Below are 72,089 nucleotides of genomic sequence, written 5' to 3' on the forward strand. Positions count from 1 at the left end.
TTTATCAAGTAAATGGATACACCTCATCATCAAACTAAATTCTTTTATCAAACATTTGAAACCCCTCGCTAATAATGAAGATTTATAGGAAAATCCCCTGAATAATATTCTCTATGAGTTGTAAAAGGAAGAAGGGGAAATCATAAAAATATTTAAAATACTCTTAAAATAACTCTTTCTATGTATAGTGGTACATTTATACATCAGTTACTTGTGTTTAATATACTTCAAGTCAAGATTGGTATGCATCCTTTGGGTAGTGTTTACAGTAATTATAGACCCACTGTCTCAACCACCAATCCTAACAAAGCCATTAAAAAATATCTATTTTGTTTGATTTCAAAGAGGATTTGAATACAACTCCTTGGCATGTACCCTTTCCTTTGCATTTTCCTCTAGCCACAACTCCCTTGCCTAAATTTAAAGACTATTTATCAAAATTTTCAGGTAATGGCACTTGTACCATGGAAGAACATTTAAGTGATTTTTCCAATGCTTGTAACAATATATGGGTTAGCGCAAATGATGTATGCATGAATTTTTTTTTAAATACACTAGGAGGGAAGGTTGCATCAGATTCTTTGTTTTACACCCTAAATATTTCTCTACTTGAGCAAAACTTTGTTGTTGGTTAAAATCCACATATGGGCAGCAATAAAGACCAACTGATTGAATTAAAAAATACAATAACGTGATCTTTTAGTCTGGTGATACTATTAAAGCTTTCAATCTCATATTCACCAAACTATATAATCAAATTCCTGAACTAATAAGACCTGGTAGTCAAGTTGTTACGATTAATTACTATAACATTATACCTCCTGCCTACAAAAATAGGCTTCAGGAGAAAGTTTTTAAAAATATGGAATCAACCTTACAAATTTGTCTAGGATTTGAAGATCAAAATTTAAGAAACAAACTTCCTTTAAGTGAATAAAAAAGAGTGTTGGAAATGACTGTTGTCTTGCAATTTATGCAAGACATGAATAAAAAAATGAATTAACTTTGACCTTCCTTCATCCTCTCAATCTATTGATCCCAAGTCATCCCCACTCAGAGTGTTTCATGTGAATCACCCTTGGTTCCATTTCTACGAAGATTGTCATGACAAAAAACTTGTGAAATTATGAAAGTCAGTGAAGAGAGGATTTTCAGAAATTATCCCATGCCTCAAGAAAATAACGCTTTTGTAAATATATTATATTGGCTAGATGATGATATCCACATTTTAAATACTTGAGTGCAAAATAATAATAATAAAAAAATCAAAATAATTATTTTAATCATAAAAAGGTTAATCCTTCTTTTAAGCAATATGATCATGAAAAACTGTTAAAGATGGAAGTAATCCTTGTCCCAAATCAACCTCAAATCCTTCCAAGATTAATGATAAATACAATATACTTGAAGATCTAGCTAAGATTAAATCAAATGCCACATTACTGGATTTAGCTAGAATTCTCGAACACATTGTTAATCTCAAAAAACTTCTTCAAAAATAATCTAGGGTCCCAACTTCTTCTATAACCATCACTGAAATGGAATATGAATCATAACCCTCTACAAATTAAGTAGTTAGAACTGTAACCAATTATAAATAACCTAATAACCCCCATTTCTATGTCTCCATGAAGATCTTTGATAAGATTGCCCATTGTTGTCTAATTGATGGGGGATTTGGCCCAAATTTATGTAAAAAATAATAATGGAAGAGCTTGGACTTTATTGTACAGATGAAGTGTCCAAAAATATGCTAGCGTTTAACAAGCGAAAGAAACCTACTATTGGGGAATTCAAGGATGTTACATTGGTCATGTGTTCCCATCTTGAGATTCATCCTACTTGAAATATACAGGTCATTGATATGGTTGTTAGAAATTATTCAATAGTCCTAGGTAGAGATTGGTAATCTCTAACTGGAGTCTATTATTTAATGGATAGTACTCATATAATTATTCTTAGAGGTTCCAAAAATATTAGTTTTATACCGAAAGGAAAGGGTTGTTCCTTACATTGAAAATCTCCCTCAACCTTCAGTCAAATATGTAAAAGACGATTTAGGAATCTATTCTATTTTTAATGAAGAAGAAGTTGAGAATAATAATACTCCTGATTATCCCTCAAATTTTGATCAAATAAGGCATATGTTCCTTGATGGAACATCTTCCCAAGAAGGAAATGATGTTAGTATTTTTTTTTCAAAATCGTCTTGGAAAAATGCAAACATTTCTTCCCGATTAATTTTTTATGTTCTAACAATACTGCAGAGTTTGAAGCTCTGATACTTGAACTAAACAACGCTCTCAAGCTGGTATATCAAAATTTATTTGTCTTTGGAGATTCATAATTAATTGTGAATCTAATTAAGAAAGTTTACAATCCATCAAACAAGCTTATGAGGCACTATACTAGCCTTGCTTCAGATGTTATTTCAAAATTTGATAGTTTCAATATCGCACACATTAGCCAAAGCATGAATATTGTTTTCAATAGCCTAACCATGTATGTTGAAAGGCTCGACATATTTGATATGTCAAATAAGCTTGATTTCCCTATAGTATCTATGTATAATCTGCACATGCTTAACAATGAAGAGTCCTGGCAAGTCTTTGAGGATGATCAAACTCTTCTTGATTTTCTCATTGATGAAACTAATGAATCTTCTCAAATTATTATTCTGGGACAAAACAAATACCCCAAGGGTCTTGTTTCTTTGGAAGATACATTTTCACCTAGAGATGCAATAAAAACTGAAATATCTAATAAACTTTCAACAAAAGAAATGTTGTAACTATTAAAGTTAATATCGAGACCAAAAAAGAGCCTAAATTGTTATATGTTTTAGTGTCTTATTTTGTTGATGAAATTAAGAAATTTTTAGAACTCTTTCATGATATCTCATATATTTTTGCCTGGTCTTATAATGATCTCAAGGGTTTTGATCTTTCTATAATTAGTCATGCAATACCTATTAAAAAGGATTGTTTACATATAAGACAAAGACAAAGTCAAATTAATCTAACCCTTGAAGCAAAAATAAGAGGTGAGCTAAACAAGTTGCTTTCTACTCATATCATTTATCCAATCAAATGTTCTGAGTGGATCTAGCTTTTGTTAGAAAAATGATTGTTTCAAATTCATTTCTGTGTTGATTTTTGTTCCCTAAATAAAGCTAGTGTAGAGGACAATTTTCAACTCCCTAATATGGATTTAATATTACAATAGGTATTTGTTTAAAGCATGATGCCCCTCTTAGATGTATTTTCCAGCTATAATCAAATTTATTTAAAGAAAAAAACAATAGACATAAAACCACCTGTACCGCAAAATGGGGAACTTTTGCTTTTAATCACATGCCTTTTAGCCTTATCAATAATGGGGCCACATTTCAAAGAGCTATGAACATAGCATTTGATGATATAATTGGAGTTATTATCCAATTTAATTAGATGATTTGATTGTATATTTGAAACAATGAAGTGATCACTTTAATCACTAGTGACACAGAGTCTCTAGTTCTGGGATCAAATATGGAACTTGGAAGGGTAACAACCATTCAGGCTCTTTACCTCCTACATCAAAGAAGGAAATTCAATCTTTTATGGGAAAGTTAAATTTCGTAAGACGGTTCATAACTAATTTTGCAAAGATTTTCAAACCCATTCATCACATGTTAAAAAATGATAAAAAATTAATTGGAATTCATACATCCATAAATATTTTCAACAAATCAAATATTTTATTTCATTAGCTCCTGTCTTAGCCATGACCGATTTTACTAAGGACTTCATTATTTATACCAATGCTACAACAAAAGCAATTTCGGCTATTTTAATGCATAAAAATCATGAAGGGATAAAACAACCCATAGAATTTATGAGTTAGAGTCTTTCTAACGAGTCCATGAAGTATTATTTAACATAAAAACACACTTATTCCTTAGTAAAAGATATTGAAAATTCCAGACATTTAGTCATTGGAAAACACTGAGGTCAAAACTCCATTACTAATTGTCAAATTCATGTTGTCTTAGAATCTAATGTCTGGAAGGTTAGCCCATTGATAGAAAAAAAATCAAGAACATTATTTAGCCATAACTACTATTAATACAATCAAGGGATAGATCTGACTTTGCATTTGGCCTAGAATTTAAACAATAACAAGGAGGTTGAATTACAAAATGAATGTTTTCCTCAATTATTTTTTATTCATGGTGAAGAATCTAAATTATATCAACACCCTTGGTATCACGACATTATTTTTTATTTGATTCATCAAAAATATCCAGAAAACTTAGATAAGACAGAGAAAAGAAAAATAAGATTAGATGCTTCAAAATATGTATTTGTTTTAGGAAGCCTCTTGAAGGAATACTATTAAGTTGTGTTGATGATGTATTTAATGATCAAATCCTAAAATCATTGCAGAGATCATCACAACAATTTGATCATGTAGGATGCCATTTTGTTTCTGATGCTATGTTGAGGCAAATTAGTTACCTATTATTTAATTGTCAACCCCAGGGTTTCGTAACACTTTCAAAATGTGCGTGCACTGTATATGCTAGAAATTAACTTTCAATTTAGATCAATCTAACTATGAAACCAAATAACGACAAACCAAATTCACCTATTCTAATTCAACAATCAATTCAAAATAAATTATAGTACAGCGCGCGGAATTGAAATCTTAATCTTTCACACTTGCAGGAATTGAAAAGCACACCACTCTTTCATAAATGAAATCTACTCTAAGGGATCATGTGTGCATTATCAAATCAGAATCCTATGAAATGAATAATCAAAACCACATGACATGAAATGAAATAAAAAACAATCATTTTTAACCTCTAGATATAAAATCAAATTAAAAAAAAAAAAAAACAATCGCTCTTAACCTCTAGATATGAAATCAAATAAAAACAATCACTTTTAACCTCTATATAAGAAAGAAAATAAAAAAAAATCACTCTTAACCTCTCACACAAGAAAAGACATGAAATAAATAAATCTTAATCTATGAAAAACAATAAATCTTAATCTATGAAAAACAATAAATCTCACACATTGTAGGTGGCTAATCCAAAAGCATGAGAGATGGCAAGTTGAGAGGCTCCCAATGCAAGCATTACTAGAAAGAGGTGAACATCACTCATGAGCATGGTGCTAAATCTAAATTCCATTCATAAGTAATCTTAACTTGGACACCTGAGTATCTCCAACTTTACACAAGCCTTTGAAATGAGGAGGCTCTCCTATTTATACAAAAACATAAGAAGCTACCTCATTAATGGAGGTCCATTATTCTCTCCCTAGATCCCTAGAAAATCTCATAGAGATACAATTCAAATAGTTAATGATGAAACACACAATCTCATAGAGTTACAACTCAAATAGGTAATGATGAGACACATATCCTCTTTGACCTTTATCCAAATTATCTCCTTCCATATCTTGAAGGGAATTCGAATTTAAGCATTGGAGGCCACATAAGGGTGCATTGGAGGCCACATAAAGGTGCCTTGGAAGCTTCCAAATGACCTATACATGTCATGAAACTCAAGCCACTTTTAAGTATTGGCAAGTATATGTCATTTTTCTAAGTTTTAACCATAAATTCACTTAAAATACTATAAATCATTAGCTTTTGGAAAACACAAGGTAACCCTTATAATTATGAAAATGGAGGCTAATGAAAGGTTATATGGTCATGGAGTTGCGACATGTGAGTGAAATGGTGGCGATAAAGGTGAAATTGGATGATATTTTGAAGACATTTTAGAGACTCTATATGCTAACACTTATAAAATTTTGAGGACCGGATAACTTTGGCCCCATATTTTTCATGACATTTTTAAATTTGTAAAATCATGTAATGAATGTCAACATGCAATAGGAAGACTTCAATATTCAGTTATGCCTCTAAAATCTATCATATTTCCCTTTTACTAAATGGGGGCTATATTTCAATGGACCAATAAATCCTCCATCCTCATTTAGACGTATTTTCATTCTAACTGCTATAGATTACTTTCCTAAGTGGTCTGAAGAAGTCCCTCTCAAAAGGAAACTAAGGACCAAGTCATTAAATTCTTTGAAGAAAATTTTCTTCCCGGATTTGGGACACCTATTCATATTGTCTTTGATAATGGACCTTCTTTTGTTTCTAATAAATTTTCTCTTTTATGTAGTAAATTTGGCATTGAACATACTTTTTCTTCATCTTATTATCCTCAAGGAAACGAATTAGTAGAGTCTACAAACAAAAATTTAATCGAAATCCTTAAAAAGATCATAAGTGATAATATAGGGAAATGGAATCTTTTGCTTCCTTATGCCCTATCAGTAAATAGGACCACCACTAAAACAAGTACTAGTGTAACTCTTTTCCAATTAGTATATGGAAAATAAGCCATTATTCCTATTGAATTACAACTAGCTTCATTTCTCTTAGCATTTCCAACTGAAGAATTTAAAGAATTTGATTTGATTAGCAGATATCATGTCTTATTATCTCTTGATGAACAAAGAACTTCATATTTTTATCATATTGAAAAGAGGAAAAATACTATAAAAAATACCATGATAAGAAAGCTAAAGTTGCTAATTTGAAGTTGGCCCTAAAGTGTTATTACAGGATTCTACACATGCAAATAAAGGTAAGCATACTAAATTTTAGAAATTGTGGATCGGTCCTATGAGATAGTTGCTATAATTGGAAATAACTCATATGTTTTGAAAGATTCAAATGACATATTGGTGTCATGTCATACAAATGGGTCTCATATCAAGCATTTTATTAATTCTTTTCTCTTCTCTTGTTTCTCTATTTTCTTTTGTGTTTCAATTTTTTATTTTTTTTTACATTTATTTTTTTGATTTACTTTTATTTCACTTGCCACTATTTTTAAGATCCTTTTGAAAAAATTTGTTGAAATGTGAGATATACATCATTTTAATCATTTGTACAAAATAATAAATACCATTTTCCTGGTTGCAGTTTGCGAAGAAGATGAGGACAATAATGCTACTACTAAGTATCCATTATCTTATTGACTTCTAAAAACATAATATTAGTATTTACCTATTATTATTTCAACAATATGTTAATTGATGACTCCATGTTGCTTTTGGAAAAAGTATCCCTTAAAACTTTTTCCATATGAAGATTTCAAATAGATTGGTGAGTGTATTTTCTACTTTAATGAGGGGGTTTTTGGTTGGTTTTATTCCTTTTCCCTTCCTATTACGTTAAAATAAAGACTCTAAATCCAATATAATCGCCTACATTTCCTTGTGGAGTCACTAGATTTTAATACCAGTCTTAAAAATTTGAATCTTGTATTATGCTACAAATTCATGTCTCTATAATTGCATTGCCGCACTCAAAGTGACCCTAAAATTTGTTTTTCTTAACCCATCCATGATCAAAGGGAGGAGGACATTGTTAGCATCAGGTTTACACCTTCATTTCAAGGCAATGATATCATTGTATCTTTTTACAAGGTCATAATTATGTAAAGGAGGTATTGTATTCTTTGTAAGGTTTGCTAAGCCTAGGGAAATATGTCATTAAACCTCTTTCACCTAACCCTAAGTTTATGAAAAAAATCTCAACATTTTGACCTATAGTAAAATTTTGGTTGGTGCTACAAAATGTTTTCGTAGTGTGGCGCTAAGAAATGTTTTTGTAGTGCTTTAAAAAAAAACAAACAAACTTTATTTTCGACCCGTTAATCCCTCTTTTTTGGGCACTCAATTGTTGATTCATAAAATATTAGTTGTCCTTCTTCATGATGTGATAGATACCACCATTTTCATGCCCAATAGAACCTTTAAAAAGAAAACCCTAATCTGCCATGTTTTCAATCAAACATAGATTTGTAGTATTACTACGCAAGAAACTTGTTGAGTGTCTTATAGCCTTCGGTTAGAGTGTTTCAAAGTTGAAGGAAGTGTTTAGAGCACCATAATATTTGAAAGATGGGAAACTAAGGAAGAATCTAGTCACCTTCATGATGAAAAACATGATGAAGCCCCTGTGAAAGTACCAAAGATTAAAGTTTATAAAAGGAAGACTAGAAGCCAACAAATAATTGCAGTAGAAGAGGAAGAAATAAAACAAAGATCATCACAAAGCAAAAAAGGGCAAGCAGAAAGAGAGAGAGGAAAACAGAGCGTGTTGAAAAGAAGAAGGAAAAAACCCTAGAAGCTGACAAAAGTACACAAAAACCTACTAGAAGGGTAACAAGGAGTCAAAACAAGTTAGACATCCTTGCTTAGTCTATAGAAGACATAGAAAAATGATTGATTTACTTCGAGAGGTAGAGTATTACACAAACCCTAATGGTCTCTCAACATTTTTGCCTACTTAGTTTAATCTTTGAGCAAAAAAATATTTTTTGATATACTGTGGTAATATATCAAAGGTTTTGTGGCTGAGGAAGTGCAGAGAATGTGAGTCATCAAGTTAACCAACTAAAGGAGAGAAGTGATTTAAGAAGAAATGACAACACTCTATTTTTTCTTCTTTTAGCCACTCTGTTCAAACATATATTCCAAGCAGGTGGCGATGAATTTTAAAAAATCAAAAAATCTTTTTCTTGGGAACAGGATGATTTCAAAAATCCCATTTCATATTTTACCCAGACCTCATGGTTTGGAAACTACAGATCAATGTTTGAGGCCTATTTTTACAGATTTTGTAATTTTGTATTTTCTTGTTTTAGTCATTTTTTTCAAAATCATTTTTCAAACATATGGAGATGAATTTTGGAAAACCACAAGATTTTTATGGATCTAATGGATCAACGAACAAAAACCTTTCTTTGTTTTCTAACAGGTGTCATCGTTTAGAAGATATTAATGCACGTTTGGACCCTACTTTTAGGAGTTTGCCATATTTTTTGAAATTTTGTTTCCTATAAAAATTCCAAGTCAACAGCTGAAGGTCACCTCGTCAAATTCAATTTGGAGAGCAGACTAAATATGTATCAAGAGGTTTTCATATCCATTTCTTTTGGATCTTGAGGATTATTGTAATTAATACTTTCCACAAAAATTGGATCTGGAACCTAATGTATTTTTCTTATATATTACATGAGAAATATGGAAAAAGGGTTGGTCTTTTGAAAAGAAATAGTCATTGTTTATGTGTTTTGGATGATTTATTCATTTCATTTCCAAGATCAACATATTATGGCCAGTGATATAAATATCCATGTGATAGTAGTTTTTAGTATGTATTATCTCTATGTTTTTTCTTTTTCTCCTTTATAATCTCATGAATGTATGTCGTTTGAATGTTTGAAAAATATTAATTGATTCAGGATTCATCTTTGTTTTTATGCTCTGAGTTCAGTTTTTCAAATGTTCCCATTTTGATCCTCTAAAGCTACCATAGTATTCACTATATATGTCCTATTGTAGTGGATTATTTTCCTTTTTCTTCATCCATCTATAGCAAATGGAAAAGGCCTAGGATCTTCTATCCACCTTGCCTTATCAATCTTGAAGAGATAGCTAGTTATCTTGGTAAAACTATCTAAAACCTAGATATTTGAGTCCATCACCCAATGAGATATTGATTTCAAGCCCAACCAAACCCTATATCAACACAACCTATGTAAAGATCTAGCTAGAGTGTAAAGGTAAGAGAGAGCCCTCTCTAGATTGAAGGGGCTAGCCTTCAATCTATAAGTTGGATTGAAAAGGTTACCTTGGAAACTTCTCTCCTACAGCCAAGAGAAAATTTCTGAGAACTAAGAGACACTATAAAAAATATTTCATTAGTAAGTGCCCATGCATGTACTTTTTTATGTCAAATATATTTGGTCATGACTAAACAATTTATAATGATGACAATATTATTAATTTTATATTGTTGAATGACATGAGGTGAAATGCATGAGTGAAATTAATTCAATAATCTGTTTACTTTTCAAATAATCACAAGGACAATTGAAAATTCCTACTCTTACCATATCACAAGATGTTGACATTGATTGTGGTATACATTTGATCAAAATACTTTGGAGGGTTGCAACAATGAAAGACATGGAATGTTTTTTTATTACTTTTTTGTGCATAACCTAAAGCTATGAACTATGGTTATAGACTAAGTTTGTGGGCTCAAAGCTATGGTACACATATATATGTTAGAGTTTGGATTATGTGGCATATATATAGTTATAGTAGTGGACTATTGTGTTGATTTATGTCTTGCAAGGGTTAACGCACACGATGTCAAAGATTGAAGTTGTACAACATATATTATTATATTGTTGATGAGCCATAACCCTCCTTGCGACATCAACTTAGGTTTATAGGCACGATACTTTCATTTTGGATCTTATGATCCCTAGTTCAAACATAATACATTATGTGCGTATATGGTATGGCCCTCTCCTATGTAATGCTCTACACGGTGATTGTTGGGAGATTGCTGCATCATTTCAGGTTTAATGTGTATTCTTTGTATTTGATTCACCTTCAGTTTACATGGTATTCTGATAGATATGCATGCATGAGGTGGCTTGGTGCCACTCTCAGCCTTGAATTCTCAACCTTGACAGGAGTAAAGTCGGCCTGAGAATTTAATGACCCGGTTCGTAAGTTAAATCAATGGATCACAATGGATTTGTTTGTAAATCAGTGGCTCTCTTTGATGATGGTTTTCTCATTTGGAAATTGAACACTTCAGCTCGAAAAATTTGGGGTTTATTTCAAAATTTTTACTACTATTATTATTTTGGTCTTTGTGATAAACTAAGGGTTCGAAAATAAATTTGTCGACTAGATTATTGGACAGTTGTTGGGAATTCCTCCATGTCATGTGTCAATGTTGTGTAGACATTGCAGGTAAGTTAATTTATGGTTAATTATGCGGTAGACTGTTTTTAATTTAATTAGTGACTATATGTTCCCACTGTACATAATAACCCTATCCATATAGCTTGTCACCTTCACATTTACTCATGACGCTCTGTTTCTCTATAAATAATCCATTAAATCGTTAATGGTTGTAAATTTGATTATTGAACTCCTGTAAGCTCTAAACCTTGTTTCGACTGAGAGTTTTTGTTCATGATGTCAATAATGAATTTGTTTGAGGTTACTCTTTGAAAAGTTATTCTTATTTTTCAAAAACTGAGAAATGTCCCTCAAATTCTTTGTTCAGTCCTTTTCCAAAACACTTTTTGTGATTATGCATACCACTCTTTCAAATTTTTGTATCTACCTAAAGTTTAAAACCCTCGTGCATGAATAAAAACCTTACGGGTACCAAGATGAACATATCCTAACCCTGCTTTGATTATAAATTTATTTTTATGATTTTCTCGAGCATCTTACCCATTTCCATGTACTATCCATTTTCAATAGTTAAAATCCCAATTTTATTTTGTAAGTTCTACCTCTAGAAGAAGCATGTACATTTTCCTTCATAGCAATATTTAAAATATTATTACCATACCATTCTATTATTTGAAACCTGTGTTGATTCTAAATGTGACAAGGAAAATTGGTTGAACCTGCATAAAAAACGATTTTCAAAAAATAAAATAAATTAAATTATGGCAATGGATCAAATTATAAAAAAGGTAAATTTTGAGAAACTTCTTACGGGTTTCACCTTTTCTATTACATTCCACTACTCATTTGTGTAAGTTAAAACCCTCATACCACGTCACTAACCCATTTCCTATTCACATATATTACATTCCACTACTCATTTGTCTAAGTTAAAACCCTCATACCACGTCACTAACCCATTTCCTATTCACATATACATGTTTGTTGTAGTAGTTTAAAAGGGAGATGTGTTGATGTGTCAACTCACTTTGTTTGTTTCGTTGGTGTTAATATTTTGATTTATTTGTATAAATTAGTTATAATTCTATAAGGCAAGGTAAAGATTGAGGAAGGGGAAACGGACCTCTAGTTTATGAGATATGGGAGAAACAAAAATATATGTTTTTTTAGTTCACTTTAAAGTTGATTTTGAAGAGTTTCATTAGTTCACCATTATTGCACATTTATTCCTTGGTTCTACCAATGTTGCTGGTTATCCCCCTTTTTATCATAGTACTACTTTCTTTCCTTTGAAATCTCATCCCAAAATTCATAAAATTATTGTTCAAGAACCTCGTAAAAGTGCCTTGAATAATGCTTATGGTTAGAACCCTGTTATTGGATGATGTACTAGGTTGTTGGGAATCTGCCCCAACATTCATGAAATTCCTATTCAAGATTCAAGAACTTGGTAATAATGCCTGGAATAATGCTTATGCTTGGAACCTTGTTCCAAATCCACTCAATATAGAAGATAATTATTGGGGACCAGTTCCCAGAAACCTAGTACATCATGCACTCGCTCAGTCACACTCTTCTGTTGATCGTACACTATCTTTGCCCTCTGAAGAACTTAATATTGACTCTAATATTAAGAATGCCACTCTTGTTATGGCACACACTTATGTGAATCCTGATGATATTCAGGCTGGTAAAATTAGTGATGTTACACATTCTATCTCCAAAATCATTTCTAAACCATTGCATGTGAACATTGTTAGCCCAAACACTGAAAAATATTCTCCTAAAACTAAATGTCAAGATCCCAATCTTGTGTTTAAAACTACTTCTACCAAAGGGTTTGATAAAGAGGAACAGGAACAGATGGGAATCCAACAATAAGTGATTTCAATGGAGAATTTTTTGTGTAGAGCAAATCATAATTTTGTTACTTTTTCATATAGATTTTGATAGGTTGACTTGCAGATCTATTTTTTAATGGTAGTATGTGGTAATTGTGGTGATTAACATGTGTAGACATTCATGCACTCTTTTTAGACATTACTATTAGTTATTTGATAAAGTCAATTTTGAAAATTGACCATTTTGAAGTAATGCATGCTTACGTGGAAAACATGTGGAAATATCATGTATTTTATTTGATTTAATGTTATGAAATATGATGGTGAAAATGGATGTGGGTCCTCCCTCCCCTTTAAGTTGAGTGATAGTTTTTGTTTTTCTAGGATCCCAACACTTATTGTTTTCCTCCTCGTAACTAAATCAAAAGGCACTTACATAACTCTCATTGAAGTTGTGAAAGTATAAATATCTAGTAGATGAAGGAAAACTGGATCTCAATTTTCATGACATAGTGTGATTACTTAAGTTTTGAGAATTTTCTATATTATTAAGCTATTTGAATCTCACAAACTCTTTTTAACAAGGCTTTTTTTAAATAGTACCATTAGATGGAAAACTGGATCTCAATTTTCATGACATAGTGTGATTAATTAAGTTTTGAGAATTTTCTATATTATTAAGGTATTTGAATCTCACAAACTCTTTTTACCAAGGCTTTTTTTAAATAGTACCATTAGATGGAGGTACGAAAGTCTCACTTGTTGAAAAATGTATCATTCATTTATTTTGGCCATTGGTGATTTTAAAATGCTATGTGCAATTGTGTACAGTGGCATACAATGTCCTAGTGGTAGCAAGATTAAGATTAATTTAGCATTCATTCTTGCTTATATTTGACTTATACTATCATTAAATATATTGATTTGTCACTAAGTTATTACATATTGTTTAATCCTTAGAGTTTGAATTTATTATCTCTAAATAGTATTAGCTTCTTATCGTACCATCCTATGTTTTATTTTTAATATTTATTTTTTTATCTTTCTCATAGTTGTATATTATGTATTATATTTTGCATCTTTGTTGTTAATAAATTTATATTTGAACCTAGAAAATGAATTTCTTTGTCATCAATATTTATATCATGTTATTTATATGAATTTGACAAGCCATTATACAAACACCTTGTTTAAAAAATATATATATCTTTCTTGTATTTCTTTCAAACCTATTTTACATTTTTGTTGTATATATGTACATTGTTAAGTCAGCTACATTTTGATTATGCTTTTTTTTAAGTATTTTGGAATTCTAAATATATGAAGACTATAAATCTAGGTAATGTTACCACAGTTCTTGGCTTAGCTATCCAAGAATTAGAAAAGGTGCTGAAATATTTGAGTATCCATCAACATATAGTTCCTAGAATTTATTCAAATTTTAAGTAAATTTAAAGGAAAATAATACATGTGTGAGAGAGATATATGTGTGTGAAAGTTAAATTCATTTATATATTTCTTAGAAATTGAAAATTTTTGATGCAATATTTTATGTCTAACTGTAATAATTCTGCATTCAACTACTCATTGATTGCCTACTAAAACTTTACCAAATAAGTATAATCAAGTCACACATTGAAAGATGATTTTGGTGAAAATTATTTAATTTTAATTATATATTTTTATGTTTGGAAAAATGTATTCACCACCAAAAGAATGTATTCACCACAAAATTTGTTTTTTCTGTTTTATTAATATATCTAATTCATTGTACCTATTTAGTATTAGCTACTTCAACTAACCATATCTACTTTGCTATTCAGAGAAATTAAAATAGATAATCGCCTATACATAATTAAACCTGTCACAGCATGTTATACAGAGTTATTAAACGTTGATTATATATTTCTATTTTTGAAAGAATGTACTCATCATTGATGGCACAATGTTTTATCAGAGTTAACAATGTTAGCGGAGTTGGTGTTACCGATTTCAAATCTTTTGTGTGAAGGAGTTGGGAAAGGGAGTCGGATAAACTCCATGTTTTTTGGTACATAGATACTCCAAAATGGCATTGGACAATATGGAATAAGTCTCTGCACTGGAAAAAGAGTTATGAACGAATGGTCAAAGTTGTGATACTAATCCAATTTTCGATAAATTAATGTCAGGGAACTCATTCTTCAATCTACGAGAATTGATTAGAAAAGTGGTATGGATGGACTATTCAAGCAAGGAGAAATGTTAAAAATCAGTGCAGATTTAAGACACTACATAGCAGTGCTAAGAGCATTAAATTATTTATAACAACACTAAATCATCTAGGGAATTACGTATACATATGTAGTTTATCCGAATGTGATCCTAATAATAAAACGATAAATACATGTTGTGTATGAATATGGTTGTGGATCTTGATCTTGGAAAATGATGAAGATATATATAAGGAGGATGATTACCTCAATTGGTCAAAATTGAGAACAGATAGCTTAGATTAATCAGATCAGTCAATGAAAATGGTATATTAAAAAGCTACTTATATATATATATATTTTAATCAGAATAAAAAAATTGGTGAATTAATAATTTGGCCATTATTATATCAGATATGAATATTTCATAAATATCATCAATATAATTATTTATTTCATAAATACCACTAAATATAACTATTTAATAAATACTACAAACTATCACTTACAATATGTCTCTCAAAAATTAATAGATCAAAATCCAAAATTAACTATAACTAAAAGAAAATGCTAAAAAATTAATAATTAATAACTCAAGATCCAAAATTATTAATTCAAGATCTAAGATTATTAGGCCAGAGTGAAAACATGCACTTAAAACTATCATTGATAATTTTTTAAAATAAAAACTATGTTTAATCATCACTATCTCACCACTGCTTTGAAAATTGAATTATAATAAGTTTTACCCTGTTGAGAAGAAACAAAAACAAAAAATTAGTGCAAAAGAGAGATATGATGCAATTTCGAACTTTAGATCAGGGCAAGCCACTAGAAAGGGCTTGCCCTAATCTAAAGTTCGAAATTGTGCTGTTATGATCACGGAGTGTCTCTTTGTGATGCAGTTACATGAAGGGAAAGCAACGGGCGCAGCGAGTCCCAACCGGTCACCAACCCATTCAAATCAACGGCTGAGGATAATCTAGTCGTCTAACAAAGCATCTAACGGTGTAAAGTGATGACAGAGAGGAAGTTGGGAGAATTGATTTCAGAGGGGAACGCCGTAAAGCGTAATAAAGTGACAGCCGTTCCAGCCATGGAGGAGGAGCTCTGCGGCACAACATTTAAGGTATCTGCAAACTAAATCTCCTTGATTCCTTCCTCTGCCTTTCTTTGTTTGTGTACAGTCTCTGACGTGCGTACGTGGTTTTCAGGTTGAAAATGAGAGTGTCATTGCTGGTATCTTGTAAAATTATTGCAGATCTGGATCATCTGACCAGCAGATGGACAAACTACTCTTAGAATAAGTTTTGTGCATAGATACCTGAAAGATCTGGTGAAGCAGGTGGCTGCGACTGTTAATACGCCAGAGATGTGGAGTCATTAGATATACTTCAGAGATAGCAGATAGGTGCCTTTTTGCTGATTCTGTTTTCAGTTTTTAAGTTTAGCTACTTGGATTTTCTCCTCAACGCCAGTGGCCTGTGTAAGCTTCCGACTTGCTTAATTCAATTTCAGAAGGTTTTGATAATGCGCCCCAGATTTATGACCATAGAAACAGTTGGTGCCATGTCTTTAAGTATAAAATTTATGATAAAAATGAGTTAATTATTTGGGAAAATAGAAATCCAGGTTGCAAACTCAATATATTTGTCTTTTTTTTAACCTGCATGGGCCAGAGAGCACAGATATATATAAAATAATTAATGTATGGCAGTACGTATTTTGTCTTTTGAATAATTTTGTCAACCAAGGTAGATCCAAATACATTTCTAGATACTCGATAAAATTGGGTTGCTATTGATTATGATATTAAACCTTTTGTTATGTAACACTATGTTCAAAGTGTGAGGAGATCTAATGGTACAATTTAATTTCAAATTTATTTTGAAAAATGATAATTAGTATTTTATTTTATAATATTTATTTTTAAAAATTTTATATATTAAAAAATTTGATACTATAGTTCCTGTGTATCATTCTCATGTTTTCTTGTAGTTAGAAATTACCCCGTTTAACATTAACTCAGATGTAGGTATAAAGACATGTCAACTATGGTTCGAGCTCAAGTAATACGTGTTAATTGCTTGCTTGTAGAATACAGATTAATAATAACAACAATTTTTTTTAAGTCATTCGACATTGCGTAATGTTTTCTCGTTATCACTCTTTCAGGTTTCTCCTAGTCATTAAATGTTCATAACGTTTCTCTAATTATTTGTTTTGGGAGAGGGAAGGGGGAAGATTAGTTATTTATAATCATATGGGCTACTGGCACCTGTTACCCCGAAAATTCTGCTCATATGATCTATCATAGGCTGTACTTCCAATTTCCCAATAACAGAATGGTGCCCTGAGTATTTATTTGAACATATTTTGTTCCCATATAAAATATTAAGCATTCCTTGAAATTGTGGGTTTCTTGACTTTTGACCAATAACTATTTGTTTTGCTAGGATACTGATGATTCACTGCCTTTCTTTTGGGGCACTGCAGCTGATGATTACCTTGTACTATCTGATGAGCCAAATGTCCTGAAAGAAGGATGTGGAAAATCTTTTGCTCCATTTCCCCGAGGTAATATAGGACTGCTAAATTAGAGCTTATCTGTTTTTTAGCTATCTGGCACATGAAAGTGTAGCTAAATGTTGGCTATAGAGCCTCTAATGTAATATTGGTTGTTGCATTTTCCTTCGCAGGTTGTTACTTCTCTACATCAGGTGGATTGCAGAGCTTTGAACATCCAATACAACACATACCAAAAAGACTAGTATTGCTGTCAAAGTATTAGGAGACAATGTCTATGGATCCAATTTGAAGCTTGAAGTAAGGGCATGACCATGCAGGATCACACAACATTCACATTTCATAGCTGAAACAATTTCTGCCTCATGTTATAATTCAGTTATTGAGTGGGAAGCCAAGAACTTGTTAAATGTCTTTTTATAGGCAAACGCCATAAATGAATTGCTGTTAATTTTTGAGTTAACATGTTCTTTGCTTAGGTCAGTTACTTCATTAATCCATTAGCTCATTATTAATTCCATTAATTCATTAGCAATCACATTAACCATTATCATATGACAGTAACTAATGAAAGAACATCAAAGTTCAAAGGCTTAAAGCCAGGGCAAAACCCCACAAGGTGGAAAACCCACAGATCTTTTCTTCTTGATAATATCAAATGTTCAGAGAGAGATAAATCCATAAGTACAATGATACATTAGTCAAAGTGAATAGATTGACTTGCCATAGATGATCCCAATCCACTGTCCAAACGTCAAAGTCACATCATCTGCACATTAAAACTGGAGAAAAGGTAGCAATTTGTGGCTCAGTGGGATCAGGGAAATCTGCTCTGATATATACAATTCTTGGAGAAATCCCAAAAATTTCAGGAGATGTAAGTTGAACATTAACTACTCTTCTTGAGCAAAAGTAACCATTTCATAGTTCAACAAGATTGTAGATGCAACTTTTTTGCTTTCTATGTACATAAATTCTTCCATAAACTTTTTGATTGGACTACGTGTAGGTTGAAGTACATGGCAATGTTGCCTACGTGGCACAAACAGCTTGGATTTAGAGTGGTATTGTCAGAGATAACATACTCTATGAGAAACCAATGGACAAAATTCAATACAAGAAGGCAATAAAAGCTTGTGCGTTAGACAAGGATATAGGGAGTTTTGCTCATGGAGATATGACAGAGATTGGGGAGAGAGGATTGAATATGAGTGGAGGACAAAAACAGAGGATTCAGTTGGCTAGAGCAGTATATAACGATGCTGACATTTATCTATTGGATGATCCCTTCAGTGCAGTCGATGCTCATACAGCGTCAACTCTATCGAATAAGGAGGAGACATTACATAAGAGAGACTCCAAGACTTGCTAATATCGCTTGTCATAGTATGAAAAATCTGGTTTACCTCTGTATCATATCTGTAAAGATCTTAGAATGAGATCCAGACATATTAATGTGAAAATTTCTGTGCATATTGAATATAAAAGATTTGAGTTTTGGGTTATCAAAGCTATAGATTGAGAACTATATGGATTTCTTGATAGGATGGTTGGTTCGATTTGTATATCAGGGTTGCTAGCTTCTTTGTGGTGGTAGTGTGAGATCAATTGGGAATTGCTACTCGTTTCATGCTTCAAGAGGGAAATGAATTTCCCAATGATGGTGGTGATGAAGGAACCCAGCAAAAGCACAGAGAATAGCATAGTTGATTGAATAAAAAAATCAATTGTGTAAATACAAATAACACACCCTACAAAGTGATGTTTTCTTGAATATTGATCAATATGAATGATTTTCCTTTCACAGTTCTTGTGTTTTGATTCTTTATGAATAGGAATTGATTCATTCAACTAAAATTGGTATTGTTGATTTTGATGGCACTTCTGTTCTCCAGCTTGATGATTGGGTGTTGTGCCGAATTTACAAGAAAAATGGTCATTCTCAGAGAGTACAAGCGGTAGAACGAGATGAAACTCTGTCTTTTGCCTATATGAACCATACCATCACAAAAAATTGTGTATATATCATTTCACCATAGAAATTGAAAACAATTTTTAGAGTGATAACTGCATCCTCAAGGTATTCTCTTGCTCCTTTTATTTCTTCCCTCTTGCATTGGAATTTTGTGGAACTCAGTTGAACCCAAAAATCATCCTAAAGTTATATAGGTCAAAAAATTTCCTAAAGTCACATTGCGGCTTCAAATTTAAACATAAATACATATAAACAGAAGGTAAAGTCTCAATATTCGATTATATGAGCAAATTACATAGCTTATTCAGCTAGCACGAGATCAGACTTGACTACATTAGTCAAATATCTTTCCAACTCCACTAACTACACCACAGTTCACATCGATTAACTGATGAATTGATCTCCACAGTTATTTACTTACTGTCCAACAAGGAGACCAACATGTTAATCATCTGGATTCTACAGCTGGGATTGTGACTTGATAAATAATGAGAAACATACATATTGCAGCAATACAAAATGTGCACACAAAGATACTTCACTAATTCTTTATTCACTGGTACCTCTATTTATACACAAACACAGTAGTGGAGTCCTGCGGAAAGATTCCAGCTTCAACAGCAACTAACCTCCCTATTTTAACTCATTAACCTACAGCTAATCATCCTTAACAGCACTTATACATGAGCTGTTTGTACTCTAAAACAGAATCCCTAAATAGCCTATTACATTTATGTATTGGAGAGTTATTCTCTAACATGATCAGCAACCAGAGAATAACAGAATTTATATATTGCTCTAGTACAAACGAAGTTGAAATGAACTCTTTGAATTGTTCAAAACATCATTTTTGGAAATAATGTTTCTTGACTTGTTCTGAAATTGTACCCATGTTTTCTGGATAGGCTGCATTCTTTTCACTTTGGACAATGCTTCAGACCATAAACTTGCAGTCCTATCTCCAAGACTATATGATAGAATGATTTTGAGACTTGCTTCAAGGTTTAACGGGTAAATATATAAACATTTCCATTATAATTTTATCAGGATAATTCATTTAAACAGGTTGGCTAATAGTATCAAAGATGAGGTCAGCTAATTGTTAACACTATTCAATACTGGAGTACAATTAAGAAAGCATGGTAAGCTCAAGTAGAATTGCAAGATTATTGTGAAACCCACCATAACTCCTTCCTTTCAGAATAGAATTTGAATTAGTATTTGTGGGATTGCTTGAAAAATGGTTGGAAAGACATTGGACTTCACTCTTCTTTTTCTGCCAAAGTCGGGAACTTATGGAAGGTAAATTTCATCTACATGTCCAGAGTTGCACATAAACATTTTAGGATGGTTATCAGTGGCGTGTCCGTTATACTTAATTCTCAGTTGCAGATGACATTTTTTGTTATTTCACTGATAGTCTTCTCTGTGTGGATATTACAGCACAGAACTCCGGCAGCTAATCATAAAGGCAGCCTTACAGCATCAGTGAAGCCTCATGCATGCAAAATGTATGTTTTGACATTTAGCCCCTACAGTCATACCTCTCCATTGGACTGGATTTATGATACTTTTGGGATACCATTATGTGATAAGAAGCATTAAGAAAATAAGAAGCATTGAGAAAATCGATTCCCCTCAAGGAAGATCCAGGGCATTCTTAAGGGTGACGTTTAAGAGAAAATCATGAATAATACACAATCTACACAATTGAGCATGACAGATATTCAAGGGAAACTACTCTGCTAGGGTCTAGCGCTTATGGAGATAGATCTAGATTATAGAAAAAATATTTATTTCTTCTTTGGAATGTGTTTTTATCTAAATTCGTGGGGAGTGAGTGAAAGCAGGTTTGGCAATGTTATTAGGAGGCCCACTAATTTTGAATGAGGCATCGTTCTTTACCTTTTATTCTTGTATGTTTCTTTCCAGATGAACACAGGTGAAAACCAATTATAGTCTCTTTTGAATTAAGATAATTTACCAGGGAAAATCAATCAAGCATTTTGAATAATAAATCAGTGGGTTTCTTCTCAGAGAAAAAGTGAAGGATAGACCAGTGGCTCAAACTTTAATGAGAAGGATGGATCATGTAGGGAATAGTGGAAAGTGCAACCTTTGTTTGTTTCCACCTTGTTGGTGTTGCCAAAATACCATAATAAGTGGTTTTGTTGGCACCTAAAGACATGCATGGAGAAGCTTCTTGTTGTGAAGAGTTATATTACATCTTTGTAATGAATAGCCCTGTTTCAAAAGAACAAATATATTCAGTGTCTAGCTTTTGACTTAAGTTATTTTTAGACATATGGTTGTCTTGTTCTTCAACTTCATAGTTGTAATCATAAGTGATATGGCTGAAGCATCCTCTTTGGGCATTTAAAATAGCAGCACTTATCAGGGTGGGTGCCATTACATGGTTTGATAGTTGTAATCATAAGTGATAGGGCTGAAGCATCTTCTTTGGCCATTTAAAATTGCATTACCTATCAGGGTGAACTGACCTATGAAAGGAAAATCAATCCAACTGTTAATTTTAATGACTTAGCTACCTACGAGCTCTATTTTTTGTGGAGACTGCTAGTCATATATGTAGATAGATCGATAGATGTTAGTGTGAGAAACTAAACTACATTTTATTGAGTGAAGGAACGAATGCAAAGGATGTGATTACATGGTAGGCAGTGACTGTGCCTAGTATCTACAAACTTTCTAGATATAAACTTGATTTTCATATCAAACTTGTCAGACATATGCACCTTTTTGGAATGAAATCCAGAACTTGTCATCACGGAAGGAATAAGATTAGCTGGACTTCATGGAGAGAGAGGTGTGCTCAGGACTATATTTGTACTATGTTTGCTAATGAAAATGGAATGAGAATATAGTATATCGGAGTAGGAGCATGACAGAAAGAAAAGCTATAGTGGTAGAAGTTCTAAAAGGAAAAGATATAGCAGTCAAAGTGTGTTCAATGTTCTCTAAACACTGAACTTACACTGCGATATCTTCTCCTCCTTGCAATTTTACCCATGATCGCCAATTCATAGAGAACTTGCCTGGTCTTCTGACTAAACATGTATTGGTCACTTCGTTTTTGATATCCTCCAACGACTTGTTTTATTGTGATCAAGAATAACATTCTTACATTGCTTTCTCTAGCTCTAATTGAAATCAAAATCTACACAGTTGAGCATGACAGATATTCAAGGGAAACTGCTCTCTGGGACTTTCTAGAGAGCAGGAGCATGGCATAAGTAAAAGATATAGCAATAAAAGTGCCAGAAGGAAAAGATATTGCAGTCAAACTACACTCATTGTTCTCCCGACAATGAGCTTTTATTGATATATATATTCCTCCTTGCAATTTTACTAATGATCACCAATCCAAAGAACGCTTGCCCAATCTTCTGATTAAACACGCACTGGTCACTTGGTTTCTGATCATCCACCCTTGCTTTCAATAATTTCCATTTACATGTCCGCTATTCTTCCCCACTCTATGCCTTACGGCGTTTCCTTTACAACATTAGGTGCAAATGCTAGTTAATTTATATGAAAATAATCTGATATTTAATTAAGGAGAGGAAAAAGTATATTAAATTATTATTTTAATATATGGTATTAAAAATTTATAATAATATTATTTAAATTAATATAAAATTAAAATGAAATGAAAAACACACTTAACCCTCATTAATTTAATGCATGACACAGAAATAACAGTGCCGATCTTGCATTTTAAATTCAACTTTATTGACCATGACAGCCTCCCTAACCGCCCTTTGAAAACCTTTGCATTTTCAAAGATACCCATCCACCTCTCACGAAAATTTTAGATTTTTTTGTCGGGTTTAGGTTGGTTTTTTTATATATGTATTTAGTTGTATTTAGTGAGATTTTTTGGAAGTATTTTTGGTGGAGTTTTTGGTTTAATTTTTTTAAAATTAAAATTTAGCAAGAATTTATTGAAATCACAATCTTGATGGGTAACCCCTGTATAATGGAAGTGCCCGAGAATTTTTAAGGTACTGAATCCATATGTACAATGAAAAAATCTATTTAAATAACACAAATCAAAATTTCACCTCAAAATTTCCACCAAATTCCAACATCAAAAAATCCAAAAAAATTACACTAAAAACAACTCCAATATTTTATGGAAGATTAAAATTAATCATACACAATCTATATATTTTAATTTCATCAAATATTTATGTTTGAAAATTAAAACTTAACCTAGATTTTTCTTGAGCCGTTTTTTTGACGTTATATCATTTTAATTTTTTTTAATATCATTTTGTAAGTTTACGTATGTTGGGAGATTTTATGTTTTGAAAATGCGAAAATCATCAAAGTTTTGAAATACGAGAATAATAAATTTTTCATTTTGATTTGATTTGATTTAAATTAAATTAAATTAAATTAAATGTTTATAAATTTTTAATAATAAATATAATAAGAAAATAGGTACTAAAAAATGTTTAAAGTTTATTACTCTCATAATTTTAAAAAACTCCAATATAATTATAAAATATAATTTATTTATTTTTATAATTAAATTATAATTATTTATATTATATAATGATATAATTATTTAGTACACTAAATATTATTTTTTTAAATTAAAATTTATATTATTTCATAAAATTATAATATTATATATCAATCATTTATTCATGTTTTTAAAAAACATTAAAGGTGGTCTCAATTTGCTTTCAAAGAAACTAGATATGTTTAGTAAGTTCTTTTAATAAATCATGCCAATACAAAATTAAATGAATGTCAAACATCTTAATAACTAAAATAGTGAAAATTAACATTTTATGAAGAACATTAGAACTCATGAATCTGAAGAGGTCACAAGGGCAAGAAAATTTACATTAAGACCATGCAGATCTAGGGGCTTAAGCTCACACTGGAGGTGACTCTCAAGTTGAGCTAGTCAAGCATCCAGTGTTTCCAAACATGTATATTGGAACCTCTGGTTACACTTTATATCAATCAAAGCAGCACATATATCATATTGTTCCTCCTGTTTTTCCTCTAATACTCTGCCAAGAAGAGTTTTGAGTTGCTAGTGGAATGTAATTGAGTTGATTTATTGTTTTTATCTTCCCTTGGTGTGCCAAGGGTCAGGAACCCAGTGGAAGACATCCTTTATAATTTCTAAAATTTAAAAAAAAAAATAGTCATCAATAAGTTGAGTTTCTAGGTGTCTAATCTCTATTGATAACTCAAGAGGGACTGCATGAAGTAGTTTCTTCATGTGCTTAGATTGGGATTGAACACAATGGAGAGAACCACATCCACCCTCACCCCGACAATCGCCCCATGCACCTTTGTGGCTACACATGTGATGCCGAGGTTGGGTACTCATGTTGAATAACTATTAGGGTAATAATAATGGAGTGGGAGAATGAGAAAAGGACATGTGGGTGGCAAGGAATGGTTGAGGCTTATACAAGGGGTAGACAGAAGCAATTTTGATAATATAAATAAGGCTATCAACAAAAGCAGAAAGATAGAGAAATATAACTAGACAAGGGTTCAATATACAAAACGAAATCCCCCCCTCTTTCCCTCTGAGAGTAACAAATACAAACAAGCCAATCAAAAGAAAACCATCGATATATCTGTCAGGAATGACGAGAATTGAGGTAGAGAGGACATAAAATACCATTAGAGTACTGCTTGGCTCAAGGGGTAAGCTAAGGTGGACCTCTGGTGTTGTTGTTGCCATAGCTAATGGAGCATTCACCATCCCTATTGACCCATGAACAAGCCTAGCATCCTCCCCGCGTTTGAGGTTTTTTTTCCAATTGCTTCGATATGATTCTGCTTCCAGAAGCCCACGCTCATCAATTTTCCAAGTGTAGATTGTTGTATCCACAATTTCCCAACTATCTTTTATATGAGGCAAAAGTAGGGCAGAGTTAAGAAATATCGCTATCATAGTGGGGGTAAGGCTTTTGTGTAATATTTTCATGGAGACATTCCCCTTCTGCCACATTGCCTTCTCTAGAGAGGGGTCTAAAACAACTATGTTACTCCTATGTTTCCACCATGGTATGTTCCAAACCAGGCCAAGAATAGAAACAACCCACTCCATCATCATTTGTAGTGATCACATGCACATGCATGTGGTGGGAAGGCCATGTCACCCCCCTCTTAAATGCACCTTGAGGTGGTGGACTCACCGTCCAATGCATTGTTTATCTGTGTTTCCCACCCCCATTGGGAAATATATATATATATATATTTGTTGCCTTCATCCATAAGTCCATAAGGGACTTGAAATTTGAATCTCTCTCATAACGCTATGTTCCTTAATTAAACTACCCTATTAGCTAGGAGACTAAATATTATTATTGTCAATAGGGATATTTTTTTAATTCAAGATTACTAATCTTTGGAAAGATTAATTTTTTCAAAATGAGGACAGGTTTCCACTTAAAAACATTTGATCCTCTCAAAACTTCCTAAATATGAAACTTTATATTAATGCTTAATCAAAATATTTATATTTATATAAACTTCTCACACATACATAAATTTTATTATTTTTATTTTTATTAAAACCATGATAATAAATAGACATATATGAATTTGTTATTTTTCTTTGTCATATTTTATGATTTTTCAATATGATAAGTATAATATTGATAATAAATAATAAATATTATTTTTTATATCTTTATTTATTAAACTTAAATATAAATGATCATATATATATATGATATTTATATAAACTTCTCACACACTATTTTCTTATTTTTATTTTTATTAAAACCATGATAATCAATATAGAATTTGTTATTTTCCTTTGTCATATTTTATGGTTTTCAATATGATAGTATAATATTGATTATAAATATTAAATATTATTTTTATATATTTATTTATTAAATATAAATATAAATTATAATATATATATAAATAAAAATAAAAAAATTAATTTATAGGTTTATTAATTAAATTTAATAAGATTTTATATGTTTATTAATTATATGTTTTACAATATTATAGTTAATTGCTATTATTTAAATTTATTTGTCGTAGTCTCATGTTTTAAAGTTTTTTTGTCATAATTTCTAGTCGAATTTGCTTAGAATTAACAAAGACTTTTTGAAATCACAAATTTAAGATGTGAACTATCTACAAAGAGTGTTCAAATATTTTTTTTACAGGGCTCAATCCATATATGCAATCAAAAACACATTTCAAATAACAAAAAAAACCACAATTTGAAGCTCAAATTGTTCCTGCAGACGTCCAAAAACTCCAAAATGTCTAATAGTTAGAGAATGCAAATTTTTTTAATGTGATATGCATATTGTGATTTTTGTGGCTAAAAAAATGTTTATAATTTTATTAATAAAAAATCACAATATAATAAATCATATGATAAGTTGAACTAAATTGTTGTATTATTTTTATTACTTTTTTATTTTTACTAATTTTTTAATTAAGTCGACATTTTGTTTTATTATTATTATTATTATTATTTGTCTAACTTATCATTTTACAACCAATACAACATATAATTTGAATATAGCATACATTTACATTTTAGGCTTATTAAGTACACTACAACATCTCCCCCATCTCTCAATGCAACTATTATCAATTTTCTATTTAATTAATGCTAAGATTTTTTGAAATCACAAATTTAAGTTGTCAACTCTCTACAAACTGAGTGTCTTAAGATTTTTTTTACGTTGTTCAAATTGTTCTGGTGAATTCCATCCAAAAACTCCAAAATGTCCAATAGTTAGAGAATGCAATTTTTTTTAATGTGATATGCATATTGTGAGTTTTATTGCTAAAAAATGTTTTTCCTCATATTTTCAAGCGCCAACTTGCAGGAGACACTAATCCCCTCAGATTTGTCTTACAATTTTTTTTTAGAATGAAGCCAAATAAGAGACATCAAATAGGCTACCATTCTTACTTTTCAGAAATCATAATTGGTTCCATCAAAGAGCAATGCTCTATTTGAAAAGGATATATGATAAGTGCATAATAGTCCCTTTAAGATCTACTTTCCAGTGGATACATACTGAGAAGGGGAAGGGTGAATCTATATAATAAAGTATTACTGAATTAAATCATTCAAACACAATAAAGCATCAATAAAATAAGAGAATCAACCACAAGATATATGTGGAAACCCATATGGGATAAAACCAAAAAAACTTATTTTAATTGATTAATGTATGAAAACACCAACAAATTGTTACAATATTTATAGGTACACACTTATAAGAGACACCAATCCCCTTTTGAATTTGAAAGTGTCAACTTGTTGGAGACATCAATCTACTCAGATTTGTAAGCACCAACTTACTAGAGACACTAATCCCCTTAGATTTGTCTTACAAACTTTTTCCAAAAATTGTCAATTTTAAGAGTGCAGTTACGAGATTAGTGCCACCTTTTTACTACTATCCTACAAGTCGTTGCCCAAAATAACCCAGAACTGTGTCAAAGATGATAATAGGTCTATACAAATAATAACAAGGCTACATCTTGTCCAAAATGTGTCATTCACATGATATACATTTTTTCAAACATATAGTAAACATAGAAGCTACAGGCGAGGAATGATGTAGGAGCATTCAAGCCAAGAGAAAATCACTGTATTTTAGTAGACATAGGGGGTCATGTGTTTTAAGGAAGTTGGATTCCTAAGTGATGAATTAATGTAATATTTAGGCTTTTGAGTGAGTAGGATAAGCATTAATTAGATGTTGTGAGGATGTTGTAAATGCTCTTGAATTAAGGACAACATGAGTGATTAATAATGACAAGAGAGTTAGAAGTCAATTATAACTCTCTAGGTAGTTTCATGATTTGAGGAACTAGAGAGAATTCTTAGGGATTAACTGGAGTTCGAAGTGGACTTAGAGGACATTTAGGAGTCAGTTCAATAAATTAAGGGTTTGAACCAGAATTAGCTCAACAGAACCTTTTTGGTATAAATGTAACCCTATGGGCAAAGTGAATAGGGGAGGGAGTCCACTGATATTGAAGATCAGGCCTGTGAGACAGAGGGTCTCGATATGTAATCAGTTGTTTATACTTGTTTATACAGAGGTTTATCCCGGAACTATGTAAGTGTGTGAATTCGTAGGTTCTGTAATAGAGGTTGCAGGCGGAGTTCTAAAGAAATACACAGAGGAGGAGAATGATTCAAAGGAATCGTAGTGGGTCTTTGAATCCAATTGGATGATCAGAGTGAAGCTTTGAAGAGACTGCAATGTGAGAATTTTGCAAAAGGAAAGCTCGGGAGAGAGTGCGTAGTGGAATGGTGGAAGGATGAGAACCTTTGAAGAAACCCGAACCATAGAGAAAATACTGAAAATAGCGTGAAACATAAGCAAAGAGAAGAGCGGAAAAGTACATAGGTGATGCACAGCAATCGTTGGATCTCATAGATCAATGGTCCAGATCATGTCGCATGGAGCAGAGTGAAACATTGCATTGGCAAACCTTAACTAAGAAAGGAGGGTTTATACTCAAAAGTGGTATTTCGGGCAAGGTAGAAACCATAAGCAGTATTTAGAGGAGTCCGCCCGATCCCACTAGCCAAACGACACATAGCAGCGGAGGAGAGAGAGAAAACCGCTTTTTTGGATGGTTATTCTCTGTGCTTGTTGTCTATCCGAAATCATCGTGGACCATTGGATCTACTAAGTGTAGATCAATGGCAGAGGACCATCAAGCGACTTTTGGAATGGGGAAGGATCTCGATTGTTGGATCGAGTGCCATATCAACGATCAAGATTTAATCGGAAACCATTGGAACGATATTGGAACAACCCTTTTAAATATAGCGATAGCGATAGCGATTTAATCACAACCGTCGGATCGGAAGTCAGATTGACTGTCCCGATGGGATCGCTAATCGTATTTCGGAAGGTCAAATGGTTGGTGGCAATGGAACGCGATACGTTGATGGTCGACATGTTAACAACAATGAATTTCTGATCAGAGATCAGAGAGATTAGAGTTCAAAGAGCGTTGCAGGAAGGATCAGTGGAACGGGCCCAACGAAGTTATAGTGGTGGTGTATAATAATTTGAGAACCAGAATTTGTTCACATATCAAAGGCGGAAGGTAGAGTGTGTAGTGTGACTGCGGAGGACCGATATTGTGATTGCAATAAAGGTGTAGCATCGATATCTATGCAAAGGCCGTACTAAGGCGGAAAAGGTATGTTTTGCATATATTTCCTTTGTAAATGAATTATAAAGGATTAAGCGCGGGTATATGAAGTTCCATATATAAGTCCACCATTATCAAAGGATAAAGAGTTTATAATGAGTTAAGCGACGATAGAAGGTTTAAGCGGGGTGATTAAGTTCTGATATAAAGAAAAAGGTGGATTAATGATTAGACCTTGTTAGTCTATAAATCATTCTGCATGAGACTATTAAAGGGGGCCTAAAACCTTAGTAAATGAAAGTTGACTCCTTAGAGTTTTGAAATTCCTGAGATTAATGTGCTTATTCATTTTACATGCATACTGTGGGAGTAAGTAGGGGTAACCCTACGTCATTAGTGGTATCAGAGCAAAATTATAATGAGAGTAGGGAAAGATTTCCTATGAAAAGGAGTTTGCACACAGAAGAAGGTAATGTGCATAAGTTAAGTGAATGAATGGTAGAGACTACAGCAGAAGATTGTAAGGGGAAATTTTGAAGTTCCTGGGAGATTGTAGCAGTTCCAACATAAGCTTGGAGTAGACAGGAATAGAGGATTCCTTGAAGAAAAGTGAGAGCAAGATTGCTTAGTACAAGTTCTGAAGGAAAGAGGACTTGGAGACCAAACAGAGGACAATCCATTCAAAGTGCAGAAGAATGGGAGAATAAGATCATACATAGATCTTGGAGGTAAGATAGTGTGTTTTGTTTCAAATTGAAATTGAAGATTGTGGTTGCAGATGAAGCATCTCAGCAAAGGACAGCAAGAGAAGTTGTGAGAGGAGAACCAGATGTGTTCTTGAAGGCAGAGTAAGGAAAACACTCTAAAGGAGAAGTGGCAGTGAACCTAAAGAATCCAACAAGAGGTTGGACAAAGAGAGGACAGTTGAAGTGTTCTCAAGAGAGAGTGAAAGATTGCAAAAGCCTAGAAGGAGCAAAGGTGTTGCTCAAGAGGAGGTTCCAGACAGAGGACCCGTGCTTACCAAAAGACTAAGTGAGGAGAGCTTAGTGAGGTAATATTGCAAGAGGACTAGTTGTTGTAGAGGCTTGTTGTAGATGAGTGAGGAGATCATGAAGAAAGAGGAGAAGAAGATGACTATTGATAGTCATAGCAGAGGTTCAAAGAGAAGCCACAACAGAAGATATGAGAAGAAAAATGCCAAAGCAGATGGCAAGAGACTGAGTCAAGAGGAATTGACAAGGAGTTGGTTGAGATAAGAAAAGAACTTGATGTGTTAACAATTCAGCTAGAAGAAAACCAGAGACAAGGTTGGGTATTAAGGAAGAAGCTAGTGGAGTGGCATGAGATGCACAGAATGCTATAGCAAAAGTAAGTAAAGTGGCTGAGGGAAAAACTCAAGGAGATTGAGTTGGAAATGGAAGAATCCATTTGTGAACCAGAACAAGGAGAAATTCTGGGAGAAAGTGAAGACTACACTGAAGCTAAAAAATGGAGATCAAGTGAAGATCTCGTGGACTACTAGGATAGTTCAAAACAGCATGAGGAGATGCTGACTAAAGATGAAGAGTTGATGTATAAGGCCATCAAGCCTTGTGTTTTTTAACCTAATAGTTTTGGTGTGCTTGCAGGATGCATAGGAAAGAATAGATAGTCTTGTGAAGTTGTCGAAAGCATGGAGGAGTATCTTATAGAAGATGAATACTCTGAAGTGAAACTGAATAGAGCTCTTGAACTAAATTATGAGGAGCAATGTGTTCTAGGGGATAAAAGGTACTCTAAAGCAGCAGAGTATGATGAAGAAGACCTCTCAAATGAGGAAAGTATTGAGTTGTTACAGCAGAAAGAACTTATTGACAAATTAATAGTTGGAGCTCTTACAAGACAAGAACCATTCCTTGTGAAGGAAGGAGATGAAGTTGAGCTTGAGGAGCTAAATCACGTAGAAGATTCAGAGTAGCAAGGAAATATGATGACTAAAGAGTCGAGTAAGACCGCCAGGTCTTATGATTTTAAAATTAAAAATTTGTGGATGATTGTAGGTACATCACAGGAGGATGAAAAAACTTTAGAGTTTGTCAGAGAGGAGGAGAAAAATCTGAAATCTGTTCAAATCAAGACTAAGATGGCAAGATCTCAGAACTAGAAGGAGACAGAAGAGTCACTTGGGAGTAGGCAGCAGAATGTTAGAGCTATCATAGAGGAGGAAGATGGCAATCTTATTCCAATGAAGACTGAAGAAATGTTGTTCCAAAGAAATGATCAAATGAATGTCATTGGGGGAGGACAGAGATTGTTTGAAGATGATATGGAGGTTCTTAAAGAAAAAGAGGGTAAGGATGAAAGGGAGGTAGTAAGAATCAAACAATTTCAAAGAAGTTAACTAGTAGCAGGCTAAGGAAGAAGCAGTTCACAACTGTGAATAAAAGTAGAGAGATATCATTGAAGAAGATGGTATGGAATAGAGACTCGGTGACAGTCTCATGAATTCTTTTGAGAATTCAAATCAGCAGGCTAATATGTTGATAGAGGAGGAGAAAACAAAGAAGCAAACTGAATTGTTACCAAAGGAAAATAAGGCACTGAAGCCTTATGGTTTTTATTTTAACAAATGTTTTGTGAATGTAGGTTTAGTTGCAGATGCTCGAGAAAATTTGGCACAGATGAGTAGCCAAATAAAGATAAAAGAAGAAGATCTATGGAAGAATTTAATCCATGGAACAGAGATGTTTAATTGCTGGAGAGAATGTTGGAAATTCAGAATCCAATGCAGAAATTAGATGTTGCAAAGGGAGATATCCTTAAGGATATTCAAGAAGTTTGGGTGGAAGCAATGTCTACAGTGGTACCTAGAGCAGTAACTACAACAATGTCTACAGCAATATCTAGGGCAGAAAAAGTTGGAGCAAGAGCAAAAGTAGAAGAAAAAGTAAACCAACAACTACAAAGTGAAAATAACCAACAGCAATTTGAAGAGTTAGAGGACAATAGCGACATCTTGAAGCAGAGAGAAAGAGGTAACAGTGAATGGCAGAATATGGACCAGCCCAAAGATATGTTAGAGATGGAGATTGAAGAGTTATGGCAGTTAATAATGAAGCAGTCCATATGGAGGAAAATGATAGCAGCAAGAAGGATGATCAATTAGAACTTGAACCTGGGAGAGGAAGATGAAACAGAAGACAGCGGAAATACAGTAGCAGCAAAGGTGCAAGACATTTGGGCAGCTACAAACTAAAGTTTGGGACCTTGGAGGTTTTTATCAACACATGATCAGGAGATCATGAATAATTTCTACTTTCGGAGTTTGATGCAGGGGAATTCAACGCAAGAGAAAATCATTGTATTTTAGTAGACATAGGGGGTCATGTGTTTTAAGGAAGTTGGATTCCTAAGTGATGAATTAATGTAATATTTAGTCTTTTGAGTGAGTAGGATAAGAATTAATTAGATGTTGTGAGGATGTTGTAAATTCTCTTGAATTAAGGAGAACATGAGTGGTTAATAATGAAAAGAGAGTCAGAAGTTAATTATAACTCTCTGGGCAATTTCATGATTTGAGGAACTAGAGAGAGTTCTTAGGGATTAACTGGAGTTAGAAGTGGACTTAGAGGACATTTAGGAGTCAGTTCAGTAGATTAAGGGTTTGAACCAGAATTAGTTCAATAGAACCTTTCTGGTATAAATGCAAGCCTATGGGCAGAGTGAAGAGAGGAGGGAGGCCACTAATATTGAAGATCAGGCCTATTAGACAAAGGGTCTCGATATGTAATCAGTTGTTTATACAGAGGTTTATCCCGAAATTGTGTAAGTGTGTGAATCGAGTATTTAATGATTGATTTATGTGTGAATTCGTAGGTTCTGTAATAGAGGTTGCGGGTAGAGTTCTGAAGAAAACCTTAGGTATATAAGGATCCAATAAATGAATGGCATGTTAGAGGAGTTATATAGCGGAGAGATCAGATTGGGTATGGGTTATGCTTTAAATGTTTTTAAAATGTTTCAGTTGGGTGAAGAGTTTGTTTTTCTGGGAAGTAATGAAACAGGTTAATTGTTGTGGGAGATTTAAAGGTATAACTGCTTAAGACTTAATATTTGGCAGGTATGGAAGCCAGGTAATTTAGAATGGCATGATTTTTGATAAATAATAGTGATCAGTCAACTTACATGATGATTATTTCATTGTTATTATAATATTATTTTAGGTAATTTAAAATGGCATGATTTTTGTTAAATAATAGTGATCAGTCAACTTGCATGATGGTTATTTCATTATTACTTTTATAATATTATTTCAATGCTGCTATGACAATTTTGACAATTTTCACTATGAAAACAGTGCAGGGAGATATGATGCGGGATGGGAGAGTGGATCCACCCAATAGCTGACCATTCTTGTATGGAGTTGTCTTTAGTGGGATTTTTTGGATTTTTGATAGGTTTTCCCACTATGAAAAACTGCAGGGAAATATGATGCAGGATGGGAGAGTGGATTCTTGCATGGAGTTGTCTTTATTGCTATTTTTAAATTTTCTGGTGCCTGAATCTGGCAGGAAAATTTGAGCTGAAATTTTGATTTAAGTTATTTAAACGGGTTTTTTCATTGTATATATGAGATCCAACGCCTCTAAGACATTGTGCAGGGGTTACCCATCATACTTGTGATCTTAATAAATTCTTCCCAGATTTTAAAAAATTTAGACAAAAAACCCAAAAAAAAACTCCAAAAAATCTCACTAAAACAACTTTTTCTTGTATTGTATTTCTGCTCAAAATCCAATGCGGCGACGATGGCAACGTCACCTTGCAACCTGCACTGTAGGGACGGCGACGGAAGGAGCTGCGTCATCGTGTTGACTATGTAATTCAAATGCCTTTTAGGGTTTTGGGTTATTATGGCAACGTCACCTTGCAACCTGCACTGTAGGGACGGCGACGGAAGGAGCTGCGTCATCGTGTTGACTATGTAATTCAAATGCCTTTTAGGGTTTTGGGTTATTAATGAATCATGCATATGTTACATGTTACTTTTATTTTGTTCTATTTTATTTTTATTTTGTTATATTTTATTAATGATGATGAATACTATGATATTTACTCTAAATAAAACTAATATAATATTTAATAAAAAAATGAAAAATATATTAAATTATTATTTTAATATATGGTATGTAAATAAATTATAATAATACTATTTACATTAATAACTGGTAGTCAAAATACTAAAATATTTTTAAAAACACACTTAACCCATCATTAATTTAATACCTGACAACCTCCTTTGAGAATCTTTAGATTTTCGAAGAGACACCTCCACTCCAATGAAAAAACTTACATGTTCTGCACGCCTTATACCGTTTGTGATACCTGCATCCTCTAAATTATTTTGTGAAAAGTTAGCGTTTGTTATACTCAATCTATATCGTTTAAAGTAGTCAAATATAAAATTTTAAAAAATAAACCTTTTGTAGATTTTTCTCGAGCCCTTTTACGTGTGCAAGATTCACCCAGCCAGATTTATATATGTTCGGACAATTTATGTTTTCAAAATGTCAAAAACCTTTAAAGTTTTGAAATACAGAAATAATAAAATTTCTAGAAATTACGTTTAGTTTAATTTAATTTAAACTAAATGTTTATGACTTTAATAATAAATATAACAAAAATTATTATATACTTTTAATAATAAAATATAACAAAAATTATTATACACTTTTTTGTTAATTAATTTATTGGAGGTTTTAATCTAAATTTTTAATGAATATAACCTTTTATTAGAAAATGATGGTCAACCGTCCTGAATTGAACTATTTTTCAATAAAATTATTTTTTTCAAAGAAAAAAAGCTTTATGTATTATATGAAAGATATAAGAGCTGATAATACATTTTATTTCTGATTATGCAGATCAGAGATATGATCCCATAAATATATGAGGAGGAAAAAACCTATAATCTGAAGAGCTAAATGACGCTGGATTCAATTCTGATAATGTCTGATATCAAAAACTCAAAAAAAAACAAAAAAAATACGACAGTCATGTATATTGCTTTACAAGTCTGGAAGGGCAAAATCAGATATCTGATAATGGGAATCATCAGATACAATTTCGAGATGCCAATATTCTGAAGTAGAAAAGAGTCCCTTTTTTGAAAGACCGTCTGTTGTACTGTTTTCTTCCCTATTGATGTGCTGAATAGAGCAATTCTCCAGGCAGGTCCAGTAGAACTGTATCCTATCTCTCCAACCAGACAGATGATGAGCCTGAATGAAGTTTTTCTGATTTACTGAATCAACCCATAGCTTTGAATCACCATAAAAAGCCACCTGCTGAATGTCTAGGAATATGCAAAATTTCAGGAGGCCTGAGAGAGCCATGGCTTCCGCCATATTATTGGATCCCTGACCCCCATGCCAAAAAGCAGAGAAGTGAGAGTTTGCAGAAATTTTTATGTGGAAGCCGCATCCACATTGACCCTGTTGAGCTGCCCCATCGAAAAAGGCTGATGGCTGATGAAGACGAACAATAGAAAGCCTGTCTGAGGATGAGATTAAATTCTTCGCTGGTTCCTGAGGGAACGATTCAACATAAGCAGAGATTAAATCAAAAACCTTAGCTGGGGAAAATTTGGAATGGTTAAAGATGCAAGAGTTACGCCATTTCCAAATAAACCATAAAGATAAGATGCCTATTCTACGCCATAATATCTTTTTCTTGCTGCAATCAATGAGCCACTCCTGAATCGATAACAGCCTATCAAGATTGAAACCATAGGCGTATTCTAAATCTTGCCATATATGAAGTGAATGCTTGCATTTCAGAAAAATGTGGAGGTTCGATTCCGCCTCTTCCCTGCATAAAGAACAAACATTAGGACCAAACCAACCTCTCTTCAATAAGTTTTCCCAGGTCAAATTCCGATTATGGAAAACGAGCCAGGCGAAAAGGACCATCTTCATAGGACAACCATCCTTCCAGAAAATGAGAGGGAATGACGGGGACCAGGAGGAATGCTGCCCAATCATCAGCTGATATAAACCTTTGACTGATATATTTTCCGGATCACCAGAAATGTCCCAAGCTAAAAAATCTGATTCTCTTGTACAGGTGATACCCCCATTCTGAAGACGACGGACTATGTTGTACCACATCTGTTCATAGTTTTTTGGAATGTTCAGGACTGAAGAATCTTTCCAACGCGGCACAGGACCATCCCAGGCAGCGATCAACTTATCCCAGAAAAAAATACCGCCTCTATGGAGATGATTAATGAGAGAGCTAGGGATGTCAATAACCTCTGATCCACACCTAAAGCGATCTTTGCCAATAATGATTTTGTTGCCCTTATGAAATTGCCATATCAGCTGCTCCAGAACGATAGCCTCAACTTTTCGAAAACTACGCCAAATGGGGGAACCATATTGAACACCTAATTTGCCTCTTCGATACCATACATCCAAATCCTTATTGGCAAGATATTTGGATTTAATCAGCCGGCTCCATAGACCATCCCCTTGAATAGCTCTCCATAATGATTTGCATAGGAGGGCTCTGCCGAAGATTTTCAGATTTAATAAACCCCAACCTCCCAAAGATTTAGGAGATGAGATGCCAGAGAGCTTTACAAGATGATATTTATGCTTTTCTGCGCGACCCCCCCAAATGAAATTAGCCGACAGACTGTTCATACTGTTGATTATGCTCGCTGGTAGGTGGAAAAGGTGAGCCCAATAAACGAACAGTTGATTTAGAATAGATTGAACTAAAATGATTCTCCCAGCCAGAGAAAGACACCGGAATTCCCAACCCGAGATTCTCCTATAAAATCTGTCCACCAGCCAGGACCAATCAGCTCTGGAATAGCCTGTCGCTTTGATCCGGAACCCCAGATAGTTAATACCATTGCTGATATGGGAAGCTTTAACACCAAAAAGATCAGATAGCCAAGTAACATCATCCAGCTTTAGATCAGAATGGAAAATAGATGATTTGTCCAGATTAACCTGAAGTCCCGAGGCCCTTTGAAAATTATTCAAAATCCTATGAATATGTAACCAAGTAGCCCTATTGTATTTAAAATGGAGTTGTTTTAGTGGGATTTTTTAGAATTTTGAGGTAAAATTTTGATTTGTGTATTTCAACTGAGTTTTTAACTGTATATATGGATTCAACACCCTGAAAAACCTCAAGGGTATTTCTATTGTGCAAGTTACACATCAAGCTTATGGTTTTAATAAATTCCTGGCCCCTAAAAACTTTCAAAAAATCTCGCTAAAAACAACTCGATTAACTAAACATATATATAAAATATCTAAATTGTATAAAAAAAAATTCAAATAAATTAATCCCTTCATTAAAATAAAAATTAATTATTTCTATATATATTTTATAATTATATTGTAATTATTTCAAATAATAAACAAAATTATTGCATTTAAAATAAAATACAAATAAGTTAATCTCTTCAATAAATAAAAAATTAATTATTTCTATATATATTTTATAATTATACTATAATTATTTCAAATAATAAACAAAAATATTGCATTTAAAATAGAGAAAGATATATATAAAATATCTATAAAAAAATCAAATAAATTGATCACTTCAATAAAGTAAAAAATAATTATTTCTATATTAATTATATTGTAATTATTTCAAATAATTTGATCATTGATCACTTTGATTAAGTAAAAAATAATTATTAATTATATTGTAATTATATCAAATAAGTAAAAAATGATTATTAACTATATCATAATTATATCACATAAGTTGTTAATAAATTTATTAATAAAGTAAAATATAATTATTTTAAATATAAATTGTATTACATCCTGACATAGTTATTGAATAAATGTAAAAAAATAAAAAAATAAAAATTATTTTTTTGCATTTTATTATAATTATATTGTAATTAATTTTATTATATAATTGTATTATATTATGATATAATTATTTACGGCTCTAAGTATTATGATTACTAATGTAGATTTATGTTAATTTAAGATTTACTAAAATCATTAGAAAAAATAAAATTTTCAAATTAAAGAAATGTTTGTATCTAAAATGTTTGATCTCACTTAAAATTTGTTTTATCCAAAATTTTATATTATTAATATTTATATAAATTTTATATTCATCTATATATAAATATTCTTATTTTTAATTGTCTTATAGTTTTACACTATAGAAATGTTATCACATAATATATTATATTTTAAAATAATAAAATAATACTTATATTAACATATTAAAAAATAGTAATAACAAAAAAAATCCACTATAAATAAAGTACTTTAATTTCCATCTTAATTTTACATCAATCATTACACGAAGAAATAAAAGTAATTATAAAAATATATATATACTTTTAGTATGAGAGAGATGTGTAATTTCTTCACGACTTAATATGTAATTAAAAAACATCTAGTGAACATTAAAAAATGTTGATAATTAAAACATTTTATCCAGAGTTAAAATGAATTTATGTTAATTTTATTAAAACCATGATAATATATAAGGTTGTCTACAAGTTTGTTATCTTTTTTTACTGTGTTTTATAATTTTTATAATTTAATTTTTTAATATAATATGTATGAGATTTATTATACATGGTAAATATTAATTTTGTATAACTTTATTTTATATTTATATGATGATGATGATGATGATGGTTAACGTCAGCTGAGACCAAACAATGGTCTATCGGACCTAAAGAAACAAATTATTTATTTTGATTTAAGATTTTATTCCTATGCTCAAAAAGCTTGGAGAGAAGCCTCTCGAGCTCACTATAATTTTGACATTGTAAAAGGCTAGGAAGGTCAATATTGTAACGAAGATTGTGAAACTGAGATCTAATGTGGTTATACACGGGGCACTCTAAGAGGAAGTGGTTTTCATCCTCGATGTTCCTATTCTCACATATATGGCAGATCCTTTCCATCCATGGCGTTTTAGGAACTGCCCAACGACCTGTTTCACTATGGAGCTCATGAGAATTCGTTCTAATCTTTGTTATATTAATTTTCTTCTTTGAGCTAGTTAAAATAGAGAGATACTTTTGATCTTCTAGGGTGGGGTTGATGACCTTCTTATAATAACTTAATTTTCTTTTAGCCGCTAAATCTTTCTCACACCACATTTTTTCTTTGAACTTAGAAGTAACAATATCTTTAATGTTATTTATGTTTTGCAATGCATCATTTTCATTGATCTCCCAATAGTTTAACCAGGCCCTTGTGTCTTTATGCCACCCTCAATTGAGCCTTAGGTGGTTTTGGCTAGAATTTAAAGCTAGCTTAGGAAGTCTATGATTGTCTATGTTACTGATTTTGTGCTTGTACAACAGAAACCTAAGCATAGTTAGGCTCTCAATAGGGGAAAGACCTGCTTCTATAAGGAGAATAGGATAGGGTGTATTACTTTTAATTTTCAAGTTATAAGTTATAAAACGCTTCTGGATTTGCTCAATCTTTCTCCATGATTCTCTGGAGATGCTGCAACCCCAAACCTCACAGCCATATAAGATAATAGGAGTGACTAAAGTTTCAAAGAGGAACTTCTTTTTATCCCACATTACGAGGTTTGCTATTTTACAATTATTTTCAAGACCAAAATAAGTTTTCCACCCCCCATTAATCCTTTTCTCAATGTTATGGTTCCAGTTGAGCTTGTGATGAATATCAATTCCTAGGTACTTGTAAGAATACACTTCCTCCAAGTTATTATTGTCATACATAAAATTAGCGTAAGTGTCCTTCTTGGATTTGATAATCATAACTTTTGTTTTGTCAGTGTTAACAGTCATATCCATGGTAGAGCAGAAATCCTTAAGAAGCTTGAGTTGCTTATTAAGATCAGATGGGCACCTTGCCAAAAGAACAATATCGTCAGCATAAAGAAGAAGGATGACGACTATCCCAACTAAGATCGTGCCATCACATCCTGCTTCCTCTAAATAGCCTTCGAGCTTATCGATGTAAATGCCAAATAAGGTAGGGGAGAGGGGGCAACCTTGTTTAACTTCGATGTTACACTTAATATCTTTCGACCACCCCTCATTGCTCTTTAGCTTGGCAATTACATTCTCGTATAACCTTATAGCGGCAGCTCTCAACTCGAGAGGAACCTTTAGCTCTTCTAATCTATTCCAAAGGTTGTATCTAGGAACCGTATCGAAAGCCTTTCTAAAGTCCACAAAGCAACAAAATAAATTGGATTTATCATTACGACATTCCTCCACAATGATCCTAAGCGTAACAAGGTGGTCTGTTGTTGAGTGATGCCTTATGAAACCTGCTTGGCCTTTAGCCCGCTTACCTTCACTTTCAAGCCATATGCTTAACTTCTTTTCCAAAATACTACCATATAACTTGGCTAAGAGAGGGCTGATCATAATTGTTCGATAATTAGAGGGGTTATTTATATCCCCACTTTTAAAAATAGGGATAATGAGGCTCTCAGTCCAAGGTTTAGGGAACCCTTGCCTGACTGCTTGATTGAAAAGCTTGTGGATGTGGGGGATGAGGACAAGACCTCCAATTTTTAAGATTTATGTTTGGTAACCTTCAATTTCCTTAGCTTTCCCATTAGCGAGGCGATTAACTCCAAACTTAATGTCTTCTAAAGAGAAAACTTCTTTCGTTGTGAGAAGGGTTTCCAAATTATCCATGACATTTGGAGATTCATAAAGCTTTTTAAGATAGGAAATCCAATCGTGAAGAGCAATTTTATTATTATCCTTAGTCTTCCTAGTTAGAATCTGCCTCCAAAATTTTGTAGGAGCTACCTTAGAGAGGTGTAAGAGATTCTCCTGTCTTTGACGAATGTACTGCCTCTTTTTCCTTTTAGTTAGGGCTTTGTATATTTTTATCTTGTCCATTTTAAGAGATTCATCAACAGCTTCCTTAATTGCTCTCCTCGCACTTTTACAATCTTTGTCATACCATGGATTGGTTTTGCTATTTCTTTTATTATTTGAAACTTCAATTGAGAACTTGTTAATAGAATATGAGAGGGTTGTAGTAAAATTATGATAGAGGTCTTCTATGTTGTCTATACTAGATAAAGGAAGCAAATTAGTTTTTAATTCATTTAGAAAGAGATCATTTTTATTTCTGTCAAATATTAAGCTCTTTTGGCTATAAGTATTATTTTCTATGGGAACTATATGCATGAAAAAATTGAGAGTTATAAGTAAAGGCCTATGATCAGAGTCAGGTTCGTGGTCATTTAAGATGTCAAAATTTATTATTTCGTTGTATAATGAGAGATCGGAAATAACCTAGTCTACCACGTTGCTACCAAGTCCATGGATGCAGTTCATCTTGCTGGAATTCGGCCACTTCTTTAGACTGTTGCAAATTATGAGATCTTGAGCACTACAGAGCTTGACTATCTCCGACCCAAACAAATTTTCCCCGAGATCTTCAGAGCTCCTTTTGTACCTGCTAGCCAGAGTAGGGTCTTCGTCTAACCAAAGAGGATTAGGGTTGGAATGATTGCTTAGAATAATAGCTTGGTTGTTTGAAGTTCGAGCATTAAAGTCGCCTATTAAAAGGATATTACCGTCATTCCTTAGGCTAGAAATATCATTCTCTAAACCATTGTAAGGGTTAGTTTTATCTAGATTCTTCTTCTTATAGAAGTTAGAATTAATGGGGGGAAATAACATATTGCTATGTAGGACTTTTTATTATTAATGTCTTTGATCTCTATCCAACTATATTGGTTGTGAGGGTCATTTTTATAAATCCTAACATGGGGGGGGATGTTATTATTAATGTAACAAGCTATTCCCCCAATGCCTCTACGGGAGGATCGCTTGTTCCAGGTAGACCATAGCGTAAAGCCATCTATGTTAGGGACCTTAGATTCTTCGTGCTCCCAAGTTTCAACAAGAAAAATAATATCAACATCATTTGAAATCCAACTTAGCTTGGGGCCTTTGTTCCATGGGAAGCCCCGACAATTCCAAGAAAGGATCCGGAGCATGTTTAATTGCTATTGATTACTATCTTTTTGGTTTCTATCTCGAATAAAGGCTTTTCTATTTCTGATTATTGCCCATTTTCCTTCCTTTCTAGCTTCTCTTACCTTTTGAACCTCCTTTCTTAATTCTGCTTGATCTTCTGGAATGAGATCTTCATTTATGAATATTCCCGTTCCTTTTAGACTTGAGGATTTACTAAGTATGTCGTGCTTATGATCAATGGAGCTCACCTTTATGTGGATTAGTCTTCCTTTATTCTTGGTTAATTTCCCCAACCTTGTTGCTTTTGTGAGACACAATGTTTCAATTTGTAATCTATTATGTGGTTCTATCTGGGCTAAGGCTAAAGTATCCTCATCTACTTCCTCTTTTAAACCGAATAGTATAAGGTTTAAGGCCCTTTTGTTACGTTCGTGGTCTAATTCTATTAATTTTTCATTTCATCTTTAATTGGTTTGATATCTAACTTATCTACCACATTATTTAGGGTGAGGCGGCTATTAACTTTTTCTTCTAGTTCTTTAATCATGTCTTTCATTTTAAGACTCTCTAAAGTATCAGCATCTCCTTGTTGGGATGGTTGGTTAGTATCTTGGTTTTGTTTTTCTATAACCTGCAGTCTAGTCTCCATTGCCTCCATTTTATTCTCTAGCAGTTCTATTTTATTTTCTATTTGTTTTTGGATCGTGTCTTCAGGAGATGCAAATTTATTTTCCAGCATGGCTTCTAACTCTTTTTGTAGCTTGGCTTCTCTTTCTTCTCTATGTTTCTCTAAAGACTCTATATACTCATAAAGGCCTTGTAGAGTAACTGTGCTAGGTCTTCCGTTGGTAATCTTTGGTAACTGTGGTGAAATATTCATACTTGAAATTATATGAGCAAATATGTATTAGAAAAAGAAAAAGATAAGGAATGTGTGCCCCTGATATCAGCAAACCTGACTGCAGATCGTCGTCTGCCCTTGGTAATATTTGGTAACTGACTGCAGATCGCCCATGCCCACTGCAGCCCGCAGACTGAAGAATATATGCGAAGAATATATAGAGTATGTTTTAAATTCTTTCAATGAGCCTTAGAACTCTTTCACTGAAGAATATATGAGAAGAATATATAAAGTCCGTGTTTAACTCTTTCACCGAGCCTCAGAACTCTTTCACCGAAGTATATATAGAGTACGTGTTTAACTTTTTCACCGAGCCTCAGAACTCTTTCACCGAAGAATATATAGAGTAAGAATATATGCCAAGAATATATAGAGTATGTTTTTAACTCTTTCACCGAGCCTCAGAACTCTTTCACCGAAGAATATATAAAGTATGTTTTTAACTCTTTCACCGAGCCTCAAAACTCTTTCGCCGAAGAATATATGCGAAGAATATATAAAGTATGTGTTTAACTCTTTCACCGAGCCTCAAAACTCTTTCACCAAAGAATATATGCGAAGAATATATAGAGTACGTGTTTAACTTTTTCACCGAGCCTAATACAAAGGGAAAACACTTTTATACATATAAAATTTTGAACTAAATTACATTATGTATATTTTAAAAATCATTATAAAAATAAGTCTATGTTTTTAGGAAAAATAAAAAATTACATATGAAACATTGTGAACAAAATTACATTATGTATATTCTAAAAATCATTATGAAAAACAAGTCTATGTTTATGAGGAAAAAAAAAATTACATATGAAACATCCAAATTAAGTGTGATAATAATCACTTATTTTAAATGTGATAATAATCACTTATCTTTTTATCTTTTCTTTTTTTGACACTTTCTGCTTAAATAAGGAATTGTCTTTAGTGCGGACTTTTTGGAAGGAATTTTTTGGTCTAATAGAAGTGCTCTAGGGGCTTTTCAGAATGAGAAATCCATACATACTATCAGAAAAACTAATTTAAATAACACAAATTAAGATTTCACCACTTCCAAAAAAATCAGACTAAAAGACAACTCCGGCTAAATAATCTCTGTGCCATTGTTCGAAACTCTGTCACAACTGTATTTTCACTTTCACCGTACAGTATATGTTCAACAAATAGTCGAAACTCTTGTTCGAACTCTGTCACAACTTTATTTTCACTTTCACCGCAGAGTATATGTTCAACAAATAGTCGAAACTCCATCAGGAGGGAAAACAAAACAGTAATGGAATTCAACTTGGTATTGATGTTCATACATTTACCGGAACCAATTACAATGGTCAGTTTAAGGCGCCAAATTTAAGGTTTTGAAGGGATAACTCAGAACTCGCTGTTAGGGCAGGGAAACGACTGACCACTGGCATGACAGATGAAAATTATTGCAGCAAAAACCAAAAAGCATTTCACAAAAATAAAAATTGGCAAAATATATGAATGTGCTACTCTACTCCAAGGTCTCAGGTCTGAATACTGCAATTTCAATCTCATCAAATTGACATCATTCAAACATTAAAATTATGGGCTATGCTCATACCCCGTTGGAGCGCCGCGTACTGCATAGCGTTCTCAGCCTATCGAATTCGCATGATGGTCGTTGAAAAAGAAATCGGTCACCCGTCGTTTGACAGCGAGCAGAGTTCCACTCTACGGCCAGCACAAGTTTACAACGCCACAACTAAATCTTCTCGCTTCCCAGTCTGCAACTCCAAAGGTGAACGAGACGCTACACGCATTCAATACATCGAAGCCAAATAATGGACCTTATGCCAACAAAAAATTTCCGATGATGAAGTCTATGAATAACTCAATCGGTGTTCTGATACCATTGTCCACCATGAAAAAGTGATTGTATTAATAATAAAAACCACTTATTTATACCTATTTAATTTAGGTATGAGAAATTTATTGCCTCATTAACTTATTAATGGCAGAAACGAAATTTAAAATTAATTAGATAATATATAATAATATTTTCTGACTTGTACTAATTGAAACGGTGGTTAGTTCACATTTTATTATGGTCAAAAAAAAAATTGTTTGAAATCTCTAAAATTTATATATAAAATTTGAGTGGGCTTAATGATTAAGAGTATGTCTTTTCTCCTAGGAGTCACATGTTCAAAACGAGAGGGGCATAGAGTATGTATGTTTTCATAGACTTAGCAGTGAAATCACAAATCGCTGCGCGAAGGTGGGTCCCTTGTACCATACACCAAAAATTGGTACATGAGACCGCTACGCGGAGGTGGGTCCCTTGTCCCATACACCAGATTAGTGCATGAGACCCCCTTATTTATGGTGGAACAAGGACCAAATTAGTGCACGAGACCCCTTGTTTGTGGTGGGACAAGGGACCCATCACCAAATTGCTGCATGAGACCCCCTTGTTTGTGGTGGGACAAGGGACCCACCACCAAATTGGTGCCTTGTTTGTGGTGGGTCAAAGACCAAATTAATGCATGAGACCCCCTTGTTTGTGGTGGGACAAGGGACCCACCACCAAATTGGTGCCTCGTTTGTGGTGTGACAAAGACCAAATTAGTGCATGAGACCCCCTTGTTTGTGGTGGGACAAGGGACCCACCTCCGAGTGGTGGGTCAAAGACCAAATTAGTGCATGAGACCCCCTTGTTTGTGGTGGGACAAGGGACCCACCACCAAATTGGTGCCTTGTTTGTAGTGGGACAAAGACCAAATTAGTGCATGAGACCCCCTTGTTTGTGGTTGGACAAGGGACCCACCTCCAAGCAATAATTTCACTTCTAAGTCTACGAAGGAATACATACTCTACACCCTATAGTTTTGAACGTGTAACCTCTTAAACAAAACCACATACTCTTAACCATTAAACCCACTCAAACTATATATATAAAATAATTTTTTAACTATTTATTACATTATATTTTATTATTATATATTCAATATATTATTTCACAATCAAAACAACATATAATTTGAATATATTACACTTTTACATTTTACACTTATTTATCGATATTATAACATCTCCCAAACCTCTACATACAAATATTATCGATTTTTTATTCAATTAATTTTAAATCATCTAATATTTAATTAATTTTAAATCATCTAATATTTAATTAATTTTAAAACATCCAATATTTAATGTGAATTTAACCATGATTAAATTCATTATAATAAATTTTGATCGTATTATTTAATATTTTTCCTTTATTGTATATCATTTTTCCTATTCATAATTATATTTATATTTAGTTAACATATTATATCATATTTATTATAATACAGTTTATTTTAATATAGAGAAGATATATCATATTTATTATAATGTATATAAAATTGTATTTAAAAATATATATAGAGAGAATGGATATTAAGATAGCAAATTTTGAAATTTAAATTGGATTTTTAGAATAATGGTTAAAATAATAAAGTAAGGGTTATGAATTTTAAAAGAGAAAAAAAAATTACAATTTTTTTTATTGTATGTCTAGCTTATCTTTTTATAGATTAACTCAAATCTCAAGTGTAGACACTCACAATATTCATAATTAATTTCCACCTCCAAGAAATACTCGTTGTATATATTTTTGAGTAGATCCAAAAAACATGTTTTTTTTTGTATGAATCTACTAAAAAGTGAACAATACTCATTGGATGTGGAATTTAATTTGAAATCCAATGACTGCTTACATTTAACATTTGAGTAAATGTATAACGAGATAAGCCAAAAATACAATAAAAATAATTTTTCTCTTCTTTCTCCTCCAAAAATATTTACCCCTAGGGATGACATCATCATCATGAATCCTATTAGTTGTTTTAAAGTTGATTTTGTTAGTACATTTTTTATTTTGAGGCTCATTTTTTACCTCAAAATTCCCCTAATGCAAAGTAGTATTAGAGCTCATGTTACAAGGTTGAAGTTGTCATGGGCAAGAAAAGTAAATGACAACGTATGTTAGGAACTATTTAGAGCATTAGACAGTTATGGGATAGGAAATTAAAGCTTATGTTGTAATTATGAGCAAGAAAAACCTAAGCAGTTAGAAGAAAAGTAGAGTTTGGATCAAAACCCTTTAAGAAAAATCCTTCATGAGGTTTAGTATTAATTATCTAAGAACTAAAAATGAACTAATAAGGTCGATAGATCTACTCTTGGAAATGGGTAGGGCTATAATAACGTGTGTGATTTTCCAGGTTAGCAAGAAAAATGCACAAGATATGAAAAAGTTATAGGTAATGGAAATATGTGCTCATGAAGCTCATGATTCTTCTCTAGAAGTGGATCAAAATAAAACTAAGACATAGATCTATTATCTCGAGTGTAGGGTGAAGTGGACGAAATTTTGGGAGCTATGTCTCCTAATTTCAATCCCAAAATTGGAAAGGGGACAATTATTTCGAAATCCAATTTAGAGGAGAATAGAATAGGAACCATATATTTCCTAACATTTCTATGATTCGCAAGTGATTATAGAATAGGTATTCATGTTTTCAAGTGTGTTTTTGGCTCATTTGGAGGTATGGGTAGAGTAGAGTCTCTGCGCTTAAGATAACAAAGGAACATTCATGTGCATAAACACTAAATGTTTAACTTGGGGAAAAGATTCATGTGATGGAATTTGGAGCTTGCAAAAGAATTGGTAAACCTAAAGAGGATTTCATATTCTATATAATAGAACCATCGTGAAAGGAAGGTATATTATTTAATAATCAAATATACTGTGTATCATAGTTATGCTTGTCAATGAGCAATCTAGTTGCAATTAATGAAAATTATGACTTGTGAGTGTTGCTTGAGGATTAAGGTGTGCCTTAGAAAGAATGCATATAATGCATTAATGAAATATAAACATATGCAATAAAGAACCATAAGAGTGTAGATAAGGAGCTAAGGTTATTGTTTCATTGATATGAAGAATGCATTTAATCATCAATTGTTAAGGTACAAGTATGATTTACAAGGAAAAAGACACAGAAATGTTCTTGGTGTTGAGGATAATACCATCAAAAGAGGTTTTGCAACAAGAATTCATGCAGGCATTGACAACAACTAATGAATGAAATTTAAGTTGTAAAGAAGATCTATGGTGTTCTTGGTCTTTATTAGTTTTCATTGAGTACAACAAGAGAGTGGCTAATAAAAGTATGAGAAATACTAGCCTATACATTATTACACCCTTATGCATAAAAGAAGGATGAATGTTCTTAATTCCTTAGGAGAGGGAAAGATAACCAAATAATGAAGTTTCCAAGCTTGATGGGCATCATGATTTCTTGAGAAAGGGGCCATAGAGAGGCTGGATAGTAGATGGAATTTGCTAAGAGAGGAGGAGGGCTTGTACCTCTTATGTATGAGTCTGGTAGGCCATCTTATTGGACAAGATATGTGTGAGATATGTGTGCACACAGAAAGGTCATATATATGAATACATAAATTGTACATAAAAAATATGAAGCACTAATGAACTTAAACTTTTATAAGAGGAAGTTTATTATAAAGGAACCATTAGGCTTGGGTTTGGGCAACCTTGGAAAGATAGAACAAGTTGTTATGAAAAAAAGAAAGTTCGAAAGAAATTTAAGACTCGATGAGGTGAATGATGGATTTCAATTCACTTGGGTGTTTCCATAAAGGGAATGAGGCACTCCAGTTTGTGGAACTATCTTGCGGGAAAGAGGAATAGATAGAGAGGATCTTGGCTTATAAGTATTTAAGAATGAACATATTCCAAAATTGGAGAAGGCATCACAAGGGATTAAAGATGATAAATAATTTATCATAGAATTAGATGATGCAAGTGGCTAGCAACGAAAATATGGAAAAGTGAAAGCTTCTCTCACCTTAAAATCTCTTGTATTTTTAGAGTAACATTATATGTTTTTGAAGTAGCAAATATATTTTTATGTGAATGAACCAAATATTAATATCTGGGTGAGAATATAGTAGCTAATGAATGGTAGTGAGTGCATTGAATAAATAAACTATGTTGTGTATTTCCATGTTATGTCGAGGAATGGGAAGTATAATTTATTAAACTCATCCCTTTCTATGTTATTTACATTTCTATAGATTGAGAAAACCATTATGAATAAGTGTGTAAGATATAGGAATGATGTTGAAATACAAGACAACAAAAATAGGTGGAACATGTATGCATCAGTAAATATATTGAGGAATAATATGTGGTAGTATGTGAATGTAAACATGATTAAATATATATCTAATAATTCATATTGGTTAAATACAGTATGTTATTACATATGAAATTAGTATGGCATGATGTCTAATATTGTTGATGATTTATTGTATGGCCAATAATGGTTGAAGAATTTGATAGTGTAGCTAGTTGGGACAATCAACCTCATGAGAAAGAAAGATGACGAGGATATTATTTTCAAGAGCTTTATTGAAGGATTCATGTGAGTTCCTAGAAGACATCGCTTACTTAAGTAATAGTAGAGATGTAAATGGAAACCAAATATGTATAAAATTGTCCATGCAAATATTCCATGTACAATGAAGAAATTAGAGTAAGAATTTCTTTAGTCATGCTTTGATATATTAAATGAATGTTTATGATGACATTAAAATGCATGTATGTGATTAATATCTAAGTAGGGGTATAGTAAAGTTAGGTCTTCAAATATGTAAAGATTGTTAGAATCATTTAATGAATTCATATAACATAATACCATTTTGAGTTGGTTAAGGGATGTAAGAGTTTCTTGAGGGACTGTTGAGCAATGAAAAGAAAGGCCTTCCAATACTCTTGGTACCTTCCTTCTATTGTGGTTAACTAAAGATGAATTTTTCAAATGTGTTGAATAAATGAGTGAATTTTCTAGTTGGTTAAGGTGAATTGGATTAAATGGGAGATATGTTGATGGTGATAGTGGCATAAGTGTAGGTTCGGGGAAGATGTGTAATATTTATACAATGTGAAGATAAAAACACAAATGTGATAAGATGTATGATCCAATATACATATTAAAACGTGGAAGTTGGTGTTGTGTAAGGGTGTAGGAAGTGAGTGGAATGGATGTGAAGAAGACGTAAACATGCACAAGAAGATTACATGGACGTGTAAAATGTGATTTTGTATCCATGAGTATTGACACTTATGTTGGAGTGCATTATGTGAATGCATACTTGTGTTGGTGATTCATATATAGTAAAATAATATTTCATTGCATTTGAGAAATGTGAAAATTTGAGAATGATTGAATTATTTGTATGACATAATTATGTGCCCATTACATGTGTTGTTCAGAATGTTTTGCAATGAAATAAAATACGTTGAATATCCAACATTGTTTAGATGCATGAAATCTCTATCAAGAAGGAAAAAAAATGTAGTTATAAATGTCTTGGATATGGGAATGAATGTATGTCCATAGTGAGTATTCTTAACTACTACATGCCAAGGACAAACATAACATTATGAGAAGGAATCTCATAATTGCAAATTTTGGTTTCTATGTGAAATAAATTTATGATGCGAACTATGATGGTAAATGTATGTATGTGAAACATGTGAGATAATAAATGTATATAATAAAGATAAATTGTGGCTATTGTAAGCTAGAAATAGTGGGGACTATGCTACTATGATGACACTGGAATCATTTGATATGCCTCGATCACCTTAAGCCAGGGTATGGGTTTCTAGTGGGGGGGCAAAAAAAAATAAGATGAGTATAGTAACCACTAAGTGGCTATCAAATATTAAATAATTGACTGAAAACAACCACCTTTGTCCCATGTATTTACAATATATATCCTTATGCCTGAGGGTTGGAAACTGAATTCAAAAAATCTACAAAGCTATTGTCTTTATTTTATTATTGGCTTGATGGGTTCATAGTTATCTCCTTCCACTTTGGCCAAGTGTCTCACTTCTCTTTCCATCTCATCCTTAATTTCCTAGGATCCTCCCTATTACTCCTTTCATTTTCTTCCTTCAATATCAATACTCTTTATTGCACCTAATCATTTGTACTCCATGTGGCACAACTCTAATATGTTCTATTTGTTGATCTTGCACCATCTTATCCTTCCCACTCCACAACAATGTTGTCTTCAAAATTTAAAAAATGGGGCCCAAAAAAATTATACAAATGATATTTAAACTACCATGTGAGTGGGAAAGATATCATTTGAAATTATACAAATGATACTTAAAATTATACATTTACTTATAAGCTACCTTCAGTTTTAAAAATTTAGATACGTATTGTTTGTTGCATTGGCTCAAAGGCATGGGAAAAGGAGAGATAATATCATTTGGATAATTCTACATATTCCTCATTCAATATCATTCCAAGTTCATCAAATCCTCCCTTGTGGTTTACATTAAGTGTCGATTTTATTTATATTTTTATTATCATATTGAATTTATGATACCTTTGCATGTGCATTTGAAAAATTGTACATTGAATTTATATATATTTCAATTATTTGATGAAGTCAATTTTGATAATTCACCATTTTTAAGTAATTCTTGCCTATGTGAACAACATGTGGAAATATCATGCATTTTATTTGAATTAATGCTATGAAATATTATGGTGTAAATGGATGTGGGTCCTCCCTCCTCTTTGAGTCATGTGATAGTTTTTATTTTTGAGGAGCCCAACACTTATTGTTTTCCTCCTCATTTATTCGAGCCTTTAATAGATTAATAAAATTAAAATAAAACTAAATGAAAATAAAGTTACATAACTATCATTGAAGTTGTGCAACAAAAATATGTGCTGAATGAAGGAAAACTAGATCTTAATTTTCAAACATAGTATGGTATGATATAGTTTGATTGCTTCACTTTTAGGAATTCGCTATATTGTTTAGGTATTTAAATCTCATAAACTCTTGTAAACATGGCTTATTTTAAATAGTAGCATTTGATGGAGGTCTGAAAGTCTTACTTGCTAAGAAAGGTATCATTTATTTCAGCCATTTATGATTTAAAATTGTTGTATATTTGTCAGTACTCATATATTGACACTATGTGAAGTAACATACTAGTGTCTGAAAGTGTATTTTTAAGTCAATTACAACAAGGCCAAGATTAATTAGTTATTCATTATTGCTTATATTTGACTTATATGGTCACTAAACGTAGTCATTTTCTAAGAATATTTGATTACATATTGTTTACTTTGTAGAGTTTGAATCTATTATATCTGAATAGCACTATCAAGTATACTCAGTGAAGTGCACTTCAAACAATCTCTGTCCTTCCCCAATGACATTTATTTGATCATTTATTTGGAACAACATTTCTTCAGTCTTCATTGGAATAAGACTGCCATCTTCCTCCTCTATGATAGCTCTAACATTTTGTTGCCTACTCCCAAGTGACTCTTATGTCTCCTTCTGGTTCTGAGATCTTGCCATCTCAGTCTTGATTTGAACAAATTTCAGATTCTACTCCTTCTCTCTGACAAACTCTAAAGTTTGTTCATCCTCCTATGATGTACCTACAATCATCCACAAATTTTTAATTTTAAAATCATAAGACCTGGCAGTCTTACTCGGCTCTTCAGTCATCATATTTCCTTGCTAATCTGAATCTTCTACGTGATTTAGCTCCTCAAGCTCAACTTCATCTCCTTCCTTCAAAAGGAATGGTTCTTTTCTTATAAGAGCTCCAACTATTAATTTCTCAATGAGTTCTTTCTGTTGTAACAACTCAATACTTTCCTCATTTGAGAGGTCTTCTTCATCATACTCTGCTACTCTAGAGTACCTTTTATCCCCTAAAACACATTGCTCCTCATAATTCAGTTCAAGAGCTCTATTCAGCTTCACTTCAGAGTATTCATCTTCTATAAGATACTCTTCCATGCTTTCGACATCTTCACAAGACTATCTATTCTTTCCTATGCATCCTGCAAGCACACCAAAACTATTAGGTTCAAAAACACAAGGCTTGATGGCCTTATACATCAACTCTTCATCTTTAGTCAGCATCTCCTTATGTTGTTTTGAACTATCCTAATAGTCCATGAGATATTCATTTGATCTCCATTTTTTAGCTTCAGTGTAGTCTTCACTTTCTCCCAGAATTTCTCCTTGTTCTGGTTCACAAATGGATTCTTCCATTTCCAACTCAATCTCCTTGAGTTTTTCCCCTCAGCCACTTTACTTACTTTTGTTGTAGCCTTCTCTGCATCTCATTCCACTCCAGTGGCTTCTTCCTTAATACCCAACCTTGTCTCTGGTTTTCTTCTAGCCGAATTGTTAACACATCAAGTTCTTTCATAGGGAGTGATAGATAGATAGATAGATTGGAGAAAGAGAGTGTATGTTTTGGGGGTGGTATAGAGAGACAGAGGGAGATAGAGATATAGATGGAAGGTGAAGAGAGGGAAGAAGAGATAGATGGAGATTGGGAGGGAGGGACAGAGAGATTGATAGATATGGAGTGAGAGAGTGTGTGAGTTTGGGGGGGTGAGATATAGAAATAAAGAAGGAGAGAAGGAGGAAGATATAGATATAGATGGAGTTGGGAGAGAGGGAAGAATATTTATTTCACTAGATGTATTGATTTCAATGTAGATGGTGATTTCTATTCATATTTGATTGCTTGCACTAGATGCATTGATTTTAGTGTAGATGTTGATTTCTAATGATATTTGATTACTTGCAATAGATGCATTGATTTCAATGTAGATGATTTCTAATCCTATTTGATTGCTTACACTAAATGCATTGATTTTAGTGTAGATGGTGATTTCTAATCCTATTTGATTGTTTGCGTTAGATGCATTAATTTCAATGTAGATGTTGATTTCTATATATATTTGATTGCTTCAACTAGATGCATTGATTTCAATGTAGATTATTTCTAATCCTATTTGATTTCTTGCACTAAATGCATTGATTTCAGTGTAGATGGTGATTTCTAATCCTATTTGATTGCTTGAACTAGATGCATTGATTTCAGTGTAGATGTTGGTTTCTAATCGGATTTTATTACTTGCACTAGATGCATTGGTTTGAGTGTAGATGTTGATTTCTAATCCTATTTGATTACTTGCATTAGATGCATTCCTTTCAGTGTAAATGTTGTTTTCTAACCTTATTTGATTGCATGCATTAGATGCATTGATTTTAGTGTAGATGTTGATTTTTGGCTTGATGTAATTAGATGTATGATGGTACATTAATTTTTAAGTGATTGGATTAACAGTGTCCAGTGATTTCAGTGTAAACACAAAAAATTATTGACAATGCACATTGATTTTTGTGTTATAGTAATTCAACCTATTAATATTGGAGAGAAAGAGAGACAAGGTATGATGTTTACTACAACAACTCGAGCTAAAGATTTAAATGGTTTACAATTTCAACTGTCATTTTCATATAATTGATATGAAAAGATGACAAAACTAACAAGGGTGACAATAAGAATAGTACAAGAAAATAGTTTGAGATTGATCACAATGAAGACTATTTGTAATTGACTACATTTTTATTATTCACATTTTCTATCATTCAACACTATTACATTGTCACTTTGCATTCAAAATTTTTATTTCATCATTAAATTTATTAACAATATTTATCATGCTTGATTTTAGACTTTTGTGATCCATACTGATTTTGATAAATTATTTCGGATTAATCACATCATGAGGTTTTGGTCGACGTTTCGAACCATCTAATGTGGTTCATCATCAAAACAAAGGTAACTAAGCAAATTTAAAATTAAAATGACCAGATAAATCTTAGAAATATTTAACATATTTAAAATGATTATATTCATATTAGATGTATTTACATATTCGATAGATTTTCCTTGGCCACATAGGATTGAAACCAGCCTAGATCCATCTTAACTCTGGATCTATCAAGCTCCGAGAGGTACCAAATCTCTCGAGATGCAAATACTTCCTCAAGTTTTTCACTCTAAAAAGGGGTTTGCACCTCAAGAGATTTGATCATTCTCGACGCTTGATAGATCCAAAGTTAAGATGGATCTAGATTGGTTTTTATTTACATTGATGTTAATGTTTGTATTAATATTTTTGTTTAATATTAATATCAATGTTTTTGTTAATATAAATATTAACATTGAACTCATTTTTATTAATATTAAAAAACTTAATCTTATTCGTGTGATTTTTGTAGCATTATATTGCAATAAAAACCAATAAAGAAAAAATAAAATGTGGAGACAAAAAATAGGAAAGTATTCAGAATTTCAAGCCATTTAGAAATATGTTCTAATTACAAATTTGAGGGATTATCTGCAACCAAAGCTTATTAAAATGCTAATCTCCATGTAATACAATAATGGGTCAATTTGTTTAGCATCATTCTTAGTTTTTTCAAAAAAAAATAGGTTTAATGGTAGAAATTTCTACACACTTTTCTTTGCCCAAAAGATACTAGCAACCAAACCTCTCTATCAAATCAGACTCGTGAAACCTCTCTATGGGTATTGAATCTCTACAAACTTGTTAACCACAATTAATTTATTAAAACCTAATCAAATTAAACAACAACAAAAATATCTTTTGATAAACCAAGGCAAACCTGAATGCCAAATTTAACCTAAGCGGTAAGAGGGAACCTCGGCTTTCTGAAAAAAGTTTTAAAATTCTCTTCACAACGTTGTTTACATGCTTTTGTACTAAACTATTTTTGGGGAGCTTGGAGAACGGGTCGTTTCAAATACATATAATATGAAATAAAATCTCATTAAAGAAAACTTAAAATCCTAGTAACGTAAATATCCACAGCCAATTACCTCAACACACACACAATAAAACCAATACGCATATTAAAAAGTGGTGATTGTGTGGCTTAATTATTAATTTGTTATGGCTTCCATTTATTAATAATATTAGCTACAACCATGCTCATAGTTTTGAAAAAGCGGGCGATGACATGGATTCATTATTAACATTCATTAGGATATGGGTTTTAATAATTTTCGTTACAAAGATGGTTTCCATGTGGCCATACCTTAGCAGACAAAACAATTGCATACCACTCACTTAGCGAAATGTTTAACAATATGAATCCACATTGCAATGCATATTGTTTAAGTTTTTTTTTAATCTATTTCTTACTAATTAACATACGTAGTTATCAACCATAGGTATAGTAAATTTTTAATCGTATTTTGTAAAATATTAATTTAAGTATGGTTTAAACATATGATTTAGATATGCAAGGAAGTTATGTTTTTCAATAGCATTCGTTGATGGAGTGATGACGACAAGAATATACCCTCATCTGTCAATTTACGCCATCTGATCAAATAGATTAATTAAAAAAAGGATTAAAGTCCCCAATTCTAATAGGGGGACGCCTATCAATGTAAATATACATGTAACAGTGCAAATTTATATTATCATATTCAAATTTGACAACATTGTATTTATTAAACGATAATGGTTTTCATTTTCTTTTACAAGTCGTTTTTTGTTTTCTTTTACAAGCTGATAACCCTTGGACTACATGCATTCAAACTCCACCACTTAACATTTTTATTTGTGTTAGTTTGATCATAGTCGCCAATGAAGGATTCAGGGGCTATATGCTCTATGGGTATACTCAACAAAACCATTCGTATCCCCATTCACATAAATATTTGCACGTGTCAGAACTAGATCTACAATCATTGTTCTAGTAGCAGATCACTTTTGCACTTAGATAGATAATAGATCTTCTTCTTTTTTTAAAGTTAGGCACTCTACATTAAGTTAAATGAGGATTACATAGACTAAAAGTTTTATATTACTAGTTCGCCTAAAGGGAAACTAGACCAGTAACATAAGTTCAAAGTCGTGAGGTTGTTAAGACCTCGTCTAACTAGTGCATCTTGTAAATAGAAACTTATAAAAATAGGTTGGTTGTGCTAGATCTTAACATATATCAACATGACAAAACAAGGTTTGAATGCACAATTGGAATCATATTCTAACATTAGAGGTGTAGATGCCCAAATTACTAGAAAAAATCACAAGTAAGATTTTACATCTCCTATATCATCTACCAACAATCAAAGTTTGAAGAGGTCGATGATGTTATTGCTTCAAACTTGAAGCTACATCGCAAATATCATGAATGGGGGCAAGAATCCTAGGTTTGTAAGATGTATCACTTTGATGGTTACAATTCTCAAACAAATATGGACAAAGAGATGATATTTCCATAAACACATGTCAAAGAAGAGAAAAGTTTAAATTATTTGTTATGAGAACAGATGCAGATGAGGAAGTTGATGTAAACATGAATGAATGAATGAATGAATAATAATAATAATAAACTATAAGCACGGGGAACAATGATTTCGCCACTCAAAAATTTCGATGTTTGGTACATAAAATATGCCAAGATATGGTGTGCAAAGGACTCTAGCATGCAAAAAAAAAAAAAAAATTAATGTGAAAAACAGTAAAGTAAAAACGGCTTAGGTGACATTAGTGAATATGTTATGATAAAGAGTTTGGGCATTAAAAACAGAATTTCCATTTGAGTTAAAGTTAGAGTGAATTTTAAATGTTTACTAAATGTGTTTTTTCAATTGGATTCACTCATGCAAGGCTTCACTCATGTAAGGGGATTATTATAAAACCAACCTAGATCTATCTTAACTTTGGATCAGTGCGAGAGGGATAAAATCTCTTTTCATTTTAAAAGAGGTTTTCATCTCAAGAAATTTTGATTTTAAAAGAGGTTTGCATCTCAAGAAATTTGATCCCTCTCGCCACTTGGTAGATTCGGAGTTAAGATGGACCTTGATTGGTTTAATTATTAATTATAACTAATTATAATTTTATAAATATAAATGTAATTATTAATTTTATGTTTTTTATTTTATTTTACTAAGTCAAAATGTTAAAGATTACAACATCTCTATCATAATGGGATCAAATGTTTACATAGGATTTAAGGTTACTTATTAACCTCAAATATAAAAAAACTTTTTAATAAAAAATGAATTGGGTGACGCAAAATTTTGGATAAATATAATATTACAATATTTATTACCACCCCCACCAAATAAAAGTGGCAAGGGTGGGAGGAAACACTAATTACAATGTAATATTATTACAATTAACCTAGTATTTCTCATGCACGGCAACCTAAATATTACATTTTACTCAATATTTCAGCCCAAATATTACATTTTACTTAATATTTCCCCTCACCCTTGCTAATTTTATAGTTGAGTTTGTTTACATTCAAACTTCAAATTTAAAGAAAAATTACAATAAGAAGTGGGTGAGTTGAGGTGAACAATTGGGTAAAATGTAATATTACAATATTATATTTTATCCAATATAACCTAGTAAAAAATGGATGGAAGTAGGAAAAAATATTAGATAAAATGTGATTATTATATTTTTCCTCATATTTGTCCCACCTCTAAACATATCCAAACAAATGTCCAGCGCTAACATATCAATAAAAAAATTACCTTTACAGGCTACATACGACATCATTTTCTATAGCTAATTATGTATTTAAATTTAACATCAAACTAAGATGGATGGTTTAATTTCCCTCTAAAATAGGCTATATTCCACAATACCATGGATTCTTAAAAAATGGGTTAATACCATGGGTCATTTTTATTTTTTTATTATTTAGTTTTTATAGGGTTATTTTTATTTTGTTATTTTATTTTATTTTCACTCAGTTAAAATGTCTACATTATGTTACGTTACACATTTATAGCATATTATAGGCATTAGATCTTGGCTCAACAAAAAAATTACATATATCCTTCATACTAAAAAGTCTTTTTTTAATATTTCAATTACTTTATCTCACTATATAAAGTTTGATGTAAAATAAAGGTGAAAATTGAAGTATTTTATTTATGAGTGACATTGATTTGTAATGTTATTATTATTTTTTTAAAGTAAAGTTATACACAACATCTCTTTCATATATGTGTGTGTGTGTGTATTTTGATGTAACGTTACGTGACAAGGTCTCCCTCATGTACTCAACTATAGAGCGCATCTCTGAGCAATGAAGAAAATATAGTCAAAGTCTGAGTTTACTCAAATTGAGGTGGACAGTGGATAATGTGTGTGTGTGTGTATTAAAGTCAATTTATAAGTGTCAAGAGAATCAAAAAATCTTATGTGTGAGTCAAACAATTTTGGTCATGTAATAAAAACTTGCCTATGAAGTTTTTGTGAAGCCATGGAAAATCCATGAATGAGATGAAATTTTATGGATGCAAAGAGTCATGAAGTCATCATTTGTTGTAGAGGGGTGCATAATTGTTGTTACTCGACACCCAAGGTTTAAGTCTATGGTCATAAGTTAAAAATAATGAAAAGTCATTTTATATGTTTACTCATTGAATAATTGTCAAATGTAAAGAGTTTGACTAAGACAGGCTTGGAGTTACAATAAAGCCAAAAATCGTAGGAGTCTTGTTGGACCTTGATCAAATTCTACAAGAAACATACCCATGAATAATATTACAAGTAAAAGATATGAAGACTCCATGATAGAAACCTAAGGCAAACAAAAATGCAAGCAGAGAGAAGAAGACTTAGTGATAAGAAGAATCCCTTAATCTAGTGAAGCTTGAACAGAGGAGAGTATCAAGCAAATAAAGCTTAGAGTGAAGTTCCAAGGAGAATAAGAACTAACAAAAATACCAACAGGCCAGGTTCAAAGGAAAACCTTGGTGAGGTATTGTGTTAGCAAGGTGATATAAACTTGCTATAGAAGAGATGCAAATTACAACCTACAATGAAGGTGAGTATGACAAAGCTAAGGAAGTGAAGGGCTTGATAGATGTCACTTGTCATAGAGCTTGTTGTAGATCTAATCCAAAAATATAAGATAATTCAAATATACCCAGAAACAATAAGATAGTGCTCTGATACCACTTGTTGTAGATCTAACCCAGAAATATTATGATAATAGAAATAACCCAAGAATAACAAGATAGAATAGATAGAAATGCTTCTCTTTATTGATATCAAGACCCTTAAGGTAGGGCAACACCATACATTCACTCCTTAAGGAAGGAGAACACTCCACAAGCCATATGTCTGTTCATACAATAATCTTTCACTCTCTCTCTATGTGGAGTCTCTAGCCTCTATATAGGCCTCATACATACAATACCATGGGTCATTACCATGGTTCCCTCATACCATCAACTAATACCATGGGCCCATTACATTATTACTAACTACTTGTGGTCCCTTACATGATATAGGTTAACCATCTTATTTATTACTATGGCCCATCCCATTATTACATTATTACCTTGGGTACCTCCCTTGGTACCCCATATTATCCCCCCTAGGTATATAACATTCCACCCCCCTAAGCATGTTTCGTCCCCGAAACATGGGAAGAACACAAATAATAAGATCTACTCAAAAGAGTAGTCCACTGGTACCATGCATGTGCATCTAGCCATCCAAGAGAAAGGTGAATCCTTGATCTCGCTGGTGCCTCGCTCGCTTGAGATGGAAGTTGACCATGGCGGCTCTTCTGTGTTGATGTGTAGTAGGTGGATCTTCTCTCCACGCTATTCGTCATACGGGGGTTGTTGTGCTTGTGACTACTTGGTTTCCATCTTGATGGTTGTCTTGCGGGGTGATTTGGGTGATGATATGTTGAAGTTTTAACCCACGATGTCTTTTTCTTTAATTCACCCTGTTGTGGTGCCTGTTGTGTTGTCTTCTTTTCCAATATGACTTCAACCACTGAGCCCTCCTCTGATGTATCATCACCTGTAACCTTTTCTTCTTCAGCCTCTGTTTGTGTTTGATTGTTGATCATCAAAGGCTCATCATCTGATATGTCAGTCCCTGGAACATCTTCTGCTTCAGCCTCCATGTGCTCTACCTGTTTATTGATGGAAATATCCTGTAATGTAATTTTCTTCTTTTTATACCAAAGCTTCAAGAATTTCTTCTGTACATTAATATTGATAGTACCCGCAGATTCCATCCAAGGATATCCCAAAACAACATCCATATTATCCATCTCTGAAGTATAAAAATCACCATGCAACACATACTTATCCATAGAAATCTTCAAATCCTTATACACTTGAACATCCTCATCATCCACCTGTGTGTTTTCAATGTGTTTTGCAGGAACTTGCAATGTTTTTGCCAAATTAGCATTGATGAAATTATGCTTGCAACTAGGATTTATAGAAACAATGATCTTCTCTTTCTAAATCAATCCATGAACCTGCAATAAGGAAACATCAGTAGAAAATAACCCTTTAGGTTCCATGGTTTCCTTCTTTTCTGTAAAAATAAAATCTTTGCTAGGCAATGTGTCTGTCTGTGTGAGCTTATCAACAAGATTAGTTTTTCGGCCAAAGTGGTCCATAATAGTTTTTGTGAATATGTCCCAAGTCCAAAACCTTCTATTGGAACATTGATGCTCTTGCCACCATTGTCGTCTTTCATTGTCCAAGTACATGCTCCCCACCATAAGCTGAGTCTCATCATCTAAGATGTGATTCAGATTGAAATACTGCTCCATTTGTGCTAGCCATCTAGCTGGATGAGAGCCATCAAATTTATACAAGTCCCTCAAATTCCGATTTGGGCCCGCCATCACAAAAAATTTGGCGAAAATTTGAAATGGTCACAAGTTCGTCAATATTGCTCAGAATCCCTATTATAACATGTTTTTGGAAATGGAACAACCATTCTGCATCTACCCATGTGATAGAAATCCTGATTCAGACACTAGAATTTCATATCTGCGCTGCTACTCTCCCGCCGTCACCCAAAATTTCTGAAAAAAAGAGCCGATTTTAAATCAGCGATATCTCCCTCATCCGGACTCCGATTCGACTGATTTTTTTTTTTGAAATTGGGTATTTTTTCACAAAGAATCCAGATCTGCAATTAGATTTTGTAGATCTTGTGCTAGGACATCCAGATCTGTGCCGCAAATTCACTGCCCCGAAAAATTATCTGCCACCCCACTGATTTTTAAATCAGTGATATCTCCTTCATCCGGACTCCGATTCGACCGATTTTTTTTTGAAGTCGGGTATTTTTTCACATAGAATTTAGATCTGCAATTAGATTTTGCAAATTTTGCACCAAAACGTACAGATCTGATATTCAACTCGTCGCCCCCGAAATCCTGCAAAAAATTAAAAAAATTTCTCCACTTTTGTGCCCAAGAAAGTGCTCTGATACCACTTGTTGTAGATCTAATCCAAAAATATAAGATAATTCAAATATACCCAGAAACAATAAGATAGTGCTCTGATACCACTTGTTGTAGCACTGATACCACTTGTTGTAGATCTAACCCAGAAATATATGATAATGGAAATAAACCCAGAAACAATAAGAGAGAAATAGATAGAAATGCTTCTCTTTATTGATATCAAGACCCTTAAGGTAGGGCAACACCACGCTTCCGTACCACTTGTTGTAGATCTAACCCGGAATATTATAGATCTAATATAAAGATATAAGACAATACAAATAAACCCAGAAATAATATGAAATGATTCTTTATTGATCAAACCCTTAAGGTAGGGCAACACCATACATTCACTCCTTAAGGAAGGAGAACACTCCTCAAGCCATATGCCTGTTCATACAATAATCATTCACTCTATCTCTATGTGGAGTCTCTAGCCTCTATATAGGCCTCATACATACAATACCATGGGTCATTACCATGGTTCCCTCATACCATCAACTAATACAATGGGCCCATTACATTATTACTAACTACTTGTGGTCCCTTACATGATATGGGTTAACCACCTTATTTATTACTATGGCCCATCCCATTATTACATTATTACCTTGGGTACCTCCCTTGGTACCCCATATTATCCCCCCTAGGTATATAGCAGAGCGAAGTGAAAAAAAAAGTTGAAGAAAGATAAGAACAAGTGTGAAGGATAAGCCTGTAAAGATGGAACTTAAGATAAGAGCTACTAAAAGAAGTTAGAGAATGAAATTAACAACAAAGACATTGATGACAGAGATGAGGAACATAAAGGAATGTTTGCAAAACATAGTGACAATTCAGAGAATAAGGATTGAAGTAGGTTACGTAAGTGATGAAGAAGAACCACAAGAAGACATGGTAGTAAAATAAGAGAAAGAAAGTGTAGAAGAAAGGATTGTAAAGAGAATCGTGAAGGTAATATCCAAACCTCAGTTATAAGTTTCTATCTGTGAAGGAATTCTTAATGTGAAGAATTTATTGGTTGGATTGAAGCCATGGATAAATATTTTGAATATGAGTAGGTAGTAGGTAGTAGGTAACAAGAAGGCTATGTTTGTTGTTACAAGATTGAAAGGACATGTTTCATTATGGTGGGATAACATTCAGAATAAAACAAGAAAGAGAGGGAAGCAAATGATCGCATCATGGGCTAGAATGGTAGCTAAGTTGAAATCTAAATTCATGCCAAGAGACTAGTACACACAATTGTTTAAAAAGCTTCAGAAATTGAGGTAGAGAGAAATGAGTGTGAAAGCTTATATAGAGAAATTTTATAAGTTGACTATAAGAGTGAGTTATGTAGAAGAAGGTGTGGAAAAGGTAAAAAGGTATATAAACAGACTAAAACCAACATTCAAGATGAGATTTGTTTATTATTTCCAAGAACAATGGAGGAAGCTTATCAACTTGCACTTAAAGCATAAGAAAAATTGTCTAGGAAACAAACTTAGTATCTAGGAGACATAAGCAACTATTCCAGATAAGAGGTAGCATGATGACGACAAATTGATTCAAATTTATGAAAGAAGAGAAGGAAGTCTTCCAAGTCAAAGTCAAATTCCAATCGAATATCATTCACCCAAAGGAAGAGCATCACATTGAAAAGGTGAATATCTCTGGGGTAAGTGTTTTACACGCAATGAACATGGTCATAGATCTTAATGAATCTCCAAATTTTCTACATGAAGGTCATATTAATCATATTATCCATGCTAAATATGGAGGGAGTATAGGGTCATCATTTCTAGTGAAAAATACACTTTCAAAGCCAAGCATGGAGATCAAAGAGAAAATACATGGAAAATCTTTATTTAGAACCACTTTCAAATCAAAAAGTAAGTGTTACAAAACAATTATTGATGGTGGTATTATAGTGAATTTAGTATCTTTTAAAATAGTTGAGAAATTGAGTTTGGAAATATTTGTTCATCCTACACCTTATAAACATGGTTACATAGAGAACATCTAATTTTGGATGTTTGTGATGTTTTATTGGGTACACCATGGCAATTTGATAAAAGACCAATTCATGATAGGAGGAAAAATGCATATACCTTTGAAAAGAATGGTGAAAAACATATATCGCTCCCATTAAAGGATGAAAGTGCAACAGTAAAGATCAATAATCAAGTGTTAATGATGAGTAAAAAGGAGTTTTTGAAACATGAAACAAAAGATGAAATAAGATCTCGATAAGACAAAGCTAGTTGTTGCAAACATTGACATGATTGGTCTCCTTTTCAGAAAATTAGATTTTCTTAAATGAGCATAAGAATATGATGAATAATGAATTGTCTAGTGAAGTGTCGACGAGAACAGGTTTAAATTATCTAATGGTATCTATTGCTTAAGAGAATTTTCAAAAAGAGGTTGTGATGGAAAGCAATAGTGAAGAAATTGTCATAGGTGAACAAAAGGACAATGAAGAGCAAGAGGTTGTCTTTGGAGACAACAAAGGGATTTTGTGTGAGAAACCTCAAGCTGACATTGCAAACAATATGAGTAAAGATTGTTGTGAGCAAGTTTTCGAAGAGAGTATTCGCAGATCGAAGAAAGAAGAAGCAACAACAAGAAAATCAAGTATAATTTCATGCATATGAGGTGCAAAATGAGTGTTGGGTTGTGTTATATTCTTTCCATGACTAGCTGACGTAGTTAACCAGGGGGTTAGAAGGAGGGCGGAACCCCCCCTTCGTTGCACCAATTGTGTAGTGGGGGGGTTCACAGGGGGTTTGAGGGGTGCAGGTAGCCCCACTCTATGGGGTTCGAGGCAGCACCCCGGAAAATTTTGTTTTTGGACATTGTATTAGGTTGTGTGAACCTACCTATGGTTTTGTGCATGATTTTTCGCACATGGTTTTGGATGCGATGGTTTTCAATCCATGGTTTTGGACGCGATGGTTTTCGGTCCATGGTATTGGATGCTTCGGCATATATAAATATGGATTGTAACATTGAAAGGAACATAATGAAAAATCAAGATGGTAGTCCCGATTTTGGGATCCAGGGGAAAATCTCTGTGTATATGTGTTTTATATGTTATGCTCTCACATTGTTTATTTTCTGTGTTTAGAATTGATATGCAGGTGATTTCTGTGCGGGGTTAAAACCTACATTTGGTATCAGAGTTGTTTTGGCTTCAAGGGGACGCCTTTGTTGCTGAGGGGTTTCGCTCAGGCCTGTGGTAGACCCTATTCAGTGGGAGATCTACGAGATCGATTCTGGTGGTGAAAGAAGATGGCAAGCAGTGGAAAGATAGAGATCAAGAAATTTAATGGTCAGATTTTTGAGTTGTGGAAACTCAAGATGGAGGATCTGTTGGTGGATAAAGATCAATGGATCGTGGTAGATCCGGGTACTAAACCAACAGGAGTGTCCGATGAAGAATGGAAGAAGTTAGATCGGAAGGCAAAGAGCACAATATGATTGTGTGTCTCAAATTCAGTATTGATGAATGTATCAGGGGAAGCTAGGGCTAAGGCTTTGTGCGACAAGTTAGGGACTTCATACCAATCTAAGTCTCTGGTGAATAAACTGTTCCTGCGGAAAAAGCTGTATAACCTGAAGATGAAAGATGGAAACTCAGTGACAAAGCATCTGAACGCATTTAATACTATGGAAAGTCAGTGATTATCTATTGATATTAAAATTTCAGATGAAGATAAGTGCATCAATTTGTTGTGTTCTCTACCAGATTTGTGGGATAGTCTGGTTATTGCAATAGGTAGCAACACAACTGCCTTGCAGTTTGATGAAATAGTCTCATCCTTGTTGACGAAGGAGATGAGATGGAAAAATATGGAGAGCGAGAATGGTGATGCATTGTCTGTACGAGGACGGCCCTAGAACAGAAACAAAAATAAGTCATCGAGTGGGAGATCTAAATCTAGAGGGAGATTTAAATCTCCAGGAAAACCTGTAAAGGTGGTGTGCTAGAAATGTGGAAAGGAAGGGCAGTACAAAAGGGACTGTAAATCTAAAGCTCCTGATAAAGGAAATGGATCTGATGATGCTCCTTCTGTAGAGGCGAAAACCACCTCAGATGAAGGTGGGGATGTGTACTTGGCTTCTTCAAGTACACATGTAGATCATGAGGCATGGTTGATTGACTCAGGTGCATCCTTTCACTTCACTCCCCATAGAGAGTGGTTCTGCGTGTATGAGAAATATGATGGCCGTGATGTCTTCTTGGGGGATGACAGGAAGGCTAGAATCGTTGGTCGCGGAAAAGTAAAGTTGAAGTTGCAAGGTGGAAGGGTTAGAACACTTCCGGGTGTTCTGCATATTCTTGCATTAGCCAGAAATCTGATTTCCGTAAGCAAGTTGGATGATGTAGGTGTAAAAACAATGTTCGAGAAGGATACCTGCAAGATGGTTGGGGGGGCACTGGTATTGATGCGGGGAGTTCAAATTGGAACTTTGTACAAGCTGCAAGGTAGCACTGTTGTTGATGGGTGTAACAGTTCTGTGGTTCCTGAAAGTGGAGCAGAAAATCTAGTGGTCTCTGGAGAGAAAACCATGTTGTGGTTTTAAAGGCTTGGACATATTGGAGAGAAAGGCCTTTGAATACTTCATGGTAGAAGGTATGAGTAATAGCTCTCTCGATTTTGATTTATGTGAAAATTGTGTATATGGGAAGCAGAATCGGGTGAGTTTCCCCTCTAGTGATAAGAGGACGAAACAAATATTAGAGCTTGTGCACAGTGATGTGTTTGGACCTATAAAGGTTCCATCATTGGGTAAGTCTGTGTACTGTGTATCATTTATAGATGAATTCTCAAGGAATACATGGATATATTTCCTTAAGAAGAAATCTGAAGTCTTTGACAGGTTTAAATAATTTAAGGCTCTGGTGGAAAACCAGACAAAGAAGAAGACAAAGTTGTTGAGGACAGATAACAGCTGAGAATTTTGCAGTAAGGAATTTGAAGAGTTATGTAAGAAGTTTGGTATAGCATAGCAGAAGACTACTCCATATACACCTTAGAAAAATGGAGGTGCGGAAAGAATGAACAAGATGTTGATGGAAAGGGCAAGAAGCATGCTCAATGGTGCTGGGTTAGGACAGGAATTCTGGGCAGAGGCGGTGGAGACAGCATGTTACCTGGTCAACAAATCACCTTCATCAGTGTTGGAGGATAAGACTCCACAAGAAGCATAGACTGGTAAGAAACCCTCTCTTTCACATCTGAGGGTATTTGGATGTGATGCATATATACATGTTCCAAAGGAGAAATGAACCAATTTGGATAGTAAATTTGAAAAGTGCATCTTTATTGGGTATAAGGATGGTTTAAAGGGTTATAAGCTTTGGAACCCAGTAACAAGGAAGGTTGTATACAGTTGAGATGTGGTGTTCGGAGAGGTGAAAGATGTTATTAAACATGAAGTCCAACCAAAGGAACCTGAGAAGATAGAGTTTGAGCTAATGGAGGAAGAATCAGACTCTACAGCAAAAGAGGAATCAAAAGATGAAGAGCCACAAACTCCGAGTGTGAGAAGATCAGTTCGAGAAAGAAGGTAGCCAGAAAGGTATAGTCCATATACTTTCTGTTTAAATTTTTCTTTATCTATTACTGATGATGATCCCAGAACTGTGAAGGAAGCAGTAGATTCAAAGGATGGAAAACTCTGGAAAGAGGCCATGGTTGATGAAATGGCATCTTTGCACAAAAATGAGGCATGGGATCTGGTGGAGTTCTTGACTGGAAGGAAACCCATTGGTAGCAAATGGGTGTTCAAGAAGAAGACAATGTAGAAGGAAAGGGGGAGAAATACAAAGCTCGGTTGGTAGAAAAAGGTTATTCCCAGGTGCCGAGAATTTATTTTGGTGATATTTCTTCTCCTGTTGCCAAGGTAGCTTCTATTAGATTACTTCTATCTGTTGCTACTGCTTTTGATTTTGAGGTAGAACAAATGGATGTGAAGACAACATTTCTTCACAGGGATCTGGAAGAGGAGATCTACATGAAGAAACCTGAAGGTTTTGTGGTGAAGGGTAAGAAAGAACTGGTATGCAAGTTAAAGAAGTCTCTGTATGGGTTAAAATAGTCACCAAGGTTGTGGTATCAGAAATTTGATACATTTATATGGGGACTTGGATTCACCAGAAGCAAAGCAAATCATTGTGTGTATTTTAAATTAAATGGTAACTGTGCTATTTATCTGGTCTTGTATGTGGATGATATGTTGCTGGTTGAAAATGACAAAGAAATTATCTAGGATTTGAAGACCCATTTGTCCTCCAAATTCGACATGAAATATCTTGGTTGCAAACTATATTTTGGGCATGGAAATTAAAAGAGATCGGAAAAAGAGGAAGCTCTAGTTAAACCAGAGGAAGTATGTCAAGACAATATTGCAGAGGTTTAATATGCAGGATAGTAAACCGGTGAAGGTTCCTATTCCTGGAGGTGTAAAATTATATGATGAACAGTGTCCCAAGACACAAGAAGAGGAAGAGGACATGTCCTGTGTTCCATATGCAAGTGTAGTCGATAGCCTAATGAATGCAATGGTCTGTAATAGACCAGACATTGCACATGCAGTGGGAGCATTGAGCAGGTTTATGTCAAAACCAGGGTAGGAGCGCTAGACAGCAGTGAGGCAGGTTTTCAGGTATTTGCGTGGCACTAGTGATTATGGTTGTGCTACCAAGGAAGACTAGGATTGGATAGAATGTTGGATTTTTGTGGCTTTGTTGATGCAGACTGGGCTGGAGATCTGGATCAAAGAAGATCTTCAAGTGGGTATGTGTTTAACCTATTTGGAGGTGCAGTCAGTTGGATGAGTAAGAAACAATCTGTAGTGGCACCATCAACTACAGAGGCAGAATACATGGCAGCCACTCATGCAAGCAAGGAAATAGTTTGGTTGCAAATATTGTGTTCAAGTATGGGGTTAGTATAGGGAGCTATAAGGATAGACTGTGACAACCAAAATGCAATTTTTTTGGCAAAGAACCCTGTATATCATTCAAAGACAAAGCACATTGATGTTTAGTATCACTTTGTGAGGGATATGATAGAAGACAGAAAGGTATTGTTGGTAAAGGTGGACACTTTGAAGAATACTGCAGATGCATTGACAAAGTCTATGAGCTCTGAGAAGTTCTCTTGGTGTAGATAAACAATGGGCATTGTAGGGTTGGATAAATGACTAAGCTCTCCTGTGGCCCCCTGTGGAAAGAAAACAACAAGTGGGAGAATTTTGGGTTGTGTTATATCCTTTCCACGACTAGTCGATGTAGTTAACCGAGGGGTTAGAAGGGGGGTGGAGACCCCCTTTGTTGCGTCGATTGCATAGTGGAGGGGTCACAGGGGGTTTGAGGGGTGCCGGTAACCCCACTCTATGGGGTCCGGGGCAGTGCCCTGGAAAAAATAAAATAAAATAAAATTGGACCCTATATTAGGTTGGGCGGACCTACCTACGGTTTTGTGCATGATTTTTCACACATGGTTTTGGACGCGATGGTTTTTGATCCATGGTTTTTGACGCGATGGTTTTCAGTCCATGGTTTTGGATGCTTCGGCATGTATAAATATGTATTGTAACATTGAAAGGAACATAATGAAAAATCAAGTTGGTAGTCCCGGTTTTGGGATCCAGGGGAAAATCTCTGTGTATATGATGAATAATGAATTGTCTAGTGAAGTGTCGATGAGAACAGGTATAAATTATCTAATGGTATTTATTGCTTAAGAGAATTTTCAGAAAGAGGTTGTGATGGAAAGCAATAGTGAAGAAATTGTCACAGGTGAACAAAAGGACAATGAAGAGCAAGAGGTTGTCTTTGGAGACAACAAAAGGATTTTGTGTGAGAAACCTCAAGCTAACATTGCAAACAATATGAGTAAATATTGCTGTGAGCAAGTTTTGGAAGAGAAAGTATTTTCAGATCGGAGAAAGAAGAAGCAACAACAAGAAAAGTGCATCATTAAAGATCAATAATCAAGTGTTAATGATGAGTAAAAAGGAGTTTTTGAAACATGAAACAAAAGATGAAATAAGATCTTGATAAGACAAAGCTAGTTGTTGCAAACATTGACGTGATTGGTCTCCTTTTCAGAAAATCAGATTTTGTTAAATGAGCATAAGAATATGATGAATAATGAATTGTCTAGTGAAGTGTCAATGAGAAACGGTATAAATTATCTAATGGTATCTATTGCTTAAGAGAATTTTCAGAAAGAGGTTGTGATGGAAAGCAATAGTGAAGAAATTGTCACATGTGAACAAAAGGACAATGAAGAGCAAGAGGATGCCTTTGGACAAAGGGACTTTGTGTGAGAAACCTCAAGCTCACATTGCAAACAATATGAGTAAAGACTGTTGTGAGCAAGTTTTGGAATAGAAAGTATTTGCAGATCGGAGAAAGAAGAAGTAACAACAAGAAAATCAGGTATAATTTCATGCATATGAGGTGCAAAATGAGATTGTGGATTATACATATGTGGAAGAAAGGAAGGAAAGACAAATAATAAGAAGTCAACTTTCTTTCAAGTTGTCTTGGTAGTTATCTACATGGAATTCATTTTGATCATTGAGGATGGGCTTTAGAAGCAAACAAATTGTTTTCTTTTACATTTTTGCTTTATGTGCAGGTGTAATGAACGAAGACAAGAACATATTGAAGATAAAAAATGAAGAAATAAATCATGAGAAGATTTCAATTATATATATGAGATTATTTTGTTTTGATCATTTTCAAGAAGAAAGCAATTTTTTAGATGAAAATACTAAAGTACAATTGAGAAGAAAAGCAAGTCTATATCCGACAAATAGACCTTAGAATCGAGAAGGAAAATATTTGAAGAAAGAATTCTAATTGAAAATGTGTTTTAATTTATGTCGGACCTTTAAGTGAAGACAATAATAATGTAGACTTTATGGACAAGAATCCATGAAGAATTTTTGTTCCTTGGGATTCTGATATAGGTGCATCATTTAAATTTTTATTTCCCTAGTTGTAATAAGTTCTAAAGCTCTGTAGAATAATCTATGTAGTGATGAGATGGTTTGTTTCATATATCATGTAATGTAACAAATGTATTAAATAAGCATATATGTGGAGGATTTGAGTACTTTTAGTGATAGTAGAGATAATCAAGGCATTAGGTTTGATATTTTCTAGGAATGGAGAATAGGAGCCATTATCTCATGATTCAAGAAATTCCTCATTATTTTTATAAATACAATTGATATCATTGTTGTAAATTAAATGGGCATGAAGAAATGGAGAATAAATGGTTGTAATTGTTTTTTAGTTTGGGTTTGCATCATATCCACATTCAATTAATAAATCTGAATAAACTAGAATACAAAACATGTTATATTGTATGTATTCAAACATGTGATCTTTTACTTTGATAGTCCTTTTGCAACACTTTGAACTAAACCCACCGTTTGGTCATTGGTACAAGTTGTGGTGTCCCCATACT

The 72,089-nt window shown here is 33.2% G+C and overlaps 2 long non-coding RNA genes across 2 annotated transcripts; both read left to right on the forward strand.

Moving 5' to 3' along the window:
• Positions 1-15,916: 15,916 nt before the first annotated feature.
• LOC149199656 (uncharacterized) lies at positions 15,917-16,375 on the forward strand. The gene is made up of 2 exons (XR_016253304.1): positions 15,917-15,973; positions 16,059-16,375. It is a non-coding gene; the product is annotated as an uncharacterized LOC149199656 (long non-coding RNA).
• A 936-nt stretch (positions 16,376-17,311) lies between these two features.
• Positions 17,312-18,630, forward strand: LOC149199657 (uncharacterized). The gene is made up of 3 exons (XR_016253305.1): positions 17,312-17,421; positions 17,544-18,247; positions 18,380-18,630. It is a non-coding gene; the product is annotated as an uncharacterized LOC149199657 (long non-coding RNA).
• The last annotated feature ends 53,459 nt before the right edge of the window (positions 18,631-72,089 follow it).

Source organism: Pinus tabuliformis, chromosome 2_1 (assembly GCF_031772625.1).
Source record: "Pinus tabuliformis cultivar Carrire ecotype Pingquan chromosome 2_1, CPIR1, whole genome shotgun sequence".
NCBI classification, from domain to species: Eukaryota; Viridiplantae; Streptophyta; class Pinopsida; order Pinales; family Pinaceae; genus Pinus; species Pinus tabuliformis.